Raw genomic sequence first — 72,089 nt, 5'->3', positions numbered from 1 at the left:
GATAAAAATTATTTTTAATTTGCAACCTGATGGAGGTCAGTATAGATGGACTAATAGAGAAAGTCCCACACACTGCTAGAAGGCCAAATATTTTTTCAGAGCTAGATGCAGATAAAAATTATTTTTCATTTGCAACCTGATGGAGGTCAGTATAGATGGACTAATAGAGAAAGTCCCACACACTGCTAGAAGGCCAAATATTTTTTCAGAGCTATATGCAGACAAAAAATTATTTTGAATTTGCAACCTAATGGAGGTCAGTATAGATGGACTAATAGAGAAAGTCCCACACACTGCTAGAAGGCCAAACATTTTTTCAGAGCTTGAAGCAGATAAAAATTATTTTTCATTTTCAACCTGATGGAGGTCAGTATAGATGGACTAATAGAGAAAGTCCCACACACTGCTAGAAGGCCAAATATTTTTTCAGAGTTAGATGCAGATAAAAATTATTTTTAATTTGCAACCTGATGGAGGTCAGTATAGATGGACTAATAGAGAAAGTCCCACACACTGCTAAAAGGCCAAATATTTTTTCAGAGTTAGATGCAGACAAAAATTATATTCAATTTGCAACCTGATGGAGGTCAGTATAGATGGACTAATAGAACAAGTCCCACACACTGCTAGAAGGCCAAATATTTTTTCAGAGCTAGATGCAGATAAAAATTATTTTTAATTTGCAACCTGATGAAGGTCAGTATAGATGGACTAATAGAGAAAGTCCCACACACTGCTAGAAGGCAAAATATTTTTTCAGAGCTAGATGCAGATAAAAATTATTTTTCATTTGCAACCTGATGGAAGTCAGTATAGACGGACTAATAGAGAAAGTCCCACACACTGCTAGAAGGCCAAATATTTTTTCAGAGCTAGATGCAGATAAAAATTATTTTTAATTTGCAGCTTGATGGAGGTCAGTATAGATGGACTAATAGAGAAAGTCCCACACACTGCTAGAAGGCCAAATATTTTTTCAGAGCTAGATGCAGAAAAAAATTATATTCAATTTGCAACCTGATGGAGGTCAGTATAGATGGACTAATAGAACAAGTCCCACACTGCTAGAAGGGGAAATATTTTTTCAGAGCTAGATGCAGATAAAAATTATTTTTAAATTGCAACCTGATGGAGGTCAGTATAGATGGACTAATAGAGAAAGTCCCACACACTGCTAGAAGGCCAAATATTTTTTCAGAGATAGATGCAGATAAAAATTATTTTTAATTTGCACCCTGATGGAGGTCAGTATAGATGGACTAATAGAGAAAGTCCCACACACTGCTAGAAGGCCAAATATTTTTTCAGAGCTAGATGCAGAGACAAATTATTTTTAATTTGCAGCTTGATGGAAGTCAGTATAGATGGACTAATAGAGAAAGTCCCACACACTGCTAGAAGGCCAAATATTTTTTCAGAGCTACATGCAGAAAAAAATTATATTCAATTTGCAAGATGATGGAGGTCAGTATAGATGGACTAATAGAGAAAGTCCCACACACTGCTAGAAGGCCAAATATTTTTTCAGAGCTAGATGCAGACAAAAAATTATTTTGAATTTGCAACCTGATGGAGGTCAGTATAGATGGCCTAATAGAGAAAGTCCCACACACTGCTAGAAGGCCAAATATTTTTTCAGAGCTAGATGCAGAAAAAAATTATATTCAATTTGCAACCTGATGGAGGTCTGTATAGATGGACTAATAGAACAAGTCCCACACACTGCTAGAAGGCCAAATATTTTTTCAGAGCTAGATGCAGATAAAAATTATTTTTAATTTGCAACCTGATGGAGGTCAGTATAGATGGACTAATAGAGAAAGTCCCACACACTGCTAGAAGGCCAAATATTTTTTCAGAGCTAGATGCAGATAAAAATTATTTTTCATTTGCAACCTGATGGAGGTCAGTATAGATGGACTAATAGAGAAAGTCCCACACACTGCTAGAAGGCCAAATATTTTTTCAGAGCTATATGCAGACAAAAAATTATTTTGAATTTGCAACCTAATGGAGGTCAGTATAGATGGACTAATAGAGAAAGTACCACACACTGCTAGAAGGACAAACATATTTTCAACCTGATGGAGGTCAGTATAGATGGACTAATAGAGAAAGTCCCACACACTGCTAGAAGGCAAAATATTTTTTCAGAGCTAGATGCAGACAAAAAATTATTTTGAATTTGTAACCTGATGGAGATCAGTATAGATGGACTAATAGACAAAGTCCCACACACTGCTAGAAGGCCAAATATTTTTTCAGAGTTAGATGCAGATAAAAATTATTTTTAATTTGCAACCTGATGGAGGTCAGTATAGATGGACTAATAGAGAAAGTCCCACACACTGCTAAAAGGCCAAATATTTTTTCAGAGCTAGTTGTAGAAAAAAATTATATTCAATTTGCAACCTGATGGAGGTCAGTATAGATGGACTAATAGAACAAGTCCCACACACTGCTAGAAGGCCAAATATTTTTTCAGAGCTAGATGCAGATAAAAATTATTTTTAATTTGCAACCTGATGGAGGTCAGTATAGATGGACTAATAGAGAAAGTCCCACACACTGCTAAAAGGCCAAATATTTTTTCAGAGTTAGATGCAGACAAAAATTATATTCAATTTGCAACCTGATGGAGGTCAGTATAGATGGACTAATAGAACAAGTCCCACACACTGCTAGAAGGCCAAATATTTTTTCAGAGCTAGATGCAGATAAAAATTATTTTTAATTTGCAACCTGATGAAGGTCAGTATAGATGGACTAATAGAGAAAGTCCCACACACTGCTAGAAGGCAAAATATTTTTTCAGAGCTAGATGCAGATAAAAATTATTTTTCATTTGCAACCTGATGGAAGTCAGTATAGACGGACTAATAGAGAAAGTCCCACACACTGCTAGAAGGCCAAATATTTTTTCAGAGCTAGATGCAGATAAAAATTCTTTTTAATTTGCAGCTTGATGGAGGTCAGTATACATGGACTAATAGAGAAAGTCCCACACACTGCTAGAAGGCCAAATATTTTTTCAGAGCTAGATGCAGAAAAAAATTATATTCAATTTGCAACCTGATGGAGGTCAGTATAGATGGACTAATAGAACAAGTCCCACACTGCTAGAAGGCCAAATATTTTTTCAGAGCTAGATGAAGATAAAAATTATTTTTAATTTGCAACCTGATGGAGGTCAGTATAGATGGACTAATAGAGAAAGTCCCACACACTGCTTAGAAGGCCAAATATTTTTTCAGAGCTAGATGCAGATAAAAATTATTTTTCATTTGCAACCTGATGGAGGTCAGTATAGATGGACTATTAGAGAAAGTCCCACACACTGCTAGAAGGCCAAATATTTTTTCAGAGCTAGATGCAGACAAAAAATTATTTTGAATTTGCAACCTGATGGAGGTCAGTATAGATGGACTAATAGAGAAAGTCCCACACCCTGCTAGAAGGCCAAATATTTTTTCAGAGATAGATGCAGATAAAAATTATTTTTAATTTGCAACCTGATGGAGGTCAGTATAGATGGACTAATAGAGAAAGTCCCACACACTGCTAGAAGGCCAAATATTTTTTCAGAGCTAGATGCAGATAAAAATTCTTTTTCATTTGCAACCTGATGGAGGTCAGTATAGATGAACTAATAGAGAAAGTCCCACACACTTCTAGAAGGCCAAAAATTTTTTCAGAGCTAGATGCAGATAAAAATTATTTTTAAATTGCAACCTGATGGAGGTCAGTATAGATGGACTAATAGAGAAAGTCCCACACACTGATAGAAGGCCAAATATTTTTTCAGAGATAGATGCAGATAAAAAATATTTTTAATTTGCACCCTGATGGAGGTCAGTATGGATGGACTAATAGAGAAAGTCCCACACACTGCTAGAAGGCCAAATATTTTTTCAGAGCTAGATGCAGAGACAAATTATTTTTAATTTGCAGCTTGATGGAGGTCAGTATAGATGGACTAATAGAGAAAGTCCCACACACTGCTAGAAGGCCAAATATTTTTTCAGAGCTAGATGCAGAAAAAAATTATATTCAATTTGCAAGATGATGGAGGTCAGTATAGATGGACTAATAGAGAAAGTCCCACACACTGCTAGAAGGCCAAATATTTTTTCAGAGCTAGATGCAGACAAAAAATTATTTTGAATTTGCAACCTGATGGAGGTCAGTATAGATGGCCTAATAGAGAAAGTCCCACACACTGCTAGAAGGCCAAATATTTTTTCAGAGCTAGATGCAGAAAAAAATTATATTCAATTTGCAACCTGATGGAGGTCTGTATAGATGGACTAATAGAACAAGTCCCACACACTGCTAGAAGGCCAAATATTTTTTCAGAGCTAGATGCAGATAAAAATTATTTTTAATTTGCAACCTGATGGAGGTCAGTATAGATGGACTAATAGAGAAAGTCCCACACACTGCTAGAAGGCCAAATATTTTTTCAGAGCTAGATGCAGATAAAAATTATTTTTCATTTGCAACCTGATGGAGGTCAGTATAGATGGACTAATAGAGAAAGTCCCACACACTGCTAGAAGGCCAAATATTTTTTCAGAGCTATATGCAGACAAAAAATTATTTTGAATTTGCAACCTAATGGAGGTCAGTATAGATGGACTAATAGAGAAAGTCCCACACACTGCTAGAAGGCCAAACATTTTTTCAGAGCTAGAAGCAGATAAAAATTATTTTTCATTTTCAACCTGATGGAGGTCAGTATAGATGGACTAATAGAGAAAGTCCCACACACTGCTAGAAGGCCAAATATTTTTTCAGAGTTAGATGCAGATAAAAATTATTTTTAATTTACAACCTGATGGAGGTCAGTATAGATGGACTAATAGAGAAAGTCCCACACACTGCTAAAAGGCCAAATATTTTTTCAGAGTTAGATGCAGACAAAAATTATATTCAATTTGCAACCTGCTGGAGGTCAGTATAGATGGACTAATAGAACAAGTAACACACTGCTAGAAGGGGAAATATTTTTTCAGAGCTAGATGCAGATAAAAATTATTTTTAAATTGCAACCTGATGGAGGTCAGTATAGATGGACTAATAGAGAAAGTCCCACACACTGCTAGAAGGCCAAATATTTTTTCAGAGATAGATGCAGATAAAAATTATTTTTAATTTGCACCCTGATGGAGGTCAGTATAGATGGACTAATAGAGAAAGTCCCACACACTGCTAGAAGGCCAAATATTTTTTCAGAGCTAGATGCAGAAAAAAATTATATTCAATTTGCAAGATGATGGAGGTCAGTATAGATGGACTAATAGAGAAAGTCCCACACACTGCTAGAAGGCCAAATATTTTTTCAGAGCTAGATGCAGACAAAAAATTATTTTGAATTTGCAACCTGATGGAGGTCAGTATAGATGGCCTAATAGAGAAAGTCCCACACACTGCTAGAAGGCCAAATATTTTTTCAGAGCTAGATGCAGAAAAAAATTATATTCAATTTGCAACCTGATGGAGGTCTGTATAGATGGACTAATAGAACAAGTCCCACACACTGCTAGAAGGCCAAATATTTTTTCAGAGCTAGATGCAGATAAAAATTATTTTTAATTTGCAACCTGATGGAGGTCAGTATAGATGGACTAATAGAGAAAGTCCCACACACTGCTAGAAGGCCAAATATTTTTTCAGAGCTAGATGCAGATAAAAATTATTTTTCATTTGCAACCTGATGGAGGTCAGTATAGATGGACTAATAGAGAAAGTCCCACACACTGCTAGAAGGCCAAATATTTTTTCAGAGCTATATGCAGACAAAAAATTATTTTGAATTTGCAACCTAATGGAGGTCAGTATAGATGGACTAATAGAGAAAGTCCCACACACTGCTAGAAGGACAAACATATTTTCAACCTGATGGAGGTCAGTATAGATGGACTAATAGAGAAAGTCCCACACACTGCTAGAAGGCAAAATATTTTTTCAGAGCTAGATGCAGACAAAAAATTATTTTGAATTTGTAACCTGATGGAGATCAGTATAGATGGACTAATAGACAAAGTCCCACACACTGCTAGAAGGCCAAATATTTTTTCAGAGTTAGATGCAGATAAAAATTATTTTTAATTTGCAACCTGATGGAGGTCAGTATAGATGGACTAATAGAGAAAGTCCCACACACTGCTAAAAGGCCAAATATTTTTTCAGAGCTAGTTGTAGAAAAAAATTATATTCAATTTGCAACCTGATGGAGGTCAGTATAGATGGACTAATAGAACAAGTCCCACACACTGCTAGAAGGCCAAATATTTTTTCAGAGCTAGATGCAGATAAAAATTATTTTTAATTTGCAACCTGATGGAGGTCAGTATAGATGGACTAATAGAGAAAGTCCCACACACTGCTAAAAGGCCAAATATTTTTTCAGAGTTAGATGCAGACAAAAATTATATTCAATTTGCAACCTGATGGAGGTCAGTATAGATGGACTAATAGAACAAGTCCCACACACTGCTAGAAGGCCAAATATTTTTTCAGAGCTAGATGCAGATAAAAATTATTTTTAATTTGCAACCTGATGAAGGTCAGTATAGATGGACTAATAGAGAAAGTCCCACACACTGCTAGAAGGCAAAATATTTTTTCAGAGCTAGATGCAGATAAAAATTATTTTTCATTTGCAACCTGATGGAAGTCAGTATAGACGGACTAATAGAGAAAGTCCCACACACTGCTAGAAGGCCAAATATTTTTTCAGAGCTAGATGCAGATAAAAATTCTTTTTAATTTGCAGCTTGATGGAGGTCAGTATACATGGACTAATAGAGAAAGTCCCACACACTGCTAGAAGGCCAAATATTTTTTCAGAGCTAGATGCAGAAAAAAATTATATTCAATTTGCAACCTGATGGAGGTCAGTATAGATGGACTAATAGAACAAGTCCCACACTGCTAGAAGGCCAAATATTTTTTCAGAGCTAGATGAAGATAAAAATTATTTTTAATTTGCAACCTGATGGAGGTCAGTATAGATGGACTAATAGAGAAAGTCCCACACACTGCTTAGAAGGCCAAATATTTTTTCAGAGCTAGATGCAGATAAAAATTATTTTTCATTTGCAACCTGATGGAGGTCAGTATAGATGGACTATTAGAGAAAGTCCCACACACTGCTAGAAGGCCAAATATTTTTTCAGAGCTAGATGCAGACAAAAAATTATTTTGAATTTTCAACCTGATGGAGGTCAGTATAGATGGACTAATAGAGAAAGTCCCACACCCTGCTAGAAGGCCAAATATTTTTTCAGAGTTAGATGCAGATAAAAATTATTTTTAATTTGCAACCTGATGGAGGTCAGTATAGATGGACTAATAGAGAAAGTCCCACACACTGCTAGAAGGCCAAATATTTTTTCAGAGCTAGATGCAGATAAAAATTCTTTTTCATTTGCAACCTGATGGAGGTCAGTATAGATGAACTAATAGAGAAAGTCCCACACACTTCTAGAAGGCCAAAAATTTTTTCAGAGCTAGATGCAGATAAAAATTATTTTTAAATTGCAACCTGATGGAGGTCAGTATAGATGGACTAATAGAGAAAGTCCCACACACTGCTAGAAGGCCAAATATTTTTTCAGAGATAGATGCAGATAAAAAATATTTTTAATTTGCACCCTGATGGAGGTCAGTATGGATGGACTAATAGAGAAAGTCCCACACACTGCTAGAAGGCCAAATATTTTTTCAGAGCTAGATGCAGAGACAAATTATTTTTAATTTGCAGCTTGATGGAGGTCAGTATAGATGGACTAATAGAGAAAGTCCCACACACTGCTAGAAGGCCAAATATTTTTTCAGAGCTAGATGCAGAAAAAAATTATATTCAATTTGCAAGATGATGGAGGTCAGTATAGATGGACTAATAGAGAAAGTCCCACACACTGCTAGAAGGCCAAATATTTTTTCAGAGCTAGATGCAGACAAAAAATTATTTTGAATTTGCAACCTGATGGAGGTCAGTATAGATGGCCTAATAGAGAAAGTCCCACACACTGCTAGAAGGCCAAATATTTTTTCAGAGCTAGATGCAGAAAAAAATTATATTCAATTTGCAACCTGATGGAGGTCTGTATAGATGGACTAATAGAACAAGTCCCACACACTGCTAGAAGGCCAAATATTTTTTCAGAGCTAGATGCAGATAAAAATTATTTTTAATTTGCAACCTGATGGAGGTCAGTATAGATGGACTAATAGAGAAAGTCCCACACACTGCTAGAAGGCCAAATATTTTTTCAGAGCTAGATGCAGATAAAAATTATTTTTCATTTGCAACCTGATGGAGGTCAGTATAGATGGACTAATAGAGAAAGTCCCACACACTGCTAGAAGGCCAAATATTTTTTCAGAGCTATATGCAGACAAAAAATTATTTTGAATTTGCAACCTAATGGAGGTCAGTATAGATGGACTAATAGAGAAAGTCCCACACACTGCTAGAAGGCCAAACATTTTTTCAGAGCTAGAAGCAGATAAAAATTATTTTTCATTTTCAACCTGATGGAGGTCAGTATAGATGGACTAATAGAGAAAGTCCCACACACTGCTAGAAGGCCAAATATTTTTTCAGAGTTAGATGCAGATAAAAATTATTTTTAATTTGCAACCTGATGGAGGTCAGTATAGATGGACTAATAGAGAAAGTCCCACACACTGCTAAAAGGCCAAATATTTTTTCAGAGTTAGATGCAGACAAAAATTATATTCAATTTGCAACCTGATGGAGGTCAGTATAGATGGACTAATAGAACAAGTCCCACACACTGCTAGAAGGCCAAATATTTTTTCAGAGCTAGATGCAGATAAAAATTATTTTTAATTTGCAACCTGATGAAGGTCAGTATAGATGGACTAATAGAGAAAGTCCCACACACTGCTAGAAGGCAAAATATTTTTTCAGAGCTAGATGCAGATAAAAATTATTTTTCATTTGCAACCTGATGGAGGTCAGTATAGATGGACTAATAGAGAAAGTCCCACACACTGCTAAAAGGCCAAATATTTTTTCAGAGTTAGATGCAGACAAAAATTATATTCAATTTGCAACCTGATGGAGGTCAGTATAGATGGACTAATAGAACAAGTCCCACACACTGCTAGAAGGCCAAATATTTTTTCAGAGCTAGATGCAGATAAAAATTATTTTTAATTTGCAACCTGATGAAGGTCAGTATAGATGGACTAATAGAGAAAGTCCCACACACTGCTAGAAGGCAAAATATTTTTTCAGAGCTAGATGCAGATAAAAATTATTTTTCATTTGCAACCTGATGGAAGTCAGTATAGACGGACTAATAGAGAAAGTCCCACACACTGCTAGAAGGCCAAATATTTTTTCAGAGCTAGATGCAGATAAAAATTATTTTTAATTTGCAGCTTGATGGAGGTCAGTATAGATGGACTAATAGAGAAAGTCCCACACACTGCTAGAAGGCCAAATATTTTTTCAGAGCTAGATGCAGAAAAAAATTATATTCAATTTGCAACCTGATGGAGGTCAGTATAGATGGACTAATAGAACAAGTCCCACACTGCTAGAAGGGGAAATATTTTTTCAGAGCTAGATGCAGATAAAAATTATTTTTAAATTGCAACCTGATGGAGGTCAGTATAGATGGACTAATAGAGAAAGTCCCACACACTGCTAGAAGGCCAAATATTTTTTCAGAGATAGATGCAGATAAAAATTATTTTTAATTTGCACCCTGATGGAGGTCAGTATAGATGGACTAATAGAGAAAGTCCCACACACTGCTAGAAGGCCAAATATTTTTTCAGAGCTAGATGCAGAGACAAATTATTTTTAATTTGCAGCTTGATGGAAGTCAGTATAGATGGACTAATAGAGAAAGTCCCACACACTGCTAGAAGGCCAAATATTTTTTCAGAGCTAGATGCAGAAAAAAATTATATTCAATTTGCAAGATGATGGAGGTCAGTATAGATGGACTAATAGAGAAAGTCCCACACACTGCTAGAAGGCCAAATATTTTTTCAGAGCTAGATGCAGACAAAAAATTATTTTGAATTTGCAACCTGATGGAGGTCAGTATAGATGGCCTAATAGAGAAAGTCCCACACACTGCTAGAAGGCCAAATATTTTTTCAGAGCTAGATGCAGAAAAAAATTATATTCAATTTGCAACCTGATGGAGGTCTGTATAGATGGACTAATAGAACAAGTCCCACACACTGCTAGAAGGCCAAATATTTTTTCAGAGCTAGATGCAGATAAAAATTATTTTTAATTTGCAACCTGATGGAGGTCAGTATAGATGGACTAATAGAGAAAGTCCCACACACTGCTAGAAGGCCAAATATTTTTTCAGAGCTAGATGCAGATAAAAATTATTTTTCATTTGCAACCTGATGGAGGTCAGTATAGATGGACTAATAGAGAAAGTCCCACACACTGCTAGAAGGCCAAATATTTTTTCAGAGCTATATGCAGACAAAAAATTATTTTGAATTTGCAACCTAATGGAGGTCAGTATAGATGGACTAATAGAGAAAGTCCCACACACTGCTAGAAGGACAAACATATTTTCAACCTGATGGAGGTCAGTATAGATGGACTAATAGAGAAAGTCCCACACACTGCTAGAAGGCAAAATATTTTTTTAGAGCTAGATGCAGACAAAAAATTATTTTGAATTTGTAACCTGATGGAGATCAGTATAGATGGACTAATAGACAAAGTCCCACACACTGCTAGAAGGCCAAATATTTTTTCAGAGTTAGATGCAGATAAAAATTATTTTTAATTTGCAACCTGATGGAGGTCAGTATAGATGGACTAATAGAGAAAGTCCCACACACTGCTAAAAGGCCAAATATTTTTTCAAAGCTAGTTGTAGAAAAAAATTATATTCAATTTGCAACCTGATGGAGGTCAGTATAGATGGACTAATAGAACAAGTCCCACACACTGCTAGAAGGCCAAATATTTTTTCAGAGCTAGATGCAGATAAAAATTATTTTTAATTTGCAACCTGATGGAGGTCAGTATAGATGGACTAATAGAGAAAGTCCCACACACTGCTAAAAGGCCAAATATTTTTTCAGAGTTAGATGCAGACAAAAATTATATTCAATTTGCAACCTAATGGAGGTCAGTATAGATGGACTAATAGAACAAGTCCCACACACTGCTAGAAGGCCAAATATTTTTTCAGAGCTAGATGCAGATAAAAATTATTTTTAATTTGCAACCTGATGAAGGTCAGTATAGATGGACTAATAGAGAAAGTCCCACACACTGCTAGAAGGCAAAATATTTTTTCAGAGCTAGATGCAGATAAAAATTATTTTTCATTTGCAACCTGATGGAAGTCAGTATAGACGGACTAATAGAGAAAGTCCCACACACTGCTAGAAGGCCAAATATTTTTTCAGAGCTAGATGCAGATAAAAATTCTTTTTAATTTGCAGCTTGATGGAGGTCAGTATACATGGACTAATAGAGAAAGTCCCACACACTGCTAGAAGGCCAAATATTTTTTCAGAGCTAGATGCAGAAAAAAATTATATTCAATTTGCAACCTGATGGAGGTCAGTATAGATGGACTAATAGAACAAGTCCCACACTGCTAGAAGGCCAAATATTTTTTCAGAGCTAGATGAAGATAAAAATTATTTTTAATTTGCAACCTGATGGAGGTCAGTATAGATGGACTAATAGAGAAAGTCCCACACACTGCTTAGAAGGCCAAATATTTTTTCAGAGCTAGATGCAGATAAAAATTATTTTTCATTTGCAACCTGATGGAGGTCAGTATAGATGGACTATTAGAGAAAGTCCCACACACTGCTAGAAGGCCAAATATTTTTTCAGAGCTAGATGCAGACAAAAAATTATTTTGAATTTGCAACCTGATGGAGGTCAGTATAGATGGACTAATAGAGAAAGTCCCACACCCTGCTAGAAGGCCAAATATTTTTTCAGAGTTAGATGCAGATAAAAATTATTTTTAATTTGCAACCTGATGGAGGTCAGTATAGATGGACTAATAGAGAAAGTCGCACACACTGCTAGAAGGCCAAATATTTTTTCAGAGCTAGATGCAGATAAAAATTCTTTTTCATTTGCAACCTGATGGAGGTCAGTATAGATGAACTAATAGAGAAAGTCCCACACACTTCTAGAAGGCCAAAAATTTTTTCAGAGCTAGATGCAGATAAAAATTATTTTTAAATTGCAACCTGATGGAGGTCAGTATAGATGGACTAATAGAGAAAGTCCCACACACTGCTAGAAGGCCAAATATTTTTTCAGAGATAGATGCAGATAAAAATTATTTTTAATTTGCACTCTGATGGAGGTCAGTATGGATGGACTAATAGAGAAAGTCCCACACACTGCTAGAAGGCCAAATATTTTTTCAGAGCTAGATGCAGAGACAAATTATTTTTAATTTGCAGCTTGATGGAGGTCAGTATAGATGGACTAATAGAGAAAGTCCCACACACTGCTAGAAGGCCAAATATTTTTTCAGAGCTAGATGCAGAAAAAAATTATATTCAATTTGCAAGATGATGGAGGTCAGTATAGATGGACTAATAGAGAAAGTCCCACACACTGCTAGAAGGCCAAATATTTTTTCAGAGCTAGATGCAGACAAAAAATTATTTTGAATTTGCAACCTGATGGAGGTCAGTATAGATGGCCTAATAGAGAAAGTCCCACACACTGCTAGAAGGCCAAATATTTTTTCAGAGCTAGATGCAGAAAAAAATTATATTCAATTTGCAACCTGATGGAGGTCTGTATAGATGGACTAATAGAACAAGTCCCACACACTGCTAGAAGGCCAAATATTTTTTCAGAGCTAGATGAAGATAAAAATTATTTTTAATTTGCAACCTGATGGAGGTCAGTATAGATGGACTAATAGAGAAAGTCCCACACACTGCTAGAAGGCCAAATATTTTTTCAGAGCTAGATGCAGATAAAAATTATTTTTCATTTGCAACCTGATGGAGGTCAGTATAGATGGACTAATAGAGAAAGTCCCACACACTGCTAGAAGGCCAAATATTTTTTCAGAGCTATATGCAGACAAAAAATTATTTTGAATTTGCAACCTAATGGAGGTCAGTATAGATGGACTAATAGAGAAAGTCCCACACACTGCTTGAAGGCCAAACATTTTTTCAGAGCTAGAAGCAGATAAAAATTATTTTTCATTTTCAACCTGATGGAGGTCAGTATAGATGGACTAATAGAGAAAGTCCCACACACTGCTAGAAGGCCAAATATTTTTTCAGAGTTAGATGCAGATAAAAATTATTTTTAATTTGCAACCTGATGGAGGTCAGTATAGATGGACTAATAGAGAAAGTCCCACACACTGCTAAAAGGCCAAATATTTTTTCAGAGTTAGATGCAGACAAAAATTATATTCAATTTGCAACCTGATGGAGGTCAGTATAGATGGACTAATAGAACAAGTCCCACACACTGCTAGAAGGCCAAATATTTTTTCAGAGCTAGATGCAGATAAAAATTATTTTTAATTTGCAACCTGATGAAGGTCAGTATAGATGGACTAATAGAGAAAGTCCCACACACTGCTAGAAGGCAAAATATTTTTTCAGAGCTAGATGCAGATAAAAATTATTTTTCATTTGCAACCTGATGGAAGTTAGTATAGACGGACTAATAGAGAAAGTCCCACACACTGCTAGAAGGCCAAATATTTTTTCAGAGCTAGATGCAGATAAAAATTATTTTTAATTTGCAGCTTGATAGAGGTCAGTATAGATGGACTAATAGAGAAAGTCCCACACACTGCTAGAAGGCCAAATATTTTTTCAGAGCTAGATGCAGAAAAAAATGATATTCAATTTGCAACCTGATGGAGGTCAGTATAGATGGACTAATAGAACAAGTCCCACACTGCTAGAAGGCTAAATATTTTTTCAGAGCTAGATGCAGATAAAAATTATTTTTAATTTGCAACCTGATGGAGGTCAGTATAGATGGACTAATAGAGAAAGTCCCACACACTGCTTAGAAGGCCAAATATTTTTTCAGAGCTAGATGCAGATAAAAATTCATTTTCATTTGCAACCTGATGGAGGTCAGTATAGATGAACTAATAGAGCAAGTCCCACACACTGCTAGAAGGCCAAATATTTTTTCAGAGCTAGATGCAGATAAAAATTATTTTTAATTTGCAACCTGATGGAGGTCAGTATAGATGGACTAATAGAGAAAGTCCCACACACTGCTAGAAGGCCAAATATTTTTTCAGAGCTAGATGCAGATAAAAATTATTTTTAATTTGCACCCTGATGGAGGTCAGTATAGATGGACTAATAGAGAAAGTCCCACACACTGCTAGAAGGCCAAATATTTTTTCAGAGCTAGATGCAGAGACAAATTATTTTTAATTTGCAGCTTGATGGAGGTCAGTATAGATGGACTAATAGAGAAAGTCCCACACACTGCTTAGAAGGCCAAATATTTTTTCAGAGCTAGATGCAGATAAAAATTATTTTTCATTTGCAACCTGATGGAGGTCAGTATAGATGGACTATTAGAGAAAGTCCCACACACTGCTAGAAGGCCAAATATTTTTTCAGAGCTAGATGCAGACAAAAAATTATTTTGAATTTGCAACCTGATGGAGGTCAGTATAGATGGACTAATAGAGAAAGTCCCACACCCTGCTAGAAGGCCAAATATTTTTTCAGAGTTAGATGCAGATAAAAATTATTTTTAATTTGCAACCTGATGGAGGTCAGTATAGATGGACTAATAGAGAAAGTCGCACACACTGCTAGAAGGCCAAATATTTTTTCAGAGCTAGATGCAGATAAAAATTCTTTTTCATTTGCAACCTGATGGAGGTCAGTATAGATGAACTAATAGAGAAAGTCCCACACACTTCTAGAAGGCCAAAAATTTTTTCAGAGCTAGATGCAGATAAAAATTATTTTTAAATTGCAACCTGATGGAGGTCAGTATAGATGGACTAATAGAGAAAGTCCCACACACTGCTAGAAGGCCAAATATTTTTTCAGAGATAGATGCAGATAAAAATTATTTTTAATTTGCACCCTGATGGAGGTCAGTATGGATGGACTAATAGAGAAAGTCCCACACACTGCTAGAAGGCCAAATATTTTTTCAGAGCTAGATGCAGAGACAAATTATTTTTAATTTGCAGCTTGATGGAGGTCAGTATAGATGGACTAATAGAGAAAGTCCCACACACTGCTAGAAGGCCAAATATTTTTTCAGAGCTAGATGCAGAAAAAAATTATATTCAATTTGCAAGATGATGGAGGTCAGTATAGATGGACTAATAGAGAAAGTCCCACACACTGCTAGAAGGCCAAATATTTTTTCAGAGCTAGATGCAGACAAAAAATTATTTTGAATTTGCAACCTGATGGAGGTCAGTATAGATGGCCTAATAGAGAAAGTCCCACACACTGCTAGAAGGCCAAATATTTTTTCAGAGCTAGATGCAGAAAAAAATTATATTCAATTTGCAACCTGATGGAGGTCTGTATAGATGGACTAATAGAACAAGTCCCACACACTGCTAGAAGGCCAAATATTTTTTCAGAGCTAGATGCAGATAAAAATTATTTTTAATTTGCAACCTGATGGAGGTCAGTATAGATGGACTAATAGAGAAAGTCCCACACACTGCTAGAAGGCCAAATATTTTTCCAGAGCTAGATGCAGAGACAAATTATTTTTAATTTGCAGCTTGATGGAGGTCAGTATAGATGGACTAATAGAGAAAGTCCCACACACTGCTTAGAAGGCCAAATATTTTTTCAGAGCTAGATGCAGATAAAAATTATTTTTCATTTGCAACCTGATGGAGGTCAGTATAGATGGACTATTAGAGAAAGTCCCACACACTGCTAGAAGGCCAAATATTTTTTCAGAGCTAGATGCAGACAAAAAATTATTTTGAATTTGCAACCTGATGGAGGTCAGTATAGATGGACTAATAGAGAAAGTCCCACACCCTGCTAGAAGGCCAAATATTTTTTCAGAGTTAGATGCAGATAAAAATTATTTTTAATTTGCAACCTGATGGAGGTCAGTATAGATGGACTAATAGAGAAAGTCGCACACACTGCTAGAAGGCCAAATATTTTTTCAGAGCTAGATGCAGATAAAAATTCTTTTTCATTTGCAACCTGATGGAGGTCAGTATAGATGAACTAATAGAGAAAGTCCCACACACTTCTAGAAGGCCAAAAATTTTTTCAGAGCTAGATGCAGATAAAAATTATTTTTAAATTGCAACCTGATGGAGGTCAGTATAGATGGACTAATAGAGAAAGTCCCACACACTGCTAGAAGGCCAAATATTTTTTCAGAGATAGATGCAGATAAAAATTATTTTTAATTTGCACCCTGATGGAGGTCAGTATGGATGGACTAATAGAGAAAGTCCCACACACTGCTAGAAGGCCAAATATTTTTTCAGAGCTAGATGCAGAGACAAATTATTTTTAATTTGCAGCTTGATGGAGGTCAGTATAGATGGACTAATAGAGAAAGTCCCACACACTGCTAGAAGGCCAAATATTTTTTCAGAGCTAGATGCAGAAAAAAATTATATTCAATTTGCAAGATGATGGAGGTCAGTATAGATGGACTAATAGAGAAAGTCCCACACACTGCTAGAAGGCCAAATATTTTTTCAGAGCTAGATGCAGACAAAAAATTATTTTGAATTTGCAACCTGATGGAGGTCAGTATAGATGGCCTAATAGAGAAAGTCCCACACACTGCTAGAAGGCCAAATATTTTTTCAGAGCTAGATGCAGAAAAAATTATATTCAATTTGCAACCTGATGGAGGTCTGTATAGATGGACTAATAGAACAAGTCCCACACACTGCTAGAAGGCCAAATATTTTTTCAGAGCTAGATGCAGATAAAAATTATTTTTAATTTGCAACCTGATGGAGGTCAGTATAGATGGACTAATAGAGAAAGTCCCACACACTGCTAGAAGGCCAAATATTTTTTCAGAGCTAGATGCAGATAAAAATTATTTTTCATTTGCAACCTGATGGAGGTCAGTATAGATGGACTAATAGAGAAAGTCCCACACACTGCTAGAAGGCCAAATATTTTTTCAGAGCTATATGCAGATAAAAAATTATTTTGAATTTGCAACCTAATGGAGGTCAGTATAGATGGACTAATAGAGAAAGTCCCACACACTGCTAGAAGGCCAAACATTTTTTCAGAGCTAGAAGCAGATAAAAATTATTTTTCATTTTCAACCTGATGGAGGTCAGTATAGATGGACTAATAGAGAAAGTCCCACACACTGCTAGAAGGCCAAATATTTTTTCAGAGTTAGATGCAGATAAAAATTATTTTTAATTTGCAACCTGATGGAGGTCAGTATAGATGGACTAATAGAGAAAGTCCCACACACTGCTAAAAGGCCAAATATTTTTTCAGAGTTAGATGCAGACAAAAATTATATTCAATTTGCAACCTGATGGAGGTCAGTATAGATGGACTAATAGAACAAGTCCCACACACTGCTAGAAGGCCAAATATTTTTTCAGAGCTAGATGCAGATAAAAATTATTTTTAATTTGCAACCTGATGAAGGTCAGTATAGATGGACTAATAGAGAAAGTCCCACACACTGCTAGAAGGCAAAATATTTTTTCAGAGCTAGATGCAGATAAAAATTATTTTTCATTTCCAACCTGATGGAAGTTAGTATAGACGGACTAATAGAGAAAGTCCCATACACTGCTAGAAGGCCAAATATTTTTTCAGAGCTAGATGCAGAAAAAAATTATATTCAATTTGCAACCTGATGGAGGTCAGTATAGATGGACTAATAGAACAAGTCCCACACTGCTAGAAGGCCAAATATTTTTTCAGAGCTAGATGCAGATAAAAATTATTTTTAATTTGCAACCTGATGGAGGTCAGTATAGATGGACTAATAGAGAAAGTCCCACACACTGCTTAGAAGGCCAAATATTTTTTCAGAGCTAGATGCAGATAAAAATTCATTTTCATTTGCAACCTGATGGAGGTCAGTATAGATGAACTAATAGAGCAAGTCCCACACACTGCTAGAAGGCCAAATATTTTTTCAGAGCTAGATGCAGATAAAAATTATTTTTAATTTGCAACCTGATGGAGGTCAGTATAGATGGACTAACAGAGAAAGTCCCACACACTGCTAGAAGGCCAAATATTTTTTCAGAGCTAGATGCAGATAAAAATAATTTTTAATTTGCACCCTGATGGAGGTCAGTATAGATGGACTAATAGAGAAAGTCCCACACACTGCTAGAAGGCCAAATATTTTTTCAGAGCTAGATGCAGAGACAAATTATTTTTAATTTGCAGCTTGATGGAGGTCAGTATAGATGGACTAATAGAGAAAGTCCCACACACTGCTAGAAGGCCAAATATTTTTTCAGAGCTAGATGCAGACAAAAAATTATTTTGAATTTGCAACCTGATGGAGGTCAGTATAGATGGACTAATAGAGAAAGTCCCACACACTGCTAGAAGGCCAAATATTTTTTCAGAGCTAGATGCAGATAAAAATTATTTTTCATTTTCAACCTGATGGAGGTCAGTATTGATGGACTAATAGAGAAAGTCCCACACACTGCTAGAAGGCCAAATATTTTTTCAGAGCTAGATGCAGACAAAAAATTATTTTGAATTTGCAACCTGATGGAGGTCAGTATAGATGGACTAATAGAGAAAGTCCCACACACTGCTAGAAGGCCAAATATTTTTTCAGAGCTAGATGCAGATAAAAATTATTTTTAATTTGCAACCTGATGGAGGTCAGTATAGATGGACTAATAGAGAAAGTCCCACACACTGCTAGAAGGCCAAATATTTTTTCAGAGCTAGATGCAGATAAAAATTCTTTTTCATTTGCAACCTGATGGAGGTCAGTATAGATGGACTATTAGAGAAAGTCCCACACACTGCTAGAAGGCCAAATATTTTTTCAGAGCTAGATGCAGACAAAAAATTATTTTGAATTTGCAACCTGATGGAGGTCAGTATAGATGGACTAAAAGAGTAAGTCCCACACCCTGCTAGAAGGCCAAATATTTTTTCAGAGCTAGGTGCAGATTAAAAATATTTTTCATTTTCAACCTGATGGAGGTCAGTATAGATGGACTAATAGAGAAAGTCCCACACACTGCTAGAAGGCCAAATATTTTTTCAGAGCTAGATGCAGACAAAAAATTATTTTGAATTTGCAACCTGATGGAGGTCAGTATAGATGGACTAATAGAGAAAGTCCCACACACTGCTAGAAGGTCAAATATTTTTTCAGAGTTAGATGCAGATAAAAATTATTTTTAATTTGCAACCTGATGGAGGTCAGTATAGATGGACTAATAGAGAAAGTCCCACACACTGCTAGAAGGCCAAATATTTTTTCAGATCTAGATGCAGAAAAAAATTATATTCAATTTGCAACCTTATGGAGGTCAGTATACATGGACTAATAGAACAAGTCCCACACACTGCTAGAAGGCCAAATATTTTTTCAGAGCTAGATGCAGATAAAAATTATTTTTAATTTGCAACCTGATGGAGGTCAGTATAGATGGACTAATAGAGAAAGTCCCACACACTGCTAGAAGGCCAAATATTTTTTCAGAGCTAGATGCAGATAAAAATTCTTTTTCATTTGCAACCTGATGGAGGTCAGTATAGATGGACTAATAGAGAAAGTCCCACACACTGCTAGAAGGCCAAATATTTTTTCAGAGCTAGATGCAGATAAAAATTATTTTTAAATTGCAACCTGATGGAGGTCAGTATAGATGGACTAATAGAGAAAGTCCCACACACTGCTAGAAGGCCAAATATTTTTTCAGAGCTAGATGCAGATAAAAATTATTTTTCATTTGCAACCTGATGGCGGTCAGTATAGATGGACTATTAGAGAAAGTCCCACACACTGCTAGAAGGCCAAATATTTTTTCAGAGCTAGATGCAGACAAAAAATTATTTTGAATTTGCAACCTGATGGAGGTCAGTATAGATGGACTAATAGAGAAAGTCCCACACACTGCTAGAAGGTCAAATATTTTTTCAGAGTTAGATGCAGATAAAAATTATTTTTAATTTGCAACCTGATGGAGGTCAGTATAGATGGACTAATAGAGAAAGTCCCACACACTGCTAGAAGGCCAAATATTTTTTCAGATCTAGATGCAGAAAAAAATTATATTCAATTTGCAACCTTATGGAGGTCAGTATACATGGACTAATAGAACAAGTCCCACACACTGCTAGAAGGCCAAATATTTTTTCAGAGCTAGATGCAGATAAAAATTATTTTTAATTTGCAACCTGATGGAGGTCAGTATAGATGGACTAATAGAGAAAGTCCCACACACTGCTAGAAGGCCAAATATTTTTTCAGAGCTAGATGCAGATAAAAATTCTTTTTCATTTGCAACCTGATGGAGGTCAGTATAGATGGACTAATAGAGAAAGTCCCACACACTGCTAGAAGGCCAAATATTTTTTCAGAGCTAGATGCAGATAAAAATTATTTTTAAATTGCAACCTGATGGAGGTCAGTATAGATGGACTAATAGAGAAAGTCCCACACACTGCTAGAAGGCCAAATATTTTTTCAGAGCTAGATGCAGATAAAAATTATTTTTAATTTGCAACCTGATGGAGGTCAGTATAGATGGACTAATAGAGAAAGTCCCACACACTGCTAGAAGGCCAAATATTTTTTCAGAGCTAGATGCAGAGACAAATTATTTTTAATTTGCAGCTTGATGGAGGTCAGTATAGATGGACTAGTAGAGAAAGTCCCACACACTGCTAGAAGGCCAAATATTTTTTCAGCGCTAGATGAAGAAAAAAATTATATTCAATTTGAAACCTGATGGAGGTCAGTATAGATGGACTAATAGAGAAAGTCCCACACACTGCTAGAAGGCCAAATATTTTTTCAGAGCTAGATGCAGACAAAAAATTATTTTGAATTTGCAACCTGATGGAGGTCAGTATAGATGGACTAATAGAGAAAGTCCCACACCCTGCTAGAAGGCCAAATATTTTTTCAGAGCTAGATGCAGATAAAAATTTTTTTTCATTTTCAACCTGATGGAGGTCAGTATTGATGGACTTATAGAGAAAGTCCCACACACTGCTAGAAGGCCAAATATTTTTTCAGAGCTAGATGCAGACAAAAAATTATTTTGAATTTGCAACCTGATGGAGGTCAGTATAGATGGACTAATAGAGAAAGTCCCACACACTGCTAGAAGGCCAAATATTTTTTCAGAGCTAGATGCAGATAAAAATTATTTTTAATTTGCAACCTAATGGAGGTCAGTATAGATGGACTAATAGAACCAGTCCCACACACAGCTGGAAGGCCAAATATTTTTTTAGAGCTAGATGCAGAAAAAAATTATATTCAATTTGCAACCTTATGGAGGTCAGTATAGATGGACTAATAGAATAATGCTGTGCCCAAAAGGTTTTACTTCACTAGGTGCAGTAAAAAAAATGGTATTCTATACACAGGTGGTGTATCTTGCAACACAGATAGGCTACTCCACTGACTAACACACTCTGCAATAGGCCAAAAAGGATTAGCTTTGCTAGATTCAGCCAAATGCTGTGAAAAAAACTTGCACAGCACTGGCACAGACCTGCCTGGCAAAAAGTGATAGGAACTGATGTAACCTAGCCCTGAAAAGGACTGCAATTACAATTAGTCTTTACTCACAACCTATCTATTTAAGAGCACAGACCTGCCTGATAAAAGTCGTATGAAATGATGTAACGTAGTCCTTAAAAGGACTGCAATCACAACTATTCCCTACTCCCAAGCTATCTGTAGATTTGTGCGAAAATTGGCTTGAAATTAACAAGGTATAGCGCACACAGCAACAGCGGTGCCGTCTAACACGCAGCTGCAGCAGTGAGAAAATGGTGGCGACGGGGAAAATGGCTGGGTCTTATAGGGCAAGGACATGTGACATACACTGCCAATGACACATGCCCTTGCTTGTGTGAAAAAAAGCACTTCGCTCCGTGTGTGCGCTGCTGATAGGCTGACAGATTGCACCTCCCCACTGTAAATGCGGGAAAGAGAAATAAAATTGGAGATCTTCATTATTCCTGCAGAGATCCATCCCCTGCCCCTCCCCCCGCCCCGCTGTACACTCAAACTGCGTATTAACATTAATTTTCATCATTACTGAGAAAAAATCCAGTTATGATTTTGGTGCACGAACAGTTATCGAACATAACCTCGAACAGCCGAATTTTTCTCAAATCGTTCGTGTTCGCCGAACGGCTCGAACACCGCCCAAAACAGCTCGAATTTGAGATTGGCGAACAGTTCGAGTCGAACAACGCTCAACTCTATTTTCTACCCCTTTGTCATCCTGGGGAGAGTAAAAGCTTGATGATTGGTTAAAATCACCTCACCAACCGTTTTTAGCTTTCAAATTACTAATCATGTTTATCTGTATCTTGGCTGGAAAATAATTTGGGCTTTGTAGCAGTGTGCAGTACTGATTCTATTAGGCCATCTATACTAAGCTCCACCAGATTTAAAATTAATAATAATTTTTAGCTGCATCTTGCCCGGAAAATAATTTTGGGGCTCCGTGATGCGCAAGACACATAAGTGCCTTCTTGCTGCACTACCTGCAACATGACCCTCAGATTGTCAGAATTCGAAGTAATCCTGACTACTGGGTTGCCACACTCTTAGATCCCCCACACTCTTCGATCAACCTTTTCATTTTAATAAAGACCAAAAAAATGGTCATTTTTGAAATTATAAGCATTAGCAGGTTATTAGAAATTGAAATCAAACAGTTTTCAACTCAAAACTTTATTCTAGGTGATGTTACATTTGCACATAGGACCCCTTGTTCGAAAGGAGCTTCTGAACTCTCTCGTCCATTGAATTTGTCAGGTTTTGGATGGTTTCTGCTTCAATTGTTTTGCATGAGGACAGAATACCCTCCCAGAGCGGTTGCTTAGATGTGAACTGCCTCCCGCCATCATAGACACTCCTTTTGATGTTGCTCCAGAGGTTCTGAATGGGGTAGAGGTCAGGGGAGCATGGGGGTCACACCATAAGTTTGTCCCCTTTTATGCCCATATCAGCCAGAGATGCAGATGTGTTATGTGCAGCATGAGACGGTGCATTATCATGCATGAAAATGATCTTGCTGCGGAATACACGGTTCTTCTTCTTGAACCAAGGCAGGAAGTGCTGTTTGAGAAACTCCACATACATTATGGAGTTCATCTTTACCCCTTCCGGGATCCTAAAGGGGCTGACAATCTCTCTCCCCATGATTCCAGCCCAAAACATTACTCCACCTCCTCCTTGTTGGCGCTGTAGCCGTGTTTGCGTGGGGTGTCCATCAACCAGTCATCCTCCACTCCATCCATCTGGACCATCGAGCGTTGCACGGCACTCATCCGTGAACAAAACAGTTTTGAAATCAGTCTTCATGTAATGTTTGGCCCACTGGAGCCGTTTCTGCTTGTGTGCATTGGATAGAGGAGGTCAACAGGATGGCGTACGCACAGCTGCAAACCTCTGAAGGACCCTGCATCTTGTTGTTCGGGGGACGTTGGAGGCACCAGCAGCTTCAAAAACTTGTCTGCTGCTATGACAAGGCTTTTTTGCCGCTGCTCTTTTAACCTGACGTAATTGCCTGTAGGAAAGAGTCCTCAATTTTCCCTTATCAGCACGCACATGTGTGTACTGTGAATCAGCTAAATACTTCTTGATTGCCAAGACACTTCATCCTGATCATCGCACAATGTTGATTTTAGTCATGCCTTGACCTAAACACTCCACAATTTGTTGCTTCTCAACAGCCGACACATCCTTTTTCTTTCCCATTTTGGCAGAAAATGTAGGCTGCTTAATAATGTGGGACAGCCTTCTTAAGTAGTCTTGCCGTTCATTGGACACACCTGCCAAACTAATTAGCACAGGTGTCTGCAATTGCTTACAGTGATATAAAGAGCCCTGACACACATCACCATCAATGAGTTTAACTGACAAACAAATTCTTCCCTTATCACTCCTAAACACTTTTTGCATAATAATTTGGAACACAGTGTACATGTGCTTTTCCACAAAACACCAGTGGTTCACGTAGTGAATCTTACAGTTCTAACTTGCCAACCGTGGTCTGTATGGAGTTGTTCAATAAAGGGCCCAAAATTAAGATAACATAGATGGGAGAGGTCTCTATGAATAGGAATTCCTAAGAATTTGATACCCTGTGAGGGCCAGGCAAAGGGTAAGTTGGACTGGATGGAATCCTGTATGGATTTGGGGAGGGAGACATCGAGGGCCTCAGACTTCGCTGTATTGATTTTAAAATTTGACCATGTAACAAAGTGATCTATTTCAGCCATAACATCAGGGATGGATATATGTGATTGAGTGATATATACTAGGACATCATCAGCAAATAGAGAGCACTTGTACTCGGTGCCTCCCACCTCAATCCACCTAATATTGGGGTTATGGCGAATTGATGAGAGCAGGTGCTCCGTCACTAGGATGTATAAGAGAGGGGACAGAGGACATCCCTGCCTTGTCCCATTGGTGATTATAAAAGGTGATGAAAATCTTCTGACGCGCCCCCTGGGCCTTGGGACATCGAGAGCCGGACCCTTTTTGGTGGATGCTGGTGGTTGTAGTCTCCGTGGCGGCGATCCGGTTCCGTGGCTCAGGGCGGTCAAACCAGTGGCGGAACTATTTATGTGGTTTTGATGTTTAAATGTCAGACTACGCCACCAGTGGATTGCGGTCAGAGTGAACCGCCGCTGCAGGGCAGACCGCTGAGGCTGGTGTTGTGGGTGCAGCAGAGCGTAGCATAACTCCCCATGGGAGGAGTATAGCCTCAGGGCAGTGTATGCGGAGGATGGGGGTGATGGTGCAGGGCAGCAGCAGTAACGACACGGAGTCAGTGATGCAGTCCAGGGCCTTTACTCACAGTTCTTATTATCCAGACCACTTCTGCAGGTAATGGCTGCCCACGTCATACTGTGCTCACCAGGTGAGGGGCTCAGACAACTCCCAGATAACTTTGGAGCGCTTCACAGGACCCCCTTTGTGTGTCCTTTGTCTGGCCTTTCTTACCAACCCTTCTGTCCGGCTGCCTCGGGCCTCCTCTTGGTAAACTTGGCGCCAGTTTCCCTGACCCTATGTGCTGCCCTCCTAGCGGGTGTAGCGAGGGGCTGCGCCACATAAAATGTCACAGCCTCCGGTTTCTAGCTGAGGGTCGTTTCCCACCTTCACTAGTTTCGGGGACCGGTCTCCCCCTTTGGCCTGACCCCTCCACACTGGTGGATTCGGGCGTGCGGTGGCGACTCGCCCGTCCACACCCCTGGGATCCCTTCGTTCCTCGTTCCTGGAGCCTTCTCTGCTCCTCTTCCTTCCTTCTCCCTCTTCCAGGCCTGGGCCTCTGTTACTAGGCCCGCCTCTGGAGCAGAGCTCATGCAGAGCCCCTGCTCCCTGTCACTTCTGCTCAGACTTCTCTGCACTGAACTAAGATGGTGCCCACCTTTTATACTCCCTTCTCAATGCACCCAGGAACTGCTTCCTCCCTGCTCCTGCACTACAGGGTTCCCCTTCCTCAGTGTTCTCTCCCCCCACTCCAGCCAGGGACAGGGACTGTCGTACCCATCTCAGGGGCATATTGGTCGCCCTGCCCCACGGCAATGTGGTGTAATGCATGCAGGTGTCGGGGTCCTGATCCACACTCCATCCTTACCTGAGAGTGAGATATCACACCTCTGGGTGAGGTGCAATACCTCTGCAGCAACCGAGCCCTCGGGTTGCTACAGTTCCATTTATCTTCAGCCTAGGTGACGCATTGCGATACAGGGCCGTGATTTTAGCTATAAAAGGGTCCCCTAGACCCCTACCCCAAGCTTTTTAAGAGAATAATATATGGCGTGCCAGGAGACTCTATGGAATGCTTTCTCAGCATCCAACGAGAGTATCTGATTACAAATTTTTAACTGCATCTAGCCCAGGAAATACTTTGTGCCTAGTAGCAGTGTCTGCTAGTCAGCGGATTATCCCGGCTGTTAAGCAAGCTACACCACCTGTAGTTTGGACACTTAATTTTTTCAAAGGAAATGCTTCGGGACCACGGGATACTCAGTGAAGAGCATCAGGAGGCACCCCAAGGCATAGGGGCTGGGACTGGCGGTAGGACGCCTTGCGATGGACAGCCGAGCTCAATCTTTATAAAAGATTTTTAACTGCAGCAGCTTTAGTGGACACTACTGGAGCTGGAATTACGCGGCTGCTGGCATGAGACTTGCCCTTCAATAGATCCTTGTAAAAGGATTTAAAGTGTATTCATTCAAATCAGAGAGACATTTTAAATTAAAAAGCTTAAAGTTGCCTCCACCACAGGGGGGCTCGCTCGACCCACCAGCGGACAGGCACCAGTATTGGGAGAGGGGGGCTGGCCGTCAGGGTCCACCGCAGCTCTGGCACAAACGGAGGTGGCACGGGCAGGAACGGACTGGCCGTGTCGGCTTCTCACTTTTTGGATTTTAGAAGGGCATGACATGCCTATATCTGTGTCTCCCCCTCCTATTACTCCTTCACCTCTTTTCTTTTCACATGACTATATGTACTTGTCACTTTTCCATGTGTTAGTTATGTCTTCTGAGCAGTTTGTCAGCTTTTGGACACTTTTGAAGGTGTTTTCTATGTGTTTCTATGTGTTTTTGTTTACCTGCCATTTGTTTTAACGGTGTTCGAAGGTGTTCGACGAACAGTTCGACGAACAGTTCGGCGAACTCAAGGGTGTTCGACGAACCGAACCGAACTCGAACACTACGGGGGTGGCTCAACACTAGTTACTAACATTTTTTTGGAAATGTGGAGACTCCAACTTGGATCTCCATCTGGTGGGATGCATGTAGTCCTGTACTAGAAGGGGTGTCAGAGCCCCATTGCACCATTTCTACTCTGGGGAAATTGATGCCACTTTAGTGGTGTGTGATAATAATTTTTGGAAATGTTTAGACTCCAAGTTGGGTCTCCTTCATGTGTGTTACCTGTAGCAGTAGGGCCCCCAGACCGGCAGGCATGCACTTACTTTCAGTCAACTACCAGTATTACTATCCTTAAATGTTTCTACCAATACCAGTCTACGAAACTAATATTTGTGCTACCTGAGTGTGGCTGATCTGAAAAGCAGTTTGAGCTGTTGCATGAGGTATCAGGGCTCTAGCACAGCAGGCCTTTACCAGTCCCTCACCCACCTCATCTTAATTTGAACTGATATTCTAAGCTGTGTTTTCTGGCCCAGACCCTGATACCTCAAGCATGGCCCATGCCTGACTGCTGTTATGCCATTATAAAATATCTACTGTGGGTCAATTGATCAGTCAACTACTAGTGATGAGCGAACACAAAAATGTTTGGGTGCTCGTTGCTCAGATCGAGCAAATCGTAATGCTCGGGTGCTTGACCCGAGTAACGAGCCCAATGTAAGTTAATGGGAAACCCGAGCATTTTTCCGGTGGGCCTCCCAGAGATCTAAACGGGGCCTAGAAATTGGTCAAATCGATGGGAACAGTGCTCAAATGACATGGGAGCAGCATGGGGAAGACCCCTGGAAGAATCTCTGACTCCCAGGTCACTGCTGTGAACAATGTTGTCAAAGTATTACACCACTTTATGGTCTCACAATAAAACAGACAAAAAAGAAGCCAAAATGGATTTTCCTGGAAAAAATGATAATGAACATTTTTTCCATGGTAATGACTTGTATATAAGGCAAAGTAAATAAGCAAAAACAAAAATGCTCCTCCACACTTTGGGCTATGTTCACACGTAGTGTTTTTGCACGTTCGCATTGCTTTCAACACCAGTAAATGTAATTTTAACATTTTACTACCTTATCTAGCCATGTGGTGTGTGAGACATGATCAGACACATCCAGAATATATTACAGGCTGGAAATGAGTGTTCAACCTAGCACCTATCTCTATTTTAAAAGTGTTTCAGTAGAGAGAGAAGCGGGATGGTGATGCTAATTATGGCGTCATCACCGCTCACCATCTTGGTGGAGTCTTCAAAGTTTTGGAGGATAGCACAGATTTCAGACATCCATGCCCACTCATCAGCTCTTATGTATGGAGGCTGATCTGAATATCGACGGGTGTGTTGAAGCTGGTACTCAAAAACTTCCCTCTAGTGCTCACACATCCTTCCCAACATATGCAACGTTGAGTTCCAATGCGTGGTGAAATCGCACACCAGTCAGTGAGCTGGAAGCTGCTAACGCTGCTGAAGCATGGTTAAGGCGGCAGAAGCTGTAGCTGACATTCTGAAATGGGCACACACGCGGTGTACTTTCACAAATAGCTCTGGCAGATCTGGGTAGGTTTTGAGAAACCGCTGAACCACTAGATTGAGCACATGGGCCAGGCATGGTACGTGCGCAAGGTTGCCAAGCCTCAGAGCTGTCACCAGGTTACGGCCATTGTCACACAATACCATGCCTGGTTGTAGGTTCAGAGGTGAGAGCCACAGATCGGTCTGCTCTGTTACAGCTTTCAACAACTCTGCAGCGGTGTGTGGTTTGTCACCTAAGCAGATTAGTTTCAGCACAGCCTGTTGCCACTTGGCGGAGGCAGTGCTGCAGTGCTTCCAGCTTCTGACTGATGTAGTCATTTCTGAGATGGAGGCTGGAGAGGAGGAGGACGAGGTGTAGGAGCTGTAGAATGTAGGGCAACCCTTATTGACCCAGGGCCCACAATCCTCAGCATCGGGTGGACATGTTCCATTGCAGGGTCCGACTGGGTCCCAGCTTCCACAATATTAACCCAGTGTGCCGTCAGCAAGATATACCATCCCTGGCCACAAGCACTTGTCTATGTGTCCATGGTTAGGTGGACCTTCCCAGTAACTGCATTGGTGGGGGCATGGGTAATGTTCTAGGACACATGCTTGTGTAAGGCGGAGACGGCACACCAGGAGAAATAGTGGCAGCTGGGGACCGAGTACCGAAGAATGGCTGCTGCTATGAGGTTGCAGAAAGCTTCCGTGTCCATGAGCCTAAGAGGCAACATTTCCAGTGCGAGCAGTTGAGAAATGTGGCAGTTTAATATTGTGGACTGTGGGTGGCTTTCTGGGTATTTGTGTTTGCGTCCAAACGACTGGAGTAGGAACAACTGAATTTTGCTCTGGGACAAGAACGTGGATGTGGTTGGTGATGGTGGTGGTTGCAAGTGAGCAACGACAGGTGCAGGGTGGAAGGCATCTTCGCCTGCACCATGGACACGGGATTGGCGTGTACATACAACAGTGGAACAGGCAGTAGTGTCACCGTAGACAATGTTTCTGAACCCTGGCGTTCAGCCCAACTAGTCGGGTGCTTTGCTGTCATGTGCCAGAGCATGTCAGGCTGGTAGTTTTGCTGCCCCTGCTGACGCTGGCATGGTATATGTTGCAAATAGCCTTTTTAGGGTTAACTGGAAAGTCTTTAAAAAAGAGCTAGACTCGGGAACACCGAACTGTTGGACTGGCAACTTCCCTCGGGTTGATGTTCTGAGGAATAGCTGCCCACCTTGTGTCTGTGGCCACCCCACTGCTTGTTCCTGCCTGTTGTGGTGCTACAGCTCCCTCTGTGCTGCTGTCCTCACCATGCATGTCACCTTGCCAGGTTGAGTTAGTGACTTTATTGTCCACCACCTCATCTTCCACGTACGCATGCTGGGCTGGCAATTGTGCCTCATCATCATCATCCACCTCTTGCAACAGTAATTGCACTTTCCCACCGTCACCTTCATGTGACTGTGGCTACTCAAATATTTGGACATCGCTAGATGCGATCTCCTCATGCCCCATTTCAAGCAGGCTGGGCGAGAGGCCCGAATCTATAAATGGAAAAGTGAACAGCCCTTTGGAGTGTCCAAGTGTGGGATAAATTGTCTCTGGGCACTCGGCATGATAGGAGGAAGGAGGATCAGGGTGAGAAATATATGGTCGAGACTCATAGCTACTGAGACTAGACCGTGTGGGAGACCAGGTAGTGGTGGTGGCGAAATGACTGGAAGCATTATCTGGGTGCTTGTTGTTCTCCCTCAGCAGGCACAGTTTCAGCTTGCCCACAGCCTCGGCCTCTGCGTGCACCATCACCATCACATCCACTTCCCTGTCCCTTGCCATGTGCCTTGCCCATTTTAAATGGTTGTATAATATTTGTAATTTTCCCAAAAATGTCAGGATTATTACCGCAGTAATATAGGATCACGTATGATGATGGACAAGTTTCTCTGCTTTCACAATACAGCAATGCTATTGAAATCAACCAAAACTGGCTGTATGCTCCTAACAAACAAATGGAGCAGTAAAAATGGTGTATTATATTGCTTTTCAACAAAATAATCAGGATTAAGAGCAAAAAGAATATTAGTCCTTATTTCTAGGGCTATGGATAGGAGTAACAGCAGCAGAAAGAACATGCAATGGAACCTATTCTGTTCTATACGCTCTCCACCTCTGCCTGCTTAACTACTGCTATCACCAGGATTAATATTCATTAGAATTTGTCCTTAGAAGGACTATTAGTGTAGATTTCTAATGCTGTGGAATACTTGACTAAAACAGCCTCCAATTCTCTCCCTCACTCAGCAGCACCTCTCCCTACTCTGCCTGTCTGACTGATAGACTGTGGCGACATAGGGTCCCGGTTTTTATATAGACTCGATGATGCTATGCAACCAACCAATCACTGTAATGCCATAGCCAACATGGCTGCAGCCTTACAGTTACTGGCAGGCAGGGGTGGGCTGGGCTAGGGGGCAGAGGGGCAAATTCCCCCCAGACCGGTCCACCTACAGCTGTTCAGACCCGGCCACTGGGTAGCACTGTATGTTTTTAAATTCAGCAGCCTGATAATACAGCAGATGGAACAGGCAGCATGCTCTGCGCAGCCACGTCTGCACATCACAGGCCCTGGGATTCCTGAATGAGTTTTCCTGCAGCTCAGGACCTGTGCGGTGATCAGTGCTGGCTCCATGCTCATCTTGCTTTGCTGCTTTTCAGGGCTTCCCTCCTTCTGGCAGTTTCTGGCCAGAGAATTGATGGTAAATGGGATGTGGGTATGTTACCCTGGGGGCTGCAGGCTCCAATGGGCTGCATGCTATTTTACCCTGGGGGCTGAAGGTTGCTATGGGCTGCAAGCTATTTTACCCTGGAGGCTGCAGGCTGCTATGGGCAGCATGCTATTTTACCTTGGGGGCTGCTGGCTATGGGCTGCATGCTATTTTACCCCAGGGGCTGGAGACTGCTATGAGTTACAGGCTATATTCCCTGGGTGATGCAGGCTGCAATGGGCTGCAGGCTATTTTACCCTGGGGGCTGCAGGCTGCTGTGGGCTGAAGGTTATTTTACTCTGGGGGCTGCAGGCTGCTATGGGCTGCCGGGTATTTTACCCTGGAGGCTGCTATGGGCTGCAGGTTATTTTACCCTGGGGACTGCAGGCTGCTATGGGTTTCAGGATATGTCACCCTGGGGGCTGCACAGTTTACTATAATGGGGGCTACAGATTAATGTTACCCTGTGATGCTGGGGGCGGCAGGGTCTGCTACACTTTATACCCTGTGTGAGGGGGTATTACACTGTGTTCTCTTAGGGCCTGAGGTAATATTATACAGTACTGTGTCATGCACTCTACACTTTGAAGGGCATGGGGATCTATTCAACACTGTGTACTTGGAGCGGTGGTGAACTTTTGATGGAATGGGTGTATTACCATGTATACTGTGTGAGAGGCATTTGGAAGATTATCTCGTAGTAACTGACAGCTTTGTGGATCTGGATGACAACATGCAGAGGTTAATCTGAAAGAGCATCAGTCTCCTCTGATGAAACCGTGGCCATGTCTGTTAACCCCTTACCAACATGCACAGTACACGTACAGTGCAAGTCGGTAGTGGGTGTATGGAGAGGTCTAATGGGGTGAACTCTCCTCATACCGAGCAGGTGATAGCTGTTTGTTATGGCCAGGACCTGCCTCTAAGGGTATGTCCACATGATCATGATCAGGAGCTGCTGCGGGTTTGACGCTGCGTGTTATGCAGCGTCAAACTCACAGTGGCCAGCTGTTACAGCATAGTGGATGGGATTTGTATAAATCTCATGTCTACTATGTGTCTCCGTGCAGCTGCGGATCACCCGTGGACACGGACATGCGGCCCGTCATTCCTGACTGCAGCATATCAATTTCTCTTGCGGAGTCGCTAGTCTCCGCAAGAGAAATTAGATCACTACAATGTATTGAAGGCGGTGAATCCACATGGTTCAATGAACACATGCAGATTCACCTGTGTGCAGCTCTTTGGATGCAGCATAAAGTATTCAGCGTTCAAAGCGCTGCCTCTATGGATCGTGTGCACATACCCTAACAATCGTAGGTGGAGCGAAGTGCCGCATGCGATTGTTATATGCAGCTGTCAAACTCTGACAGTGGTATGGTACCACATCATTCTTTGTGACCGTGACATGATTGTGGGTCACCGATGGGTTGCTATTACTTGTCATTCCCGAGCTCCCTTGAAACCTTCACTGCGGCCCGGCTTCAAAAGAGACTGAGATTCCTGCTATATGCAGCAATACTGTGGCGTTGTTCTATATAGCACAAGTGATCAGACGATTGCAGGTTCAAGTCCCCAAATGAGACTAATAAAAACAATGAAAAGTTAAAAAAAAAAAGTTTTAAAAAAGAACAAAAGTTCAAATCACCCCCTTCTCCTTTATTAAAAAGAAAGAAAATAAAAATAAATATTTGGTATCGCTGCATTCAGAAAAGTCCAATTTATCAAAATATAAAAATAATTAACCTGAAAACACCATAAATTATAAAAATTCAAGAATGCCAAATGACACTTGTTTGGTCACTACAATAGCACAAAAAATGCTGTAACAAGCGATCAAAAAGTCACATCTATTCCAAAATGGCATCAATAAAAACGTTGCCTCACTCTGCAAAAAGTAAGCTATCACACAGCTCCATAGGCTAAAAAATAAAAATGTTACGGGTCTCAGAAAATGACAACACAACCCAAAACATTTTTTTCTTCAAAATTCAGTTTCTTTTCCCCACCACTAAGATAATAAAAATACCGGACATGTTTGGCATCGGCGTAAATGTACTGATCAGCAGAATCATATTGCATGGTCATTTTTACAACAAAATATACAGTACATAGTAAAAACAATTCCCAAAAAACAATGTCAGAATTGCATTTTTTCACAATTTCACTTCACTTTGCATTTTTTTCCCGTTTTCCAGCATACTATGTGGTAAAAGTAAAATTTGTCCTACAAAAAACAAGCCCTCAAATGGCGATGTGGACAGAAAAATAAAAAAGTTATGGCTCTGGTAAGAAGGGGACGAAAAAACAAAAACTCAAAAATGGAAATTTGCCTCTTTGTGAAGCGGTTAGAGACAATGTGTCAGCTGATTCATGCTGCCCAAAACACGGCTGGGGGCGGCGCTGGACTAGTCCCATCTCTCCCTGTTTTCTCCAGCCAGATCTTCTAACTATATTAACAGAAAAAAAATATCTAGCTGCAATCGCGCAGCAAGGATCTGGTTCATGTTGCCAGCAGTTTGGGCAGCATTAATCAGCTCATAGGTTCCCTTTAAAGCTGTTGTGCCAAAGAGTAGGGGAAAATTTTCAGATGGAGCCCCCAGTGATCCCCAGAACGAATGGAGCTAAGGTTGCGCATGCGCATTTATGCTCCGTTCATTCTCAATGGGAGGGCCAGAGAGAGCAAATAGGATTATCTAACTAATCTATTTTTTTTTCTTGAAGTTATCTGTTTCTGGATAAATGGTAAAGTAAAACCATTTTAACTGTATATACAGTTATATGAAAAAGTTTGGGCACCCCTATTAATCTTAAGCTTATTGTTTTATAAAAATTGGTGTTTTTGCAACAGCTATTTCAGTTTGATATATGTAATAACTGTTGGACACAGTAATGTTTCTGCCTTGAAATGAGGTTTATTGTACTAACAGAAAATGTGCAATCTGCATTCAAACAAAATTTGACAGGTGCATAAGTATAGGCACCCTTATCATTTTCTTGTTTTAAATACTCCTACCTACTTTTTACTGACTTACTAAAGCACTTTTTTTGGTTTTGTAACCTCATTGAGCTTTGAACTTCATAGCCAGGTGTATGCAATCATGAGAAAAGCTACTTAAAGTGGCCACTTGCAAGTTGTTCTCCTGTTTGAATCTCCTCTGAAGAGTGGCATCATGGGCTCCTCAAAACAACTGTCAAATGATCTGACAACAAAGATTATTCAACATAGTTGTTCAGGGGAAGGATACAAAAAGCTGTCTCTGAGATTTAACCTGTCAGTTTCCACTGTGAGGAACATAGTAAGGAAATTGAAGAACACAGGGACAGTTCTTGTTAAGGCCAGAAGTGGCAGGCCAAGAAAAACATCAGAAAGGCAGAGAAGAAGAATGGTGAGATCAGTCAAGGACATTCCTCAGACCACCTCCAGAGAGCTGCAGCATCAACTTGCTGCAGATGGTGTCACTGTGTATCGGTCAACCATACAACGCACTTTGCACAAGGAGAAGCTGTATGGGAGAGTGATGTGAAAGAAACCGTTTCTGCAAGCACGCCACAAACAGAGTCGGCTGAGGTATGCAAAAGCACATTTGGAGAAGCCAATTTCTCTTTGGAAGAAGGTCCTGTGGACTGATGAAACCAAGATTGAGTTGTTTGGTCATACAAAAAGGCATTATGCATGGCGGCAAAAAAACACAGCATTCCAAGAAAAACACTTGCTACCCACAGTAAAATTTGGTGGAGGTTCCATCATGCTTTGGGGCTGTGTGGCCAATGCCGGCACCGGGATCTTGTTAAAGTTGAGGGATTCCACTCAGTATCAGCAGATTCTTAACAATAATGTTCAAGAATCAGTGATAAAGTTGAAGTTACGCAGGGGATGGATCTTTCAGCAAGACAATGATCCAAAACACCGCTCCAAATCTACTCAGGCATTCATGCAGAGGAACAATTACAATGTTCTGGAATGGCCATGCCAGTCCCCAGACCTGAATATCATTGAACATCTGTGGGATCATTTGAAGAGGACTGTCCATGCTCGGTGACCATCAAACTTAACTGAACTGGAATTGTTTTGTAAAGAGGAATGGTCAAAAATACCTTCATCCAGGATCCAGGAGCTCATTAAAAGCTACAGGAAGCGACTAGAGGCTGTTATTTTTGCAAAAGGAGGATCTACTAAATATTAATGTCACTTTTCTGGTGAGGTGCCCATACTTATGCACCTGTCAAATTTTGTTTGAATGCAGATTGCACATTTTCTGTTAGTACTATAAACCTCATTTCAAGGCAGAAACATTACTGTGTCCAACAGTTATTACATATATCAAACTGAAATAGCTGTTGCACAAACACCAATTTTTATAAAACATTAAGCTTAAGAATAATAGGGGTGCCCAAACTTTTTCATATAACTGTATATAATGTGTGTCTGTGTGCATTTGTAAGGTCTCATTCAGACGTCCGCGTAGCATGTTCTGTGTTTTTCAAAGATACAAAGTACCCATTATAGTTTATGGGACTGGTTACATGTTCCTGTTTTTTCATGGACCTTGAGTCCATGCAAAACTCACAGAAACGTGTGTGTTTTTTTCTTTTTTTTTTCCAACATCATTAATGAAAAGCGGCAATACAAGTCTATGGGTCTGTGAAAAACACGTATAGCACACTAATGGCATCAGTGTGCTGTCCTGGTTTAACCCCTTTACCCCCGAGGGTGGTTGGCACGTTAATGACCAGGCCAAATTTTTACAATTCTGACCAATGTCATTTAATGAGGTAATTTCTCTGAAATAGTGTTGAGCCACCCCCGTAGTGTTCGAGTTCGGTTCGGTTCGTCGAACACCCATATGTTCGCCGAACTGTTCGCCGAACTGTTCGTCAAACACCTTCGAACACCGTTAAAATCAATGGCAGGCAATCAAAAACATATAGAAACACATAGAAAACACTTCAAAGGTGTCCAAAAGCTGACAAACTGCTCAGAAGACACAACTAACACATGGAAAAGTGACAAGTACATATAGTCATGCGAAAAGAAAAGAGGTGGAGGAGTAAAAGGAGGGGGAGACACAGATATAGGCATGTCATGCCCTTCTAAAATCAAGAAAGGCTGGAGTAAAAATCTAAAATCAGCCTACCAACACACAGGCTCTACCGTAGGGACGGGCTGCACCTCAATGGGGAGGGTGCAGCGGTGCTGGGGAAGAAGATGGCTAATAGGTTGGAGGAGTTTTTAAACTAGAGACGTGGGGGGGAAACCAAGGAAATAGGTGGGATGTGAGGCAAGCAAGGGGGAAGGGGAGAAGTGAATATAATGAGGGTGGAGAGGGGGGTGGGGATAGTACAGTTAGATCGTTAGAGAAGAATAGGATGCTAAATAACCCCAAAGTTTTATCTTGCATGCTGACCAACGCAAGAAGCCTGACCAATAAGGCGGATGAGCTGCGGGCGCTTATATCGGAGGAGAGATATGACATCGTAGGTATAACAGAGACTTGGCTAGACGATAGCTACGACTGGGCGGTAAATTTAATAGATTATAGTTTATTTAGAAGGGACCGGAAACAGGGGAAGGGCGGAGGAGTCTGCTTATATGTAAAGTCACGTCTAAAGCCCAGACTAAGGGAAGATATAGGAGAGGGAGAAGAGGGGGTCGAGTCCATGTGGGTAGAGATAGAGGGGGCAAAAAATAATAATAAAATATTACTGGGGGTCTGCTATAAGCCACCCAATATAACAGAGGAGAATGAGAAACTGCTATTAGGACAAATAGACAAAGTAGCAAAACATAATGAGGTGATTGTAATGGGGGACTTCAACTACCCGGATATTGCCTGGGAAACAGAAACCTGTAGATCTCAGAAAGGAAAAAGGTTCTTGACAAATATCAAGGATAATTATCTCTCCCAACTAGTGCAGGAACCAACGAGAGGGAAGGCCGTGTTGGACTTAATATTGACTAATAGGCCTGATAGAATAACTGAGGTACAGATAGGGGGGCACCTAGGTAATAGCGATCTTAATATTATCAATTTCAAAATGCCCTTCAGTAGGGTTATCAATAAGGGAACAACTAAAACATTAAACTTTAGGAGGGCGAAGTTTGATCAGCTGAAAGAAAACCTTCAACTTATAGACTGGGACAAAGTTCTTAATCAAGGAAATAAGAATAGTAAATGGGAAACCTTCAAAATAATTCTGAATACTCAGTGCGAGAGGTATATACCGTATGGGAATAAAAGGGCCAGAAATAAGAGGAAACCAATATGGTTGAATAAGAACGTAAAAGGGGCGTTAAATAGCAAAAAAGAGGCATTCAAGAGATTAAAACAGGAAAATAGCAAGGAGGCACTAATGTGTTACAAGGAAAAAACGAGAACCTGCAAAAAACAAATAAAAATAGCGAAGGAGGAAACAGAGAGACGTATTGCTAGGGAAAGTAGATCAAATCCCAAACTGTTCTTTACGTATATAAATAGTAAAAGGATTAAATCGGATAATATTGGACCGATAAAAAGTGAAGAAGGCAAAATCATAGAGAAAGATGAGGATAAAGCTAATCTATTAAATAAATTTTTTTCGTCAACTTTCACAAAGGAGAAAGAACTAACAGGCGAAATGAGAAGTGACAAGCTTAATCCTCCACTAAGTATGACAAATCTAACCCAAGTTGAGGTACAGAAACGCCTCAGTAACATTAAAATAAACAAATCACCAGGACCTGATGGCATACACCCACGGGTACTAAGGGAACTAAGTATTGTGATAGACAGACCGTTATATCTTATATTTAAGGACTCTGTTGAGACTGGGTCTGTACCACTTGATTGGCGACAGGCGAATGTAGTGCCAATATTCAAAAAGGGAGCAAAAAGTAACGCCGGAAACTATCGGCCGGTGAGTCTGACGTCCGTTGTGGGCAAAATTTTTGAAGGCTTTATTAATGAGGCAATTATGGAGCATCTTGATGCTAATAATCTATTAACGCCGAACCAACATGGATTCATGAGGAATCGCTCCTGCCAAACAAACCTGATTGACTTCTACGAGGAGGTTAGCTCTCGAGTAGATCAGGGGGAACCAGTGGATGTCGTGTATCTCGACTTCTCAAAAGCGTTCGATAGCGTGCCACATAATAGGTTGGTATACAAAATGAGAATGATGGGACTGGGGAAAAATGTTTGCATGTGGGTAGCTAACTGGCTAAAGGATAGAAGGCAGAGGGTGGTTATAAATGGAATATACTCAGATTGGGTAAGCGTCACTAGTGGGGTACCACAGGGGTCTGTACTAGGCCCAATGTTATTTAATATCTTTATTAACGACATAGTCAACGGGATAAATAGTAAAATATCAATATTTGCAGATGACACAAAGTTATGTAAAACAATTAATACAAAAGAGGATAGTGAAGACCTGCAGAGGGATTTGGATAAGCTGGGTAGGAGGAGCATTAAATGGCAAATGAGGTTTAACGAGGAGAAATGTAAGGTCATACATATGGGAAGGAACAATGGAAGTCACCAGTACTCACTGAATGGGAAATCATTAGGGCATTCAGAGATGGAGAAGGACTTGGGCATCTTGATTGATAGCAAACTAAATTGGAGTGCCCAAAGTCAGGCCGCTGCTGTAAGGGCAAACAGGGTAATGGGATGTATCAGAAGAGTTATAGCTGCAAAGGATGAGAACATTGTTCTTCCACTGTACAAAGCACTGGTCAGACCACACTTGGAATACTGTGCTCAGTTATGGGCCCCAATATATAGAAAGGATATAAACGAGCTTGAAAAGGTACAAAGGAGGGCAACAAAATTAATAAGGGGAATGGAGGGACTGCAATACCCAGAGAGGTTGGCAAAACTAGGACTATTCAGCCTGGAAAAGAGAAGGTTGAGGGGGGACATTATAAATGTGTACAAATATGTTAGGGGACAGTATAGAGACCTTGCCAGGGATTTGTTCAAAAGGAGGGATATTACGGTAACAAGAGGGCATTCACTAAGACTGGAAGAGAAAAGGTTTCAGCACCAGCATAGGAAGGGGTTCTTTACGGTAAGAGCAGTGAGAATATGGAATTCACTGAGTGAGGAGACGGTAATGTCGGATTCACTACATCAGTTCAAGCGGGGACTGGATGCATTTCTAGATACCAGGCAGATTTCTGCATATACTTAAAAATAGAATAAAATAGTAGGTTGATACAGGGTTTTATTCTGACTGCTGGTTTCAGAGTCGGGAGGGAATTTTTCCTCAGGTGAAGATTGGCTAAATCATTTGGGGTTTTTGCCCTCCTCTGGATCAACTTTAGCAATTACAGAACTAACAGGTCGAACTTGATGGACGCAAGTCTTTATTCGGCTTTACTAACTATACTAACTATACCCAGACGTCGTGACAAGAAAATTAAAAAAAGAAATATCTTTAGGTAGAATGGCGGTTCCATTCAGAACACTTTCCTTAGAAGAAATAGTGGTATCCCCGTTGTGAGTTGTGCCAAAAACGGAACCTAAAACATTCGGACTAATCCACCATTTGTCATATCCATGGGGCAGGTCCGTAAACTACAACATAGATGCGGAACCAAGTACAGTAGTATATACTGTACATCCTTTGACAAGGCAATCAGGCGGATCAAGAAGTTGGGAAGGGTCACCCTAATGGCCAAAACAGATATTGATGCGGCGTTCCGGTTACTTACTACCTGTGCCTCCGAATAGTGTCCACCTATTGGGCTGCTGTTTGCCCATGGGGTGCTCCAGATCCTGCTCACTATTTGAGGCGTTTAGTTGCTTCCTCCAATGGGTTGTAATGGACGTTTCTAAGGGGGCACATATTATCGATTACCTCGACAACTTCTTCTGCCTGGGCCCAAAAGATTCGCCACAGTGTGAATACACACGGTAGTCCACCTGTGAGAAGGAGAGAGCTGGAGGGAGAGCGGACACCACAGAGCTGAGGGGTTAGATGGAGAACGGAAGAAGGAAAGAGGGCGAGGGAGGTAAGGGAGTATAGTGGAAGGCCGACCTGAGCTCCCCCACGTTCCTGCTGGGCGGGGAACAGCCCTGGGAAGAAAAGCCACTTGCGCATCCCTTTGAGGTTACCGGCGCGAGCGGGCAGAGGGACTACGCTGGAGTGCCAAGCCGACACGGCCAGTCCGATCCTGCCCGTGCGACCCCCGTGTCGCCGGGTTTGTGCCAGAGCCGCGGTGGACCCTGACGACCAGCCCCCCTCTCCCATACTGGTGCCTGTCCTCTGGTGGATCGAGCCCCCCCCGCGGTTTGGGGGGAGCAACATCTGCAGAAGAAAGACCATCTTCCAGCCAAACTAAGATGTCTACTTCTTTTCGTGGACAATGTGATACGATCCCTTTCTTACGGACACGCCCATCGCTACAAATTCCAGATGAGGCACAAAAACAGCAGGTGCTTCAACGGATATCAAGTGCTCCTTCAAGTGGGCTCTCCTCCACCTCAACTTCAACATCACAAATACTCCAGTCCTCAGATGTGTCACCCCAATCGCACTTTCTTCCTCACAGCTCCCAAGTCTCCAGCTGCCCGTCTGAATATGGGGTAACACAGATGGTTGAGTCTGCAGAGCTGTTTACTCATACTATAGCCTGGGAAATGGAGGTCTGCTCCAGAGCTTCTGTTAATCCAGACGAGAAAATGATCTGCACTGATGCCCAGAATCTTTATGAGTCGGATCCAGGAACAGATGAAGAAGGTTCGGAGCACAATGTAGACCCTCATTCCCAAACTGTAACTCCTGTTGGTGGAGACAATGATGACGACGATGATGAGGCTCAAATACCTGATTGGAGCGACAACTTGACTTCTCGGTCAGGGCAGGAAGAGGTTGGCTCTGAGGACGACAGGTATGAGAACACACAGGGTGATGATGACGAGGTTGGAGATCCCATTTACTGTCAACCCACAGTCAGCCAGTCGATGAGGTCAGCAGAGGAGGTGGAGGAGGATGTGAATAGCCCAGGGGATGGGGATGACTCGGTACCCGGGCCTTTGCCTGGCCTTGAGGATGTCGCGGTGGTCGGGCCCATGCCCTGGGGTCACTCTTTAAAAGGGTGGATAATTGTTAATTTTATAAGAGTACGTGACGCCACTGTGGTATCTGGTGAGAAGCACCAGCGCTGCAGCAGTCCACTGAGGCCCGTGATAAGGCAGCTCGATGGTGTAGCTCCCCACAGGTGGAGCTAGGCCTCAGAAAAACGTATGCAGGGGGAATGCAGGACTGACGAGACCCAGCTGGGTCAGAGCAAGAACGGGAACGGACACGGTAGTCACTTCAGTACCTTTTACTGGTGGAAATTCAGGCACATCCCGGAGCACTGTAGGGTGAAGGGTGCATATCAGGATCCTCCCCAATGAACGGGTGTAGGGCCTCCTGTTTCTTGCCTCTGCTTAGTAAGTTTCTGACCTCCCTGGAGCTAGGCCTAACTTTGTCTCTGTCCTGCGCTGGCTGACCTTGTGGTAGGGCCTTGTCTTGGAGTTCACGCTCCCAGTATGCGGGGCCTAAGCGTCTCCTGGCTCTGTTACTTATCAGCACCTTAGCGATCCTGGGACTTGTAGTTCTCCAGGGATTCCGGTTATGCCTTACTGGGTCATAGAGATCCCGGTAAGCTCGGATCCGGTGTCTGGTAAATGCTTCGGGGTGAGCTGGTTAAGCTCCTCTGCCCCCTGTGTACTAACTCTCCACTCGCCTTCGGCCTACTCATGCCCTCACTAGGCTATATACACTAACGGCAGCTTGCCGCGCTTCACCGATCTTATGGCGCCGGCACACCTTAAGCTTTAACTGGGCTCCCTGAATCTAGCTAACAGGAGCCTCGTGCTCCACTGCTGAACTATTAACTGAGTTCTCTAGACTAGACTGAGCTCCACTGCAGACTGACCACTCTTAGGCTTCTCTATTGCAGGAACTCTTCAGAAGAACTGAACTGCCTAGCTCCACCTTCCCTATTTATATCCCTAAAGGGCTCCCTCTGCTGGTCTGAGGTGGAAGGTGGAGATGTGTGAATGTTTATGGGGGCCTCTTGTGGAGGATTCCATAAATGCACTCTTCTAGGATCTGTGATACCAAGCGCAGCTGGGCATCACAGATGCTATTGACGACGAGGTTAGGTTGCACCTTCCTGGACAGAGACGGAGTACTGGAAGCACGTCAACAACTGCATCCTCAAACACAACTCTGCCTCTGACCACAAGTCGTAGTGGCTCTTCAGGTCGCATGGGCTCTAAGCCTTTCATAGCCTGCGCATTTTTTCAGATCGATAAGGATGACCCAACTCGTGTTATCTGTAATATTTGTCACCAAAAGCTAAGTAGAGGCCAAAAAATCCGTAGTTTGAGTACTTCATGCATGAACCGTCACATGGATATGAAGCATAAGTTGCAGTGGGAAGCTCACTGTGCTACAATGCGGCCTAGCAGGCCAGGCCAACCACCGTCTGCCCCATCTTGTGCATCCGCGGCCTCTTCATCCTCTGTGACTGGGGGGACAGCAGTCACACATGTTTTTGGACGCAGACCTGCCACCTCTTTACCCGCAACAGCCAGTGTGATTGGCAGTTCATCATTTCATTTGGAAGTGGAAACACAAGCTGGTGTTGAGTGCTCTCCGACAACGAGAGCACCACCTTTGGATCAAGGCAACCTAACTTTTCTACCTGCATCTTCCTCACAGACCGGCAAGTTTGCGGGGGACATCCAACTCAACCCCGTCTAAGCACAACAGCCAGCCCTCGTTCCCTCAGATGTGGACAAGTAAAAGACCATTTCCTCCTAGCCAAGAGAAAGCTAAGAGGTTGAATTTCACCATCTGCAAGCTGTTGGCTACAGAAATGCTGACTTTTCGCCTGGTGGACACAGAGGATTTTCGAGACCTTATGTCCGTCGCAGTGCCCCAGTACCACATGCCCAGTCGGCACTACTTCTCAAAGAAAGGTGTGCCTGCGCTTCACCAGCATGTCGCACACAACATCACCGCTTCTTTGAGAAACTCTGTGTGTGACAGGGTGCATTTCACCACAGACACTTGGGCGAGTAGGCATGAACAGAGGCGTTACATGTCGCTGACTGGGCACTGGGTAACTATGGTGACAGCAGGACAAGGGGCTGCTGTCCAAGTCTTGCCGTCCCCACGAGTTGTACATCAATCCTCTTTATCTTGAAGTTCCTCCACTGCTTCTGCCTCCTCAACCTCCTCTCGGTCCTCCACCTGCACCCAAAGCCTGTCTGGTAATGCCACCCACTTTCTAACTGCACAGAAGGAATCCTGCACACCTCCTTACTAGGCTGGCAGCAGGGCTCAACGGCATCAGGCGGTGTTTACTTTGAAATGTCTGGGAAATGTGAATCACACAGCTGAGAAGTTGTGGTCAGCTCTGGAGACCCAGTTTAATGAATGGTTGTCTCCACTGGACCTGAAACCAGGGAGGGCCGTGTGCGACAATGCTGCAAAGCTGGCTGTGGCCCTTCACCGGGCAATGTCACACACGTGCCTTGTATGGCTCACGTGTTGAACCTGGTTGTCCAGCAAATTTTAGCCCACTATCCCGGACTAGATAGTCTTCTGCAGAGGGCACGGTCGCTGTCTGCTCACTTCCGCCATTCGCATCCCGCAGCTCAACGACTTACATCTCTACAGAAGTCGTTTGGCCTGCCAGTTCACCGGCTGAAATGCCATGTGCCGACATGGTGGAATTCAACTCTGCACATGTTGCAGCGACTGTGGCAGCACCGACAAGCCCTGGTGCAATACATTCTGACATATTGCCTGGGCCAACAAGATGCAGAGGTGGGGCAAATCACGCTGCAGAAGTGGTCTCAGATCAGGGACCTATGAAGTTGACGCGCCCCCTGGGCCGTGGGGTACCCGGAGCCGGGCCGGTAGACGCTGGGGGTTGTAGTCACTGTGGCGGTGACCCGGTCCGTGACCCAGGGCGGTCAATCCAAGGGTAATTTGTATATATGGGTTTTATAATGTCTGACTACGCCACCTGTGGAGTGCGGCCAAAGGGGCCGCCGCTGCGGAACAGTCCTCTGAAGCTGGTGGTTTTGCAGAGATTTTCTCACTAAAGTAGATCCCATTATCCCAGTTTTTTATATTCTGCAGGCCGATAGTGGCATCAACAGACTCTATTCTATCACCTCTATCTATTCTGCTTGAGAAGGTCTTAACACCTTTGGTGAAAAGGACATCATCCTTTATTCTTAATACTGGGTCATTTATCAACATCATTAGACATCCTGATCGACTACCTGAACAAACGATACTGGTTACCTTTGATGTAAACAGTCTATATACTTCTATACAACACTCCAAGGGCATTGCGGCAACTAGAACATTGCTTGAACAATCAGACAAGGATCCACAGGTCATTAAGCTTCTTCTAGATCTTCTCGAAGTGGTTCTGACGGAGAACTTCTTTTTATTCGAAGACTCTTATTATTTACAAAACCAGGGGACCGCCATGGGTTCACATGTCGCACCCCCCTACGCAAACTGCTTCATGTCGAATTTTGAAAATCTCTATGTCTACACCAATGACCTCTACCGTACCCACTGTCTATTATGGCGTAGATATATAGACGACATATTTTGCTTATGGAATGGCACTGTTGAAACATTGACACTGTTCCACACACAATTGAATGACATATGGCCGGAACTTACCTTCACAATTACACATGACCAGAAAGAAATTAATTTCTTAGATATCATGGTGAAACGGAACATAGAGGGAAATTTATTGATCGATCTCTATGTAAAGAAAACGGATTGGAACAATTTGCTCTCATATCAGAGTTGCCATCCGAGAGCTGTGAAAAGATCTATTCCCATATCACAATTTCAAAGGGTGAGGAGGATTGTTTCGGATTCGGAAACCTGTATGAGACGTTTAACAGAGATGGAAACTAAATTTAGACAAAGGGGTTACCCACAAAATCTACTTAATCAGCGTCGCAATTCACAGTATCCATTACCCAATAGAGACACACTAAATAGAATCCCTTTTGTCCATACCTTTCTTCCTTTTTCCTACAGGTTGCATCAAAAAATTCGGAAACACTGGCCAATGTTGCAAAAAAGCTACCCTGATATTCCGGAGTTTAACACCTTATTCCTACCATGTTTTAGGAGACCTAATAATCTCAGGAACAAAATGGTCCGTGCAGATGAGGGAACAACCCTAAAGAAACCCAGACAAACTTTCTTAAGTACACCAAAGAAAGGTACCTTTCCGTGCCTACAATATGCACAATGTGCCAATGTCTTGAAAGGTAATAAGATTTCACACCCTAATACGGGAGCTGATATCCCTATACATGAGTACTTCACCTGCGATTCCAAATTTGTTGTACATGCGATAAAATGCCCGTGTGGCAAGATATATGTGGGTGAAACCACACAACCTATCAAGGAACGCATATCGCTCCATAAATCTGATATTCGATGTGGCAGACACAATCTACCAATACCCTATCATTTTCATCTAGCAGGTCACACAGTTGCACAATTGAGATTTCTTGTTCTTGAACAAATACACCCCTACAGAAGAGGAGGGTATAGAATTAGACAGTTGAAAATGAGAGAAGCCTTTTGGATACACTACTTACAGAGTCTTGAACCAAATGGTCTCAATAGAGATTATGATGTTATGAGTTTACTATAAAAGACTTAATTGATTTATCTTTTCTATTTTAGCAACGATCTTGAACTCGTCACACCAAAGGGTATGAACTCGGAGTTTACCTGGTTGTACACATCTATTTTTCCTAATTTTTATATTTTTTATTTTTATTTTTTATAATTTTTTTATTTTTTATTTTTTATTCTTTATTTTTATTTTACTTTCTATTTTACTTTTATTTTTATTTTTATTTTCCCTTTTTCTTTTTCCATTTTTTGTATTTTCCTATTTTTTCATCTTCCTTACTTTGTTATTTACTCCTCTTTTCTCTTTTTATTTAGTCTCTATTATTTATTTATTTCTCTTTTTTTCCAGTTTTCCTTGGATTAATAGACACTCACACTAGTGCTCTATACAGGTGGTCCATGCGCTCCTGCATATCTCTACGTACTTCTACTGCTTTCTGTTACAGCCTTCTGCGTTCCACCTGTGTGTCCCAGCATCGTTACTTCCTGTTTAAGCCATCTGCGTTCCACCAGTGCTTTCCAGCGTCGTCACTTCCTGTCTCAGCATCGTCATTTCCTGTTCCTGCGATCTGCGTTCCACCAATGCGTTCCACTGACGAACTTCCGGCTGTGACTGCAGGCGGATGCGCACTTTAGCACCGGAGTAGCTATGTATCCCATTCCCGCACTTTGTTAGGATACACCCCTTATTTTTTTCTATATATACCGCAGGTGCTCTGCTCTATACAGCGCATTTCCTCTATATGGCATATTGGTCCTTTCCACTGTGTTCTTTTTCTCCAGGTCTCTCACCTCAATAGCAATCCGGTAAGTTATACCCTTTATATATCTCATTCATCTTCTGTATCCCTTATTGTTATTACTGCTCTATACTATAGTTTCTTCTCATCTGGCTAACAGTAATGTTATCCTTTAGATCCATATACATGGTCCTACACTTTTTCCTTCACATTTTTTCTTTCCCCCCCTCCCTTTTTTTTTTCTTTCCGGATTTTTCTTTAAGAATGCATTCTATTTTTTCTATTTTATGGGTCCTTTAACATTTTGACCACCTGTCTCTTTATGAGATTCCTGTTCAGATATACTATATTCTGTTTGATGAGGCTTGATTTTTTTTCACTGCATGACCCCTTCTCGCATTGATCTTGTTTATTTTATTTTTACATGGTGATTACAACAGATAGTATCCTCCATATGTTTCATTGAAGGATGTATTACCTGTCTATTCCTGCATAATGTATTTTTTGCCAACTTTCATTCATTTTTTGTAAATCTTATACCTATGCATTTCTTGTCTTTGTATATGCATTAGTGTCTGATGAAGATCGCAGTTGGACGACCGAAACGTCACATTTTGTGGATTGCATTTCTTATGAATTCTGAAAGAACTCTAAATATTTGATTAAAATTATATTTCATACTACTTCGACTGCCGAATTATATATTCTTACAGGTACCAGAGCAATCTCCCCCGTCGTGCTGTGCATACTCAGTGAGGGGCTCAGTCCACCAACAGATAGCTCCGGAGTACTTAGCAGGACCCCCTTCTGTGTGTCCTTTCTCTGGCCTTCTCCCTGCACCTCACACCCAGTGACAGTTCTATCCGGTATCCTCGGGCCTTGGCTGGCGACGTGCGTTCCGTCACCTGGGTCCTATGTGGCTACCTTCTTAGTGAGACTGGTGTGGACTTTTACCTGCAGTACATGAAATGCTTCAGCTTCCGGTTTCTAGTTGAGCCTTGCTGTTTCTCCGCTAGTTGAGGGACCGGTTCCCCTTAGCTGGCCTGACCCCTCTACCTCCTGGTAGCAGCGGGCGTATGGGTGGCCTTCTGCACGGCCCGTACCCCTAGAGTCCCTTCGGTTCCTGGAGTCTTCCTGCTCCCACTCCTCTCTTTTCTCCTTCAGTCCTGGGCCTCCCAGGCTAGGCCCGCCTCCAGAGCAGAGCTCATGCAGAGCCTCTGCTCCTGTCACTTCTCCTCCTCTGACTGGCTTGCTCTTTCTATGATGGCTTCCTATTTATACTCTCCCTGTCATGTGCTTCCCTAAGCTGCTTTCTCCACCCACACCCACTACATAGGACCCTCCCACCAGCTAGGGACCTGGGACTGTGCTCTCCTTTAGGAGCAATCTCGCCCTACCCCCACTACGGGTATGTGTTGGATGCAGGTGTTAGGGTCCAGAGCCATGCACCTTCCTTACCTGAGGGTGAGATACCACACCTCTGGGTGAGATGCAGTACCTCTGTGGTGACTGAACCCTCAGGGGCGCCACACACCCTTCTGCACAGTTTTGAAATGGCGACGAAGATGTTTAGTGCTGACGCCGATGCCATTATCAGCATGACTATTCCGGTGATTTACATGCTGGAGCACACTTTAAACAGAATTCAGAGTCAGGTGGTGGGACAAGAGGAGGTGGAGGAAGTAGAGAAGGAGTCGTATGCGGAAGGGATAACATCTCCAAGGTCCAGACGGCCTGCAGCACCAAGGCGGCAGGCATGGGAGGGTGGGGGAGAGGGATTAACCAGGGCGCATGGTAGTATCCAAACTGTTGAGGAAGGTGCAGGAGCCGAGGAAGAAGTGGAGGACGAACTGGCGATGGGCATGTAAGACTCATCAGATGAGGGAGACCTTGATCACATTTCTGTTGTGTGAGGTTGGGGGGAGAGGGCAGAGGAAGGAAGCATGATTCTTACCTCGCTACCAACACAACAAGGACTTGGTCCTCCTGGATGTGCAAGACACATGAGTGCCTTCTTGCTGCACTACCTGCAACATGACCCTTGGATTGTCAGAATTTGAAGTAATGCCGACTACTGGGTTGCCACACTCTAAGATCCCTGGTACAAAAGTAAATTTGCCAAAATAATTCCTTGGGTGTAGTAGCCCAGCTGCGAAGCAAGCTGCACCGCCTGTGTATAAGAATTTTTAAATGCATCTAGCCTAGGCAGACTGTGGGGACCCCCAACCAAACCCAGATGCTCAGCCCCCCTTCTGCCCCCCTTTCCTTGACAATACAATAATGTAACTCTTACAACTGGATGGGTGAGGATCGGTCACAGCTTTATTAACTCTTTATACTCATTCCATTAGAAAGGCATTTTATTTCTAAAATAATTCAGCTTGTTGCAGCATGCCCTGGCTCTCCACACCGGCAAGTTGGCCAACAAGTGTAACTCTCCAACATGTCCTTTCTATTTCCAGGCCAAGGAGGATCCTGCGTACTCGTATGCAGGACTCTGACCCCCATCCATCACTCTTAACGCTTGTTCCACTCCGTCCTGGAGTCCTGACAGGAATATGTCCAGTCCAATATCCATTAAGTGAACACCGTCGGGCCGTATGAGGCCTGCTTTATCTCCTTCCAGTTGTCAGTGTTGTATCACTACACAGCCTCTGTCTCTTCTAAATTTTGCCATCCGAATATTTATTTCCCGCCTTGTCCGTTCAATGGCCGTGATGTCTCGCGCACCTTGCCATACCACTATCGGCACAATCTCTGACCATACTATAGTTAGTTTTGTGAAAAATTCTCTGAAGCGCTCAGTGTCTAGTTTCATTATTGCCATTAGTTATGCGCTCTTGTGATGACCTAGGTCGTTTCCCCCGGCCTGTATAACTAAGATGTCCGGACCTCTTGCCTCTCTCCCTACCTTGATTACCTCCATTAGTACCTGTGGCCATAGCAGGCCTCTAATACCTCTCCAGTTGAAATATGTGTTATGAAACTCGCCCTTTTTTCTGCCCAATATATATACAAGTGGCCTATCACCCACACTGTTGGCTTAGCGTCACCTGTAAAAGAAACAAACCACGTTAGGATAACAAGTCCGGTCTTATGTATCTCGCCAAACACGTGGATCGCCATCTCCCTATCCTCTGAACTTCCGTTTCTGACAGTCCTGCTCTTGCTGCTTCCGTGGCAGCGCCTATGCGGAATGAGTGTGTCCCATAATCTTTGGGGTGGTTCCCTGCCGATGTTACGCATTTATTAAATATAGCTTGGAACTGGTATCTTGATAATGTGTGATAGGAAGAAATTACTTTGTGATCTGATGGTGATATATGTTTTTACTATTGTTACCCGACTCAGTGTACCGTTTGTGTGTTGTAGAAGTAACCAAGTGCCCCTGCCCGCTGGAAACATTTTCAATTGGCGTATGCGTAGACGTATTGCATTATTGGCTATGACTACATCCTGGTGTAATAAGCCTCCATTGGTGGTAATTTTGGATTGCGGGACTAATTCGCTTATGCATAGCGCCTCGAAGAAGGCGATCGCAAATGCAGTAGACAGTAGTGTTGCTTCAAATTGTGAGTGTCATGTTAATGGTGTTAGGGATATGATGTGAGAAATCAGTTTTAGTGACACGGGACGGGACGTCTACACTTCTGACTTGGCTGACCCCTTTTCCACCCTTTTATGGATTGTCTGATGATGAATCTCTTTGTCACGTCTCCCCAATTCAGTAGTTGGAAGTGATGTGCTACTCCGGTCAGACACCGCTGCGCTGACGCCCCTGATATGCCCCTCATCATTAGCTGGTGGAGAAATTCTATGGTGACTTGTGATCTGGCTAGTTCACATTGGTCAACCCGTCTGCCTGCTACTAGTCGTGTCCACTCTTCCCATGCCTTACCGTATGCTTGCCACGTCGACAGGGCAACTGACGCTCTGATTAATGGCATCAACTATTCGCCACTAGATCCCATAGGGAGGGTGGGCAACTGTTGCCCGATGGGTGAGCGTTGGGGAGGAGCTCTGTGAAAATCTGCCAAATGAATTGTGATGAAGCGTTAGCAGCAGCTTTAGACCCCTCAGCATCGTGGCTAGCGCGGACCCATGCATTGTGTTTTAGGCACAGGAATGCTAGCCGGCGTAGTAGGCCTAGCAGTGGGAGAGACGATGATGCCATCTTATTAATGCAGTGCGCTAGGCTGGTGTTTTTTGTTATGAAGCGTATATTTTTGTTAGCCAGGCACGCGCCCCATATTTCTATTGCTACCACTATTTGGAAGAAAAATTATTTTCCGGGCTAGATAAAGTTAAAAATTATTATTAATTTCAAAGCTGGTGGAGCTTGGCATAGATGGCCTAATACAATAAGTACCACACACTGCTACAAGCCCAAATATTTTTTCACAGCTAGATGCAGATAAAAATTATTTTTAGTTTGCAACCTGGTGGAGGTTAATATAGATGGACTAATAGAACAAGTCCCACACACTGCTACAAGCCCAAATGTTTCTTCAGAGCTATATGCAGATAAAAATATTTTTAATTTGCAACCTGGTGGAGGTTAGTATAGATGGACTAATAGAACAAGTCCCACACACTGCTACAAGCCCAAATATTTTTTCAGAGCTAGATGCAGATAAAAATTATTTTTAATTTGCAACCTGGTGGAGGTTAGTATAGATGGACTAATAGAACAAGTCCCACACACTGCTACAAGCCCAAATATTTTTTCAGAGCTAGATGCAGATAAAATTTATTTTTAATTTGCAACCTGGTGGAGGTTAGTATAGATGGACTAATAGAATGATCCTATGCCCAAAAGGTTTTACTTGGCTAGGTGCAGTAAAAAAAATTGTATTCTATGCACAGGTGGTGTAGCTTGCAACACAGATAGGCTACTCCACTGACTAACACACACTGCAAGAGGCCAAAAAGGATTTGTTTAGCTAGATTTAGCCAAATGCTGTGAAAAAAACTTGCACTGCACTGGCACAGACCTGGCTGGCAACAAGTGATAGAAAGTGATGTAACCTAGCCCTCAAAAGGACTGCAATTACAATTAGTCCCTACTCCCAACCTATCTATTTAAGAGCACAGACCTGCCTCATAAAAGTCGTAGGAACTGATGTAACCTAGTCCTTAAAAGGACTGCAATCACAACTATTCCCTACTCCCAAGCTATCTGTAGATTTGTGCGAAAATTGGCTTGAAATTAACACTCAAAATATAGCGCACACAGCAACAGCGGTGCCGTCTAACACACAGCTGCAGCATTGAGAAAATGGTGGCTACGTGGAAAATGGCTGGGTCTTATAGAGCAAGGACATGTGACATACACTGCCAATGACACATGCCCCTGCTTGTGTGAAAAAAGCAGTTCGCTCCGTGTTTGCACTGCTGATAGGCTGACAGATTGCAACTCCTCACTGTAAATGCGGGAAAGAGAAAAAAAATGGAGATCTTCATTATTTATGCAGAGATCCATCCCCTGCCCCTCCCCCCGCCCTGCTGTACACTGAAACTGCGTATTAACATTAATTTTCAGCATTACAGAGAAAAAATCCAGTTATGATTTTGGTGCACGAATAGTTATCGAACAAAACCTCGAACAGCCGAATTTTTTTCAAATCGTTCGGATTCGTCGAACGGCTCGAACACAGCCCAAATCAGCTCGAATTTGAGATTGGAGAACAGTTTGAGTCGAACACCGCTCATCTCTACTCTGGAACGCTTCAATGGGTCCCACTGATTCCGAGATTGTTTTTTTGTGACATATTGTACTTCATGATAGTGGTAAAATTTCTTCTATATCACTTGCATTTATTTGTGAAAAAAATGGAAATTTGGCGAAGATTTTGAAAATTTTGCAATTTTCAAACTTTGAATTTCCATGCCCTTAAATCAGAGAGATATGTCACACAAAATAGTTAATAAATAACATTTTCCACATGTTTACTTTACATCAGCACAATTTTGGAACCGCATTTTTTTTTATTAGGGAGCTATAACGGTTAAAAGTTGACCAGCGATTTCTCATTTTTACACCAAAATTTACAAAGCCATTTTTTTAGAGACCACATCACATTTGAAGTGATTTTGAGGGTCCTTTATAACAGAAAATACCCAAAGGTGATACCATTCTAAAAACTGCACCCCTCAAGGTGCTCAAAACCACATTCAAGAAGTTTATTAACCCTTTAGGTGCTCGACAGGAATTTTTTGGAATGTGGAAGAAAGAAATGAACATTTATTTTTATTCACAAAAATGTTATTTTAGACCCCAATTTTTTTATTTTTACAAGGGTATCATTAAAAATTGAACCCTGAAATTGTTGTGCAATTCCTCCTGACTAAGCCGATACCCCATATGTTGGTGAAAACCACTGTTTGAGCGCACGGCAGGGTTCAGAAGGGAAGGAGCGCCATTTGACTTTATGAATGTAAAATTTGCTTGAATAATAGCAGACTCCATGTTGTGTTTTGGGAGCCCCTGATGTGCCTAAACAGTGCAAACCCCCCACAAGTGACCCTATTTTGGAAACTAGACCCCACAGGGAACTTATCTAAATGTGTGATGAGCATCCTGAACCCCCAGGTGCTTCACAGAAGTTTATAAAATGAAGCCGTAAAAACAAAATGTTCACATTTTTCCAATAAAAATGTTTTTCTGCCTCCAATTTCACATTTTCATAAGGGTAAAATGATGCAATTTATTGTGCAATTTCTCCTGAGTAAGCCTATACCCCATATGTGGGGGAAAACCACTGTTTGGGCGCACGGCAGGGTTCGGAAGGGAAGGAGCGCCATTTGACTTTTTGAATGTAAAATTTGATTGAATAATTAGCGGACGCCATGTTGCATTTGGGGAGCCCCTTATAACATTGAGCCGTAAAAATACAATTTTGACATTTTTCCAGCAAAAATCCTTTTCAGCCTCCAATTTTTCATTTTCATAAGGGTAACAGGAGAAATTGCACCATGCAACTTGTTTTGCAATCTCTCCTGAGTAAGCCGGTACCCCATATGTGGGGGAAAAAAGCCACTGCTTTGGCATACGGCAGGGTTCGGAAGGGAAGAAGCCATTTGACTTTTTGAATGTAAAATTTGCTTGAATAATTAACGGATGTGCCCCTGATGTGCCTAAACAATGGAAACTCCCCACAAGTGACCCCATTTTGGAAACTAGACCCCCAGGGAACTTACCTAGATGTGTGGTGAGCTCCCTGAACCCCCAGGTGCTTCACAGAAATTTATAACATTGAGCTGTAAAAATACAATTTTGACATTTTTCCAACAAAAATGCTGTTCAGCCTCCAATTTCACATTTTCATAAGGGTAACAGGAGAAATTGCACCATGCAACTTGTTTTGCAATCTCTCCTGAGTAAGCCGATACCCCATATGTGGGGTAAAACCACTGCTTTGGCAAACGGCAGTGATCGGAAGGGAAGGAGCACCATTTGACTTTTTGAATGTAAAATTTGCTTGAATAATTAGCGGATGTGCCCCTGATGTGCCTAAACAGTGGAAACCCCCCACAATTGACACCATATTGGAAACTAGACCCCTCAGGGAACATATTTAGATGTGTGGTGAGCACCCTGAACCCTCGAGTGCTTTACAGAAGTTTATAACATGGAGCCATGAAAATAAAAAAAATTAACTTTTTCCACAAAAATGATGTTCTAGCCCCAATTTTTTTTTCAGTGTTCGGAAGAAAAGGACTTTTTGAATGTAAAATTTGCTTGAATAATTAGCGGACACCATGTTGCGTTTGGAGAGCCCCTGATGTGCCTAAACAGTAAAAAAAAAACACAAGTGACCCCATTTTTGAAACTAGAACCCCCAGGGAACTAATCTAGATGTGTGATGAGCACCCTGAACCCCCAGGTGCTTCACAGAAGATTAGAACATTGAGCTGTAAAAATAAAATTTTCACATTTTTCCAACAAAAATGTTTTTCAGCCTCCAATTTTGCATTTTCATAAGAGTAACAGGAGAAATTTCACCATGTAATTTATTGGGCAATTTCTCCTGAGTAAGCCAATACCCCATATGTGGGGGAAAACCACTGTTTTGGCGCATGTCAAGGTTCGGAAGGGAAGGGGCGCCATTTGACTTTATGAATGTAAAATTTGCTTGAATAATTAGCTTATGCCATGTTGCATTTGGGGAGCCCCTAATGTGCCTAAACAGTGGAAATCCCCCAAGAGACTCTATTTTGGAAGCTACATTCCTCAAGGATTTTATCAAGGGGTATAGTGAACATTTTGAACCCAGAGGTAGGACACTGAATTTGATAACATTAGGTCATCATATTGAATAAGTTGTCATTAGTCTTGAATGCAAGTGCTCGCTGCATGAGTTTGCATCGGGTACTCGGGCACACACCAAGTATCGCGGGTGCTCAAGTGACATGCTCGAGTCCCCATCCGTATGTTTCACTGTTATTAGGCACCCAAAAAAAACATGCGGGGATCGCTCGTGCATGGCAGGCAATCCCCGCAAGTTTTTTTTGGCTGTATAACAGCTGCAAAACATATGGGGCGGAGACTCGAGCATGTCACTCGAGCACCCGCAATACTCGGTGCATACCCGAGCACCCGATACAAACTCAAGTAGCTAGCACTTGCGCTCAACATTAGTCGCTATATCGTCATCATTTTTTTTCTTTACTTCTGAAAAAATCCCAACTCCAACACAAGTCTAAGCCCAACCCTAATATAACTCCAACCCTAATACAACCCCAACCCTAGCCCAACCCTAGCCCAACCCTAACCCTAGCACAACCTAACCCTAGCACAACCGTAACCCTAACCCTCGAGCTTATTTTATTTTTTTGGAACTCTACACTGCAGATGTTGGGAAGGATTTGTGAGTAGAAGAGGGCAGTTGTTGAGTACCAGCATCAACAAGGAGTGGACATGGATGTCAGACATATGTTCCATCCTCCAAAACTTTGAGGACTCCACTAAGATGGTGAGCGGCGTTGACGCCATAATTAGCGTCACCATCCCACTTCTCTGTCTTCTGAAATGCTCTCTGCTGACAATCAAAGAGGATGCATTGCAGGCGGAGCAAGATGAGATGGAGCAAGGAACCATACAGGGTGATTACACAAAGCCCAGCCCGGTCTCCTCACTTTCCTTTTCTGCTATGTTACTATTGTGTGGAGGCTGTCATTCTGTTTTGGTCTTGCTGGGTCGTTTCTGCAATCATCTGTGTTCACTTCCCTTGATTAGTCTTCTACTTAAGCATGCTAGCTCCTTCACCTTCACCCAGTGTCAATTGTACACTTGCTGTTGCTTGTGTAGGACTGATCTCTCTGTGCTCTGTGCCTGACCCAGCCTGACTATTTTCCCTTACCTGAATTTTTACTATTTGCCTGTTATCTGACTACTCTTTTGTCTGCTCCCTGTGAACTGCCTTGTCTTTCTGGTATTCCTGACCCCGGCTTGTGTAGTGGCTTACGTCTCTGACTTCTCCTTGTTGTACTGCGCCATTTTCCTGGACTTGACTTCGGATTGTTTGACCTCCCTCTTTTTATCCAGTAAGTAGCACTTACATAATATTTCTTTCAGTAATATTAGTCTCTTCTCTCCTCTTCTGAGACTGTTATTTCTGTAGTGACTCGCGTCACAACAGGCGAGAGAGACACAACTTCAATCCAGCAGAGGCAGGGGAACACTGTCAAAGTTCTGGGAGAATTTTCTCAGCCCCTCGCATCGCACAAGCCCTGAGGCACAGGGTACTCTCACAAGGAGTGAAAAGTTTGGGAAGATGCTGAGGGAGTACTTTGCCGACCATATCAATGTCCTCCGTGATTCCTCTGTGCCTTTTAATTATTGGGTATCTAAGCTGGATACGTGGAATGAACTGGCTCTCTATGCCTTGGAGGTCCTGGCCTGCCCTGCTGTCAGCGTTTTATCAGAGCAGGATTTTAGTGCCACTGGTGGAATTATAACTGATAAGCGCATCCGCCTGTCAACTGAAAATGCTGACAGGCTGACTCATAAAAATGAACAAGGGCTAGATTGGGCCAGACTTCTCAACACCACTGAATGATAGCAGCGCAATATAAACTCAAATCCAGTGTCTTTTTTGGGGAGGTGCATTCCCATGCACCTCTTCACACCCACACATGGGTATACGCTTCCTGATTTTGGCTATTTGCTCTTTTTTTCCTCCTTCTTCTCATCCTCATCCTCCACCACCATATCATCAGGGTGAACGTGGTCCGTGATGCAACACCCACATGATATTTTAAAAGGGTGTTTATGATGCCCATAAAAAAATTTTTTATACAGTATGTTTATGTATAACTCCCAGGCATAAATGTTTGTCAGCCCATACACTTAGTATATGGGCATTATAAGTACAAGAGACCCGCTCCTTTCTAATGGGAATATTTTTTTATGAGGCCCTCCTCCAGGTCTCTTCCACGGGGCATTGGAGTGCCTCCCAATTTTTGGCAGCCCTTGCATTCACTGCATAGGCAAACACAATGGGAGACCCACTTCCTAATAATGGGAACATTTTTTTTCTGAAGGGCCTCCTCTACGTCTCTTCCAAAGGGCATTGGAGTGCCTCCAAATTTTTAGCAACCCTTGCATTCACTGCATAGGCAAACACAATGGGAGACCCACTTCCTAATAATGGGAACATTGTTTTCAGGAGGCCCTCTGACCTCCACGTCTCTTCCAAGAGGTATTGGAGTGCCTCCAAATTTTTTGCAACCCTCGCATTCACTGCATAGGCAAACACAATGGGAGACCTATTTTCTAATAAGGGGAACATTGTTTTCAGGAGGCCCTCCTCTAAGTCTCTTCAAAGGGGTATTGGGGTGCATCCAAATTTTCAAAGTGGTATTGGGGTGCATCCAAATTTTGGGCAGCCCTGACACTCACTGCATACAGAATAACAGTATAGGAGACCCACTCTTTAGTAATGGGAACAATAAAACATAGCCGGCTGATGGCTCTCCAAGAATAATGAGGGCCGACTGCTGGCCCTTTAACAATAGTAAAGGCCGCCTGATGGCTCTATAAAAATAGGCTTTGTGACTTTCAGAGTCCCTCCTTCATAAATGAAACACAAAGTGTCTGATGATATCTCACAAACCACATGGCCAGATATGGTTGTAAAATGTTAAAATGACATTTCCCGGTGAATACATTTGTCACGGTTGAAAGCAATGCAAAAGTGAAAAAACGCATCAAAAACGCTATGTGCGAACATAGCCCAAGGTGTGGAGGAGCATTTTTGTTTTTGGTTATTTATTTTGCTTTATATATAAGTCATTACCCTGGAAAGGATGTTCCTTAACATATTTCCCAGGGAAATCCATTTTGTTCTAGTTTTTGTATGTTTTATTGTGAGTCCGTAAAAGTGGCGTAATACCTCTGACAATGTTGTTGACAGAAGTGACCTGGGAGTCAGAAATGCTTCCAGGGGTCATCCCCATGTTGTTCCCATGTCATTTGAGCTCTGTTCCCATAGATTTGGGCAATTTTTAGGCCCTCTGCAGACCGCCGGGGGGAGCTGCCTGAAAAATGCTCGAGTTTCCCATAGACTTACATTGGGCTCGTTGCTCGGGTCGAGCACCCGAGTATTCCAATGTGCTCGACCCGAGCATCGAGCACCCGAGCATTTTAGTGCTCGCCCATCACTATTAGTTAGCCTTTGCAGGTGTTTTTTGTTAATTATTCTAATTTACTGAGATAATGACTTTTGTGTTTTCTTTGGCTGTAAACCATAATCATCAACATTAACACAAATAAACACTTGAAATAGATCACTCTGTTTGTAATGACTCTATATAATAGATGCATTTCACTTTTTGTATTGAAGAACTGAAATTTATTAACTTTTTGATGATATTCTGATTTAATGAGAAGCACTTGTACCACATGTGTGGTTTTACAGTTGAGAAAATTTTTTATGCAATATTGCGTTTTATTATTGTGAGACAAAAATTTTTTATTTTAAGCATATATTTGCATATTGCACATTTGGATGTACCACATTTGAAATTTCCTTTGAAAGATATCCATGTTTTATGGGGTGAAGGAGAACAGTGAAACCGACTGGGGGACAACATGTCTCCTAGAGATTTTGCCTGACAAGCTGAATGCCTTACTCCTGATGACAGAATGTTTGCTAGTTTCTCATCCTGGAAAAAAATTGGTAGATTCTTGTTGAAAATAGAGGTAATAGCATGGTAGTCCATGCTGTATGCAGTAACAAATGTAATTGATTTTGAGACCTTGTTTTGTGGACATGTGGGAGGTTGATTCTGAAGGTCTTTATGTGATTTGGACGTAGCTATACTCTCAGCTCTGGTAAGAAATGGTTTACTGTAACCTCTGGTGGAAAGTCTTTTATTGATGGCTATACATGCTGATTTAAATGTAATATCATCGGAACAAGCACGGCGGGCTCCCATAAATTTTTTAATTACATGTTCATGGTGACACCTTGTTGCATGTAAAACAAGCACCTGTCAGCTTGCGGAAGAATTTAGTCTAAATGGAGCCTTTATTGGAATTCCCCCTTAAGAAGATATCCAGAAACGTGGTGTTGACACAGGAAAAATCAACAATAAACCGTAAATTTTGATTGTGTGCATGTATTGGTGTTGTCAGACCATGTAAACAGGAGGTCATCAATTTACCTGCCATACCAAATGATAGATGACTTGAATGGATTTGTTGGCAGGTATAAGACCATCTCCTCCCACCAAGTCATGTATAGGTTAACCAGCGAGGTGAGAAACTTGCGCCTATGGGGAAACCTAATACCTGAAAATAAAAATCATTTTCGAAGGAAAAAACTCACACAATTACACGATATACATAGCACAAACATATAAGCTTTCCACAGGCAGGATTGATGTTACTGGAGATGAACATTGGATGTACTAAGTATTCATGATAATGTACTGATACCCTGCATCAGTACATTATTAATATGATTATTTATTATCGGTAGTCAGTTGGATGGCAATTAGTGATGAGCGAGTATGTTCTGTTAACAATTTCGCCGAGTATGCTCGGACAAGCACAGAGTACTTACAGCGTGCGCTTTGATATGTTTGAATCACTCCCGTGTGCATGACTTGCGAAGGTTTGACAGCTTTAATACATGTGAAGAATGCCTAAGAAACAAACATTCCTCACATGTATTAAAGCTCTCAAGCAGTCGCAAATCATGCGCACGGAGTGACTCAAACATAACACCCGAGCCCGCCGAAGATACTCGGAAAACACACGAGCATGCTCGGAAATCTCGAGTAACAACCATGCTCGCTTATCACTAGTGTTGAGCCACCCCTGTAGTGTTCGAGTTCGGTTCGGTTCGTCAAACACCCGTATGTTTGCTGAACTGTTCATCGAACTGTTCGTCAAACACCTTCGAACACCGTTAAAACCAATGGCAGGCAAACAAAAACACATAGAAACACATAGAAAACACATAGAAAACACTTCAAAGGTGTCCAAAAGCTGACAAACTGCTCAGAAGAAATAACTAACACATGGAAAAGTGACAAGTACATATAGTCATGCGAAAAGAAAAGAGGTGGAGGAGTAAAAGGAGGGGGAGACACAGATATAGGCATGTCATGCCCTTCTAAAACCAAAAAAGTGCGAAGCCGACACGGCCAGTCCGTTCCTGCCCGTGCGACCTCCGTGTCGCCGGATTTGTGCCAGAGCCGCGGTGGACCCTGACGGCCAGCCCCCCTCTCCCAATACTGGTGCCTGTCCGCTGGTGGGTCGAGCGAGCCCCGTGTGGTGGAGGCAGGTCTAATCTTTTTAATTTAAATTGTCTCTCTAATTTGAATGAGTACACTCTAAATCCTTTTACAAGGATCTATTGGAGGGCAAGTCTCATGCCAGCAGCCGCGGTAATTCCAGCTCCAGTAGCATCCACTAAAGCTGCTGCAGTTAAAAAGCTTTTACAAGGATCGAGCTTGGCGGTCCACCGCAAGGCGTCCTACCACCAGTCCCAGCCCCTGTGCCTTGGGGTGCCTCCCCGATGCTCTTCACTGAGTGTCCCAGGGGCCCAAACCATTTCCTTTGAAAAAATTAAGTGTCCAAACTACAGGTGGTGTAGCTTGCTTAACAGCTGGGATAATCCGCTGACTAGCAGACACTGCTACTAGGCATAAAGTATTTCCTTGGCTAGATGCAGTTAAAAATTTGTAATCAGATACTCTCGTTGGATGCTGAGAAAGCATTCCATAGAGTCTCCTGGCACGCCACATATTATTGTGTTAAAAAGCTTGGGGTAGGGGTCTAGGGGACCCTTTTATAGCCAAAATCAAGGCCCTGTATAGCAATACGTCACCTAGGCTGAAGATAAATGGAACATTTTCATCACCTTTCATAATCACCAATGGGACAAGGCAGGGACGTCCTCTGTCCCCTCTCTTATACATCCTAGTGACGGAGCACCTGCTCTCATCAATTCGCCATTACCCCAATATTAGGTGGATTGAGGTAGGAGGCACCGAGTACAAGTGCTCTGCATTTGCTGATGATGTCCTAGTATATATCACTCAATCACATATATCCATCCCTGCTGTTATGGCTGAAATAGATCACTTGGTTACATGGTCAAATTTTAAAATCAATGCAGCAAAGTCTGAGGCCCTCGAAGTCTCCCTCCCCAAATCCATACTGGATTCCATCCAGTCCAACTTTCCCTTTGCCTGGCCCTCACAGGGTATCAAATACTTAGGAATTCGTATTCATAGAGACCTCTCCCGTCTATGTTATCTTAATTTTGGGCCCTTTATTGAACAACTCCATACAGACCACGGTTGGCAAGTTAGAACTGTAAGCTTCACTACGTGAACCACTGGTGTTTTGTGGAAAAGCACATGTACACTGTGTTCCAAATTATTATGCAAAAAGTGTTTCGGAGTGATAAGGTAAGAATTTTTTTGTTTGTCAGTTAAACTCATTGATGGTGATGTGTGTCAGGGCTCTTTATATCACTGTAAGCAATTGCAGACACCTGTGCTAATTAGTAGAGATGAGCGGTGTTCGACTAGAACTGTTCGCCAATCTCAAATTCGAGCTGCTTTGGGCAGTGTTCGAGTCGCTCGACGAACGCGAACGATTTGAAAAAAATTCGGCTGTTCGAGGTTATGTTCGATAACTGTTCGTGCACCAAAAGCGTGTCCCGCATGTCTGGCGCTATTTAGAGCACCAATCCTGCAGGGATTGTCTGCCACTCACGGTAATGCCACAGCCATGGTGGTTGTGGCATTACAGTGGTTGCCCAAATAGATGGGAACAGTACTCAAAGTGAAACATGAAAAGCGGCAGTTCAGGAGCGGCATACACCGGTTCCCGACAATTTAGAACAGAAAGAATAGGGCATCACACATAGATTAGATAGATAGAAACATGTCAGTCACATATATAAGTAGTACAGTGATAGTGTTGGTTACTGTACTTGTCATTTAGTGTTAAAGGATTTATTAAAAAAAATATTAGTGTTTTCATGCACCGTCTCTTTAAAAAAGCCGGCTGGCAATTCAGCATCGGTACCCGACAATTTATAACAGAAAGAATAGAGCATCACACATAGATTAGATAGATAGAAACATGTCAGTCACATATATAATAAGTACCGTGATAGTGTTGATTACTGTGCTTGTCATTTAGTGTTAAAATAAAGAATTTATTTAAAAAAAAATTGGCGTGGGGTTGCCCGTAATTTTAGTCTCTAGTGGAGGTTAAGCAAACGGCTGGGGCAGATGTTTGAAGCCTGGGAAGGGGGTAATACCCACGGAGCTTCCCAGGCTACTAATATCAGCCCCCAGCTGAATACCTAGCCTTTACTAGCTATTAAAATGGGGGACCACCAAAAAAATGACGTGGGGTCCCCCCTATTTTAATAGCTAGCAAAGACTAGGCAGACAGCTGGGGGCTGATATTAATAGCCCAGGAAGGGTGCCATGAATATTGGCCCCCTCCCAGGCTAGAAACACCAGCCGTCAGCCGCCCCAGAAATGGCGCATCCATTAGACTTCTTGTCTAAATTGCCCGGTACGGGTGTATGCCGCTGCTGAATTGCCGGCCGGCTTTTTTAAAGAGAGTGTCTTCTGAGCAGTTTGTCAGCTTTTGGACACCTTTGAAGGTGTTTTCTATGTGTTTTTGTTATTCTGCCATTGGTTTTAACGGTGTTCGACGGTGTTCTAAGGTGTTCGACGAACAGTTCCACGAACATCCCGGTGTTCGACGAACCGAACCGAACCCGAACACTACGGGGGTGGCTCAACACTACTAATTAGTTTGGCAGGTGTGTCCAATAAAAGGCAAGACTACTTAAGAAGGCTGTCCCTCATCATTAAGCAGCTTACATTTTCTGCCAAAATGGGAAAGAAAAAGGATGTGTGGGCTGCTGAGAAGCAACAAATTGTGGAGTGTTAAGGTCAAGGCATGACTACAATCAACATTGCCAAGACACTTAATCCTGATCATCGCACAATCAAGAAGTAGGTAGCTGATTCACAGTACACACGTGTGCGTGCTGATAAGGGAAAATTGAGGACTCTTTCCTACAGGCAATTACGTCAGGTTAAAAGAGCAGCGGCAAAAAAGCCTTGTCATAGCAGCAGACAAGTTTTTGAAGCTGCTGGTGCCTCCAACGTCCCCCGAACAACAAGATGCAGGGTCCTTCAGAGGTTTGCAGCTGTGCGTAAGCCATTCTGTCGACCTCCTCTATCCAATGTACACAAGCAGAAACGGCTCCAGTGGGCCAAGCAATGCATGAAGACTGACTTTAAAACTGTTTTCTTCACCGTTGAGTGCCGTCCAACGCTCGATGGTCCAGATGGATGGAGTGGAGGATTGCTGGTTGATTGACACCCCATGCAAACATGGCTACGGCGCCAACAAGGAGTAGGTGGAGTAATGTTTTGGGCTGTAATCATGGGGAGAGAGATTTTCGGCCCCTTTAGGATCCCTGAAGGGGTAAAGATGAACTCCATAATCTATGTGGAGTTCCTCAAACAGCACTTCCTGCCATGGTTCAAGAAGAAGAACCGTGTGTTCCACAGCAAGATCATTTTCATGCATGATAATGCACCGTCTCATGTTGCACATAACACATCTGCATCTCTGGCTGATATGGGCATAAAAGGGGACAAACTTATGGTGTGACCCCGATGCTCCCCTGACCTCAACCCCATTGAGAACCTCTGGAGCATCATCAAAAGGAGTGTCTATGATAGCAGGAGGAAGTTCACATCTAAGCAACAGAACAGCTCTGGGAGGGTATTCTGTCCTCATGCAAAGCAATTGAAGCAGAAACCATCCAAAACCTGACAAATTCAATGGACGAGAGAGTTCAGAAGCTCCTTTCGAACAAGGGGTCCTATGTGCAAATGTTACATCACCTAGAATAAAGTATTGAGTTGAAAACTGTTTAATTTCAGTTTCTAATAACCTGCTAATGCTTATAATTTCAAAATTGACCATTTTTTTGTTCTTTCTTAAAATGAAAAGGTTGATCAAAGAGTGTGGGGGATCTAAGAGTGTGGCAACCCAGTAGTCAGGATTATTTCGAATTCTGACAATCTGAGGGTCATGTTGCAGGTAGTGCAGCAAGAAGTCACTCATGTGTCTTGCGCATCTATGAGCCCCAAAATTATTTTCCGGGCTAGATGCAGCTAAAGATTATTATTAATTTGAAAGCTGGTGGAGCCTAGTATAGATGGCCTAATATAATCAGTACTGCAAACTGCTACAAGGCCCAAACTATTTTCCAGCCAAGATACAGATAAACATGATTAGTAATTTTAAATCTGGTGGAGTTTAGTATAGATGACCTAATAGAATCAGTACTGCACACTGCTACAAGACCCAAATTATTTTCCAGCCAAGATACAGATAAACATAATTATTATTTTTAAATCTGGTGGAGTTTAGTATAGATGGCCTAATAGAATCAGTACTGCAAACTACTACAAGGCCCAAATTATTTTCCAGCCAAGATACAGATAAACATGATTAGTAATTTGAAAGCTTAAAACGGTTGTTGAGGTGATTTTAACAAATCATCAAGCTTTTACTCTCCCCAGGATGACACAGGTGTAGAAAAGTTGTTTCGGATCCATAATTTGTTCATCTTTATAAACGTGAGTCTGTCTACATTATCAGTGGAGAGCCGCGTGCGCTTATCTGTCAGCACACCACCAGCAGCGCTGAACACACGTTCAGACAGAACGCTGGCTGCGGGGCATGACAAGATCTCCAAGGCGTAAGTGGCGAGCTCCAGCCATTTATCCAGATAGGAAGCCCAAAATGAGCAAGGGTCCAGTGACACAGTCATGGCTTCAATGTTTACTTGGAGATACTACTGTACCATCGTCTCTAGGCGTTGACTATGTGTCAGACTTCTTGTCTCCTGTGGCCTTGCAAAGGATGGGCTAAAAAAGTGGTGAAATGATTCCGCAAAATTGATGTTACCAGAAGATACTGTGTTTCTGTTACATTTTGAGTGCTGAACACTCGACGGACCCATGGTTGGCAAGATGGAACTGTGAGATTCACTACGTGCACCACTAGTGTTTTGGGGTAAAGCACATGTAAGATTCTGCAACAGTCTCTGCAGAAACTCCTGCATGCGTGCATCTCTTTCTATGGCAGGAATAATTTCTGCAAATTTACTTTTGCACCGGGGATCTAACAGTGTGGCAACCCAGTAGTCAGGATTATTTCTAATTCTCACAATTCGAGGGTCATATTGCAGGTAGTGCAGCAAGAAGGCACTCATGTGTCTTGCACATCCAGGAGCACCAAGTTCCTGTTGTGTTGGTGGCGAGGTAACAATCATGCTTCCTTCCTCTGCCCTCTCCCCCCAACCTCGCACAACAGAAATGTGATCAAGGTCTCCTTCATCTGATGAGTGTTCCATCAGTCCGTCCTCCACTTCTTCCTGGGCTCCTGCACTTTCCTCACTAGTTTGGCTGCTACCATGCGCCCTGGTAAAATCATCTCCCCCACCCTCACATGCCTGCCGCCTTGGTGCTGCCGACCGTCTGGACCTTGCAGATGTTAGCCCTTCCGCATACAACTCCTCCTCCTCTACTTCCTCCACCTCCTCTTGTGCCACCACCTGACTCCGAATACTGTTTAACATGTGCTCCAGCATGTAAATCACCAGAATAGTCATGCTGATAATGGCATCGTCAGCACTAAACATCTTCGTCGCCATTTCAAAACTGTGCAGAAGGGTGCATAGGTCCCTGATCTGAGACCACTCCTCCAGTGTGATTTGCCCCACCTCTGGATCTCGTTGGCCCAGGCTGTACTTCAGAACGTATTGCACCAGGGCTTGTCTGTGCTGCCGCAGTCGCAGCAACATGTGCAGAGTTGAATTCCACCAGGTATGCACATCACATTTTAGCCGGTGAAGTGACAGGCCCAACGACTTCTGTAGAGATGTAAGTCACTGAGCTGCAGGATGCGAACGGCGGAAGTGAGCACACAGCAACCATGCCCTCTGCAGAAGGCCATCTAGTCCGGGATAGTGGGCTAAAAATTGCTGGACAACCAGGTTCAACACGTGAGCCATATAAGGCACGTGTGTGACATTGCCCCGGCGAAGGGCCGCACACAGGTTTGCAGCATTGTCGCGCATGGCCTTCCCTGGTTTCAGGTCCAGTGGAGACAACCATTCATGAAACTGGTTTTCCAGAGCTGAACACAACTCCTCAGCTGTGTGACTCACATTTTCCAGACATTTCAAAGTAAAAACCGCCTGATAACGTTGAGCCCTGCTGCCAGCATAGTAAGGAGGTGTGCAGGATCCCTTCTGCGTAGTTAGAAAGGTTGTGGCATGACCAGACAGGCTTTGGGTGCAGGTGGAGGACCGAGAGGAGGTTGAGGAGGCAGAAGCAGTGGAGGAACTTCGAGATAAAGAGGATTGATGCACAACTCGTGGGGACGGCAAGACTTGGACAGCAGCCCCTTGTCCTGCTGTCACCCTAGTTACCCAGTGCCCAGTCAGCGACATGTAACGCCCCTGTCCATGCCTACTCGACCAAGTGTCGGTGGTGAAATGCACCCTGTCACACACAGAATTTCTCAAAGAAGAGGTGATGTTGTGTGCGACATGCTGGTGGAGCGCAGGCACACCTTTCTTTGAGAAGTAGTGCCGACTTGGCATCTGGTACTGGGGCACTGCGACGGACATAAGTTCTCGAAAATCCTCTGTGTCCACCAGGCGGAAAGGCAACATTTCTGTAGCCAAGAGCTTGCAGATGGTGAAATTCAACCTCTTAGCTTTCTCATGGCTAGGAGGAAATGGTCTTTTACTTGTCCACATCTGAGGGACCGAGGGCTGGCTGTTGTGCTTAGACGGGGTTGAGAAGGGTGTCCCCGGCAACCTGCCGGTCTGTGAGGAAGATGCAGGCAGACATGTTAGGTTGCCTTCATCCAAAGGTGGTGCTATCGATGTCGGACAGCGCTCAACACCAGCTGGTGTTTCCACCTCCAAAGAAAATGATGACCTGCCAATCACACTGGCTGTTGCGGGTAAAGAGGTGGCAGGTCTGCATCCCAAAACAGGTGTGACTGCTGTCCCCCCAGTCACAGAGGATGAAGAAGCCGCGGATGCACAAGATGTGGCAAATGGTGGGTGGCCCGGCCGGCTAGGCCGCATTGTAGCACAGTGAGCTTCCCACTGCAACTTATACTTCATATACATGAGCCGGTTCATGCATGAAGTACTCAAACTATGTATGTTTTGGCCTCTACTTAGCTTTTGCTGACATATGTTACAGATAACATGAGTTGGGTCATCCTTATCGATCTGAAAAATTGCCCAGGCTATGCAAGGCTTAGCACCCATGCGACCTGAAGAGCCACCACGACTTGTGGTCAGAGGCAGAGTTGTGTTTGAGGATGCAGTTGTTGACGTGCTTCCAGTACTACGTCTCTGTCCAGAAAGGCGCAACCTGACCTCGTCATCACTAGCATCCGCCTCCACCTCCTCTGCTGACCTCATCGACTGGCTGACTGTGGGTTGACAGTAAGTGGGATCTCCAACCTCGTCATCATCACCCTGCGTGTTATCAAACCCGTCGTCCTCAGAGCCAACCTCTTCCTGCCCTGGCAAAAAACTCAAGTTGTCGCTCCAGTCAGGTATTTGAGTCACATCATCGTCTTATTCAGTGTCTCCACCAACAGGAGTTACATTTTGGGAACGAGGGTCTACATTATGATCAGAATCTTCTGCGTCTGGTCCTGGATCCGACTCATAAAGATTCTGGGCATCAGTGCAGATCATTTCCTCGTCTGGATTCACAAAAGCTCTGGAGCCGACCTCTGATTCCCAGGCTATAGTATGAGTAAACAGCTCTGCAGACTCAACAATCTGTTCTACCCCATACTCAGATGGGCAGTTGGAGATCTGCAAACCATGGTCTGCAAACCATGTCCTATGAGGAACGGTTGCAGGATTTGGGAATGTTTAGCTTGCAAAAAAGAAGACTGAGAGGAGACTTAATAGCTGTCTACAAATATGTCAAGGGCTGTCACATTGTAGAAGGATCATCTTTATTCTCATTTGCACAAGGAAAGACTAGAAGCAATGGGATGAAACTAAATGGGAGGAGACACAGATTAGATATTAGAAAAAACTTTTTGACAGTTAGGGTGATTAATGAGTGGAACAGGCTGCCACGAGAGGTGGTGAGTTCCCCTTCAATGGACGTCTTCAAACAGAGGCTGGACAGACATCTGTCTGAGATGATCTAGTGAATCCTGCTTTGAGCAGGGGGTTGGACCAGATGACCCAGGAGGTCCCTTCCAACTCTACCATTCTATGATTCTATTATTCTATGAGACTTGGGAGCTGTGAGGAAGCAAGTGCGATTGGGGTGACACCTCTGAGGACTGGAGTATTTGTGATGTTGAAGTTGAGGTGTAGAAGAGCCCACTTAAAGGAGCACTTGATATTCGTTGAAGCACCTGCTGTTTTTGTGCCTCATCTGGAATTTGTAGCGATTGGCGTAGCCGTAAGAAAGGGATCTTATCACATTCTCCGCTAAAAGAAGTAGACATCTTAGTTTGGCTGGAAGATGGTCTTTCTGCTGCAGATGCTTCTGTTACTTTAACACCTACCCCACAGACACAACCTTTTTTTCCCTTCCCAACACGCCTATTCCCCTTTCCACCAGCAGCAGGCCTTTTTCCACTCATTTTGGTGGTTAACTAATTGACAACTCAGGAGTTGTTTGCACAAAAAACAATGGATGGGAACAGAGCAGAGCTGAGTGGCCAAACTGTGGTATTAGCCCAAAAGTATTGGCTGGGTTTGATGCAGTTAAACAATTTTATTACATACACAGGTGGTGGAGGTTAGTATAGATGGACTAATAGAACAAGTCCCACACACTGCTACAAGCACAAATATTTTTTCAGAGCTAGATGCAGATAAAAATTATTTTGAATTTTCTACCTGGTGGAGGTTAGTATAGATGGACTAATAGAACAAGTCCCACACACTGCTACAAGCCCAAGCCCAAATATTTTTTCAGAGCTAGATGCAGATAAAAATTATTTTGAATTTGCAACCTGGTGGAGGTTAGTATAGATGGACTAATAGAACAAGTCCCACACACTGTTACAAGCCTAAATATTTTTTCAGAGCTAGATGCAGATAAAAATTATATTGAATTTGCAACCTGGTGGAGGTTAGTATAGATGGTCTAATAGAACAAGGCCCACACACTGCTACAAGAGCAAGCCCAAATATTTTTTCAGAGCTAGATGCAGATAAAAATTATTTTGAATTTGCAACCTGGTGGAGGTTAGTATAGATGGACTAATAGAACAAGTCCCACACACTGCTACAAGCCCAAATATTTTTTCAGAGCTAGATGCAGATAAAAATTATTTTGAATTTGCAACCTTGTGGAGGTTAGTATAGATGGACTAATAGAACAAGTCCCACACACTGCTACAAGCCCAAGCCCAAATATTTTTTCAGAGCTAGATGCAGATAAAAATTATTTTGAATTTGCAACCTGGTGGAGGTTAGTATAGATGGACTAATAGAACAAGTCACACACATTGCTACAAGCCCAAATATTTTTTCAGAGCTAGATGCAGATAAAAATTATTTTGAATTTGCAACCTTGTGGAGGTTAGTATAGATGGACTAATAGAACAAGTCCCACACACTGCTACAAGCCCAAGCCCAAATATTTTTTCAGAGCTAAATGCAGATAAAAATGATTTTGAATTTGCAACCTGGTGGAGGTTAGTATAGATGGACTAATAAAACAAGTCCCACACACTGCTACAAGCCCAAGCCCAAATATTTTTTCAGAGCTAGATGCAGAAAAAATTTATTTTGAATTTGCAACCTGGTGGAGGTTAGTATAGATGGTCTAATAAAGCAAGTCCCACACACTGCTACAAGCCCAAATATTTTTTTCAGAGCTAGATGCAGATAAAAATTATTTTGAATTTGCAACCTGGTGGAGGTTAGGATAGATGGACTAATAGAAAGATGCTATGCCCAAAAGGTTTTACTTGGCTAGGTGCAGTAAAAAAATTGTATTCTATACAGAGGTGGTGTAGCTTGCAACACAGATAGGCTACTCCACTGACTAACACACACTGCAAGAGGCCAAAAAGGATTTTCTTGGCTAGATTTAGCCAAATGCTGTGAAAAAAACTTGCACAGCACTGGCACAGACATGCCTGGCAAAAAGTGATAGGAACTGATGTAACCTAGCCCTCAAAAGGACTGCAATTACAATTAGTCTTTACTCCCAACCTATCTATTTAAGAGCACAGACCTGCCTGATAAAAGTGATAGGAACTGATGTAACCTAGCCCTCAAAAGGACTGCAATTACAATTAGTCTTTACTCCCAACCTATCTATTTAAGAGCACAGACCTGCCTGATAAAAGTGATAGGAACTGATGTAACCTAGCCCTCAAAGGACTGCAAATACAATTTGTCCCTACTCCCAACCTATCTATTTAAGAGCACAGACCTGCCTGATAAAAGTCGTAGGAACTGATGTAACCTAGTCCTCAAAAGGACTGCAATCACAACTATTCCCTACTCCCAAGCTATCTGTAGATTTGTGCTAAAATTGGCTTGAAATTAACACTCAAAGTATAGCGCACACAGCAACAGCGGTGCCGTCTAGCACGTAGCTGCAGCAGTGAGAAAATGGTGGCTACGTGGAAAATGGCTGGGTGTTATAGGGCAAGGACATGTGACATACACTGCCAATGACACATGCCCTTGCTTGTGTGAAAAAAAGCAGTTCGCTCTGTGTGTGCGCTGCTGATAGGCTGTAAATGCGGGAAAAAGAGAAAAAATGGAGATCTTCATTATTTATCCAGAGATCCATCCCCTGACCCTCCCCCCACCATGCTGTACACTCAAACTGCGTATTAACATTAGTTTTCAGTATTACTGAGAAAAAATCCAGTTATGATTTTCGTGCACGAACAGTTATCGAGCATAACCTCGAACAGCCAAATTTTTTTCAAATTGTTCGTGTTCACCAAACGGCTCGAACACCGCCCAAAACAGCTCGAATTTGAGATTGGCGAACAGTTCGAGTCGAACACCGCTCATCTCTACTCATCACCAATGGCAATCCACTATCATGGTGTGCTGCTCATACTTTGTTTATAAACTACTGTACTATCAAACACTTCATTGGTAGCAGTAGGTGCTCAAATATAAACTCAATGTCAAAAACAAAGGGCCACTCTATATGTGCAGAGTAGAATCTTCGGGTCTCAGAGAATACTTACACATAAATAAATATATATATTTTTACTTTACATTGTCATATTAGTATTTGTCTGTTAAAAGTAAAACTTGAGTTTTTAGTCATTTTATATTTTCACTCTTTTATTGGTTTTCTCTCAGAGGATCTGTCTACTTCCAATGATCCTCTCAAGAATTACAGCATTACCAAGGTTAGTGAAATAGCTTTCTATTCCTATTTTCAACATAATCACTTCCTCAATATTATCTCGTAAATATCTTGTCAAATTCAATCTCAAAATGCACATTTTTCTGTATATTTACCACTTGCAGTAATTGTTTCAGTCACTTCAAGTGCATTTTGTTCATTTTTCTTAGAGAATGCATTAAAATGGTGGGTTAAAGATGTGAAGATTTCAGACTTTTTTAAATTCAATAAAACTAAATACAAGATAATCCATCTATATTGAGACTGTGTAAATTTTAAAAAATGGCAAAAGTGGGGAGACTTTTTATTAACTTGGAGATATGTAACATGAAAATTTAGCATATAGTTAACAGAATTAATAAAGGGGGCCTGAACCTCTGCACCCACGTAGGTCTGCTTAAATGTGCTTCAGCAATTGCCTTGTGTAACATCCGAATACCACAAATAGATGAAAAGTTTTGTAGCTGGTGCCAATTACTGGATTTCATCATGGCCACTGTTTAATGC

This window comes from Phyllobates terribilis, unplaced genomic scaffold, assembly GCF_046119375.1.
Source record: "Phyllobates terribilis strain yellow unplaced genomic scaffold, ASM4611937v1 Scaffold_4__5_contigs__length_816908805, whole genome shotgun sequence".
Lineage (NCBI taxonomy): Eukaryota > Metazoa > Chordata > Amphibia > Anura > Dendrobatidae > Phyllobates > Phyllobates terribilis.
The sequence above is the reverse complement of the archived record's forward strand: the minus strand, read 5'-3'. Positions refer to the sequence as shown.